This window comes from Prionailurus bengalensis, chromosome B3 (assembly GCF_016509475.1).
Source record: "Prionailurus bengalensis isolate Pbe53 chromosome B3, Fcat_Pben_1.1_paternal_pri, whole genome shotgun sequence".
In the NCBI taxonomy this organism is placed as follows: Eukaryota; Metazoa; Chordata; class Mammalia; order Carnivora; family Felidae; genus Prionailurus; species Prionailurus bengalensis.
The window spans coordinates 63,134,148-63,206,236 of NC_057355.1; the positions used below are offsets into that span (position 1 = coordinate 63,134,148).

A 72,089-nucleotide genomic window follows, 5' to 3' on the forward strand; every position below is an offset into this window, starting at 1 on the left:
GCATTTTACTTAATTCAGAATGAAGGGTGAACATGTCAGGTAAGTTGGCCATTAAAATGTTTCTTAGTGGACTGTTCATGTCCTTTGTCTATTTCTACTGGTTTTCAAAAATTTTTAAAGAGTTTCTTTGTACATTAGGGTTAAATAGTGCTTTGTCATATTTTATTCATTCAGGCATTGGTGTTAAAACAGGAAACAAGTAAATCCTTGCCCTTAAGAAAGTTAAATTCTAGTAGCGGGATATAGAAAAAAAATTTACACACACACACACACACACACACACACACACACACACAGTTAAATTCTAGTAGCGGGATATAGAAAAAAAATTTACACACACACACACAAACACACACACACACACGCGCGCGCAGAGTTGTGATACGTGCTTTGGAGAAAACAAAGCAGGGCAAAGAGGGACAGAAAGTAGCAGCAGTGTGTGTGGGAGGATGTGTGTGTATAGAATGGCCAGGGAAGACCTCTGTGGTAAGGTGGAGATTTGAGAGGACACCTAAAGGGAAGTAAGGGAATAATCCATGTGAAGACACAGGCAGAAGAAATGGTAAGCAAAAAGGCCATAAAGAGATAAACTAGCTGGAGTGTTTAGGGAGAAGCAAGGAGGTGGACAGGCTAGAGAGGAGTGAGTGAGGAAAAGCAGAGTCAGGGAAGAGGTCAGGGAATAGTGGGCTCAAACTGGTAGGGTCTCATGGGCTGTGATACGTGTTCTGTTATAAATGGAGGTGGGTGGGGAAGCATAGAGATCAGTTATGAGACCTTGAGGTAATGCAAGTGAAAGATGATGCAAATACATGTTGCAAGTAATTTTTCCTAGTTTCAGTTTATGGGTTTTTTTTTTTTTTTTTTTTTTTTTGAGGCGAGAGATAGGTAGCCATATTAGATTTAGGTTTTTAATCTACTATAGTAATAAATAGGAATCTTCTTGCTTTTATCTTAGCTTTATGCCACAAAGACAAAGGTTATAAAGCCATCTAGTATTTCATATTTACATTTTCTTACATTAACATTTTGATCTATCTAAAATAGTTTTGCAGCTAAGCAGTGAAACAGGCAGGACCACTGCATGTGGCTGTGCAACTTTTTCACTGCACAAGGGCACACGGCTGACAGGGCAAGTGCAGACTGAAATCTGGGAAAGCTACAGTGCACTGGGAGGTACAGAATCCACTAGAGGATTAGAGTTCAAACTCTAATCCATTGTTTCAACACTAGTTATTGAATACCCCACCTTTTCCCATACTGATTTGAAATGCCACCTTTATCCTATTAAATTTGGTGGAATGAAGGACCTCATTAAGGTCAAAGTTGACCATATTAAGAGAAAAAATTTTAGGGCCACCTGGGTGGCTCAGTCAGTTAAGTGTCTGGCTCTTGATTTCAGCTCAGGTTATGATCTCATGAGTTTGTGGGATCGAGCCCCACCTTGGGCTCTGTGCTGATGGCACAGAACCTGCTTGGGATTCTCTCTCTTCCTCTCTCTCTGCCCCTTCCCTGCTCGCGCTCTCTCTCTCTCTCAAAATAAATAAACTTAAAAACAATTTTTTAAAATACATCCTCCTCACTAGGGAAGTCTATTTTAGGAGCCAGACTGGAAGCAAATTTTGGCATGTTAGAAAGGGCTGGTACAGGGGTGCCTGGGAGGCTCAGTCATTTGAGCCTCTGACTCTTGATTTTGGTTCAGGTCATGATTTCATGGTTCCTTAGATCAAGCCCTGCGTCCAGCTCAGTGCTGGCAGCAGGGAGCTTGCTGGAGATTTTCCCCGCCTCTCTCTGCCCCTTTCCCACACGTGCATGTTTGTTCTCAATCTCTCTCTCTCTCTCTCTCTCTCTCTCTCTCTCTCTCTCTCTCAAAATGAGTATATAAACTAAAAAAAATTGTAATCTCCTTAATGGGATCATCACTACTTAAGTTAATAAAGTCATCTAAAAAAAAAAAAGGGCTGGTGCAGTTGGGAGGAAGAACTCCACCTTTTCCAATGCAATGGAAAAGAAGCCTTTCTTTGGAGTCTGCTTAAAAACTTTAAACACATTGACAACAGTCATTTCAAAGAGGCTTGCGTGAACCATCTGGAAGGCTTTCTTATCTACCTTGAGGTAACAGCTCAACTAACAGTCTAAAGTCCTACTGCTATAGGAAACCTTTTTATTTCCAGATTCAGGTTTGGCATCAGTTAGAGCACTTTGACTTGGGTGGAAAGTTTCTTACTCAACTGGCACTGGAAGATGAGGGCTCTAACAGTGGTAGAAGATGAGTGGATGCACCCTTTGTGAATGGTGAGGCACTATACATTCCATGGTCTCTTTTCAAAAGTAAAAACCCTATCTTCTCAGCTATTTCCCCTACCAGGTCCATTGTTAGGCTACTTCTGCCTTAGTAAGACAAGAAATAGGAATCATTTGAAGCTTCTGCCAAAAGACAGGCTTCCTTCTCCAAAGATGAAAACAAGCATAAAACACAAGGGAAATGGAAATATGCCCACTTGGTGGTTGTATGCTCAGGCAAAGAAAAAACTAAGACATCACAGGTCCTAGGGCGCCTGGGTGGCTCTGTCAGTTAACCGTCCGACTTCAGCTCAGGTCATGATCTCACAGTCCGTTGAGTTCAAGCCCCAAGTCAGGCTCTGCGCTGATAGCTCAGAGCCTGGAGCCTGCTTCAGATTCTTTGTCTCCCTCTCTCCCTGCCCCTGCTCCACTCATGCTCTGTCTCTCTCTTTCTCAAAAATAAATAAACATTTAAAAAAAAAAAAAAAGGGGGACATCACAGGTCCTAACTGTCTTCTTCCTTCTACAACGAAGGGTTGGGGTTGGAGGGGCTGGGGAAAGGAGGGAGAGCTGGCAAAACAGTTGCAGGTTCTCTAACAATGGAACTTCTTCAGATTCTCCTCTTTCTTCTCAGAGTGGAATTTCAAAGACAAAGCTTTATCTATAGACCAGTGGTTTTTCAGGCTTTCTGTTAAAGTTCTTAAAGATTCACTAGATCGTAGCTATGCCTATGTTAAGAAAGAATCTAAATTTACTGTCCAGCTTCAGACTAATGATTTTAATGTGTCAAAGGGGTGGATTGAGAAATGAGGAGAGCAGAGGCGTAGAAGGGTCCAATTACACAGAAGATAAAGACACATAATTTTACATCATCAGTTGTACAAAAAGCGACCATAAAAATGTTTGAAAAGTTGTATTTTGGTTAAGAGCAAAAATTTCTAAGTTGATTATCTTTCAGATTCAAGTCATATTTCAGTGCTTTAACTATATATGCTTAAATATTTTTAGTTGAAATATACTTAGAATTTTCTGCTTTCCAGCAATCTTAGAGCAGTAACAGTGACAACTAGAGTCAAAACACACACACACACACACACACACACACACACACACACACAGAGAGAAATAATCAGGCACCATCATGGAGGGAGGCACATTTGAGAATTTTGATATTCAGAAATGAAGCAGATCATTTTCATTGCTCCATTCTTCCAATTTTCCTCCCTATGCCCAAGGCCAGGTATAATTCGTGCTTCTGTTTGGGGGTCCAATACTTCATCTAGAGCTACTCTCTCCCCAATTAGTACATGCTTCAAAGTTATCTTTTCATTCTGCCCTTCTATCTCTTCAAATCTTCCAAACAACAAAACTTGCTTCCATTCTTTCATTGAGCCCCAAGTCATTCTGCATGTCACAGAATGATTATTCCATTTCTAAAAGGCTGCTACACCCCGTTCAAAACCTTCTCTCTTCCTTTCTAACAGCCATAATCCTAATCAAGAGACCCAAGAGCTGCAGCACCACTGGATTATATAAAACACACAAAAGGGTCTTGTGGATAAAAAATGAAAACATTAAAATAGAATCAAAACGAACAATTTTGCTACTTGAAATTTAAGAAATTTGGCCTTACAGAAATAATTTTATCTACTTTTAAACCTAGGCCACTTAGTGGAAGGTGAGGAGCACCCGAAGGAATGGTTGGCTATTCTGTTTTATTATGATTCTATCATAGCAGTTCCATGTCTAGGGTATATACAAATTTCCATGGTAAAACAGCTCCTGTCTGCAAAATCAAGCCATTTATTATCTTAGTTGGCAAAAAGTAGATGAGATGTTAGAAGCACAAATTCAACAAATACTATTTTATTACTTAAAAATACATAGCGACCATTAGGGTACATGTCACAAATTACACAAGAAAAATGTACAGCGAAAAGTAGACAGATGTGTTAAATGACAATAAGGTACCCATTCCTATGGAGCCCATTAAGAATAAAACAGTTCTTTGTTAGTTAGACAAGGCCAAGAATAGTGGCCTTGTAAAAAATGCGAGTTACCTAGAAATATACCTCTACTAAAAAGTAGAAATGTGTTGGTAGTGTACCTAAATGTGTTCTAAATTAAATTATAGCATACCCAGGCCCAGTGTTCCATAATACAACCATTGGTTTTAGGCAGGAATCTGTGAAAGACTTGACTGCCTACCTTGCTGAAAGAGCAAAGCCCCAGGACTGATTAACTTCCCTACCTTCCATAAAGCTTTGTTCAGGTGATTTTGGAATGCGGTGTCAAACACCCCATTCATTGCTGCTGCAAGTTCCCTCAGAACAGACACTGTGGACTCATCACTGGCATTCAGAATCCGCACAAAGAATTTATTCCACAATTCACCATCTTTTAGCCTAAAAATATATAAAACCATTTCCATCAAGATTAGGCACATAAAAGAACTCTGGATTTAAATCAGTGGTACATTTATGCACTAAATAATTTAAGGTAATAGCTACAACTCTAGGATTAGAGTGCATTCAAGTAGTCCTGTCAAAGCACAAGGTGGAACTAAAAAAAAAAAAAAAAAAAAAAAAAAAAAAGACTACTCTGGTGGAGAAAGCCATAATACAATGCATGTAAAGAGAAAGTCTCTGATCTGAATCTATAAATTTCCTCTGTGCACTAAGATGCAGCACTGTTCTACAATAGAAGAAATATGAATTTTGCTTCTCTTCTCTAACTTTCCTAAAGTCTAGGTAGGTCTTACAGAGACAGCAGTTCTCCCTCTCCTCCAGCCCAGTGTTTTATTATCTTCACAATCTTCTGAGAATACTAAGCTTGACTGAAGTAACTACTGCTTAAGTCTATGATGTTTGTAACTTTTTTAAATCAGAGAAGCTTCTATTATTGTGTAAGGCAGGGTTATTAGGAAACCCCAGCTGATGCTGTTTGTATTAGACCCACCTAGGACCATAACCAAACTAGAGATACCTGAATTTATCCTACAGGTCTTACATTATATTTAAAGCCAATTTTTAAAGCACATTTAAGAGACAAGTAAGACTGGCCAAATTCTGAATTAAATAAGAAAAAAATACATAATTCAATTTGTTGGGAGCAGGGAGAATGGACAAGGCGTGTTAAATTCTCAACATTGTCTTTTTTTTTTTTTTTTTTAAGCCAAAGAACATACCAATAAGTGATAGATTGGGAAGCTTATTCTGGGAAGTTATTAGCTATGATAAGCTAAAGTGGAACATGGGATATTTAATAAGTTTTATGAGTAGGCTTAAGGGAATACTAAGGTTCTAAGACCAAGCAGCTCTTATTAAGGGAGCATTTACTTCTCTTAAGGAGATTCAGTTCTCTGCTTTGGTTCTGACCATTCATTAAATAAATAAATAGCCTAAAATTAGTACATAATTTAGAAATTTAATTCTCTTCAAGAAATGCTTATTAACTTTGATAACAATAGCTACTGAAAAGGAGTATAAGACTAACATCAATTGGTTAGAAAATTATTCTCATGAAATGTTTCCATTAACACTTTTAGATTGAGAGGCTTCCTTATCATAGTCACAGTCTCTATGATACATCTAGGTACAGAATGATGTCCTGAAGTCTGAATAGTTTGATTCTTATTTTTAATTAGCAATTCCTTTGTCCTGCACTAGATCCTCCACTGATATTCTAATGGAAACCGGTTGAAATTAATGGAATTATGGCATTTGGAATAAGAAAACTAAGGCTGCCCAAGCAGAGGGCATCCAAGAGCAAGAGAAAATTATGTGGACAGGCAAAGACCCTGAAATCACCAATACTTACTCAGAAATATTTTGGCTAAGTTTCCAGAGGGACCCATCCCAGAAGACCTGTAGGTGTTCCTTGAACAATAGTAAATGTGCTAAATCTGCTATACCAAACAGATCTACCTGAAATCACAAAAAGCACCATCAGCTAAAATAATTCTCTGCTACGATCATGGCAACTTATTTATGTAGAAAGTTGAAAGTTATTATAATGTTTATCTTATGACATACATTTTAGTAGACTGTTCCCTACCCTTACCATAAAGGGAGAAGCTCCCCCAAAGAAGTGATCAACAGAGCTAACTCTAGGATTTAGCCTTAAGAATAAAAGATGAGAACAAAATTGTCCTGAAGAACAAAAATATCTGACTGTCCAATTCAAATTTGTAGACCTACTGAATTTGCATGGCCTCTAGCTGTGATCTAAACGTGGTTCGCATGATAGTTCAAGTTCATGCTACATATTCAATCAGCGAATGCCAAATGTTCAGAGACAAGTCAGAGGAATTTTTGTATACAATGCTAGCATATAAAACACTTTACACTTATAATACTCTTTTTATACACACTATTCCATTTAATCCTCACAACAATTTTGACATACACAGAGCAGACTGTTCTCCTTATTTCACTAAGATTACAGAAAATGTCTAATAAAAGACCACACAACAGATAAGCTATAGAAATGGCCCTGCCATTTAGGTTACTGAGTTAGTCATGTGTCTGCACGTGTATGTGTACAGTCTTCAATGTTGTGATAGAAAAATGGTACATTTTGCTTGACTTGGTGCTATCTGAAAACTAGGTCATCTATTCCAGGCGAGACAATATCAGTAAACACTAGCTTTCATGGCTTATGTAGATAAGAAAGAGATTAAGAAACCCTTTCCATATTTGCTCAGGATTCTTTTACACTTACCTGGTAGGGAGAAGAGCAGTTAGCCAGGATCTTTTGTCCTTCCAGGATTTGTACAGTCCGAAAGCCGCTGAGGACAAAAACATCTAGCTGCGCCCTAAGGTCGACACTGTAGGAAAAGTCCACTATCTTCAAAGCTTGATTGTTCTTATTACAATCATAAGGATCGTGGATTCTAAGCCCAGATTTAAGAGAAAGAGATAATAAAAATAGGCCATGAAAGAAGCTGCAGAGCCGGTCTTAAAAAAAAAAAAAAAAAAAAAAAAAAAGGAAAAGAAAAAAAATAGGTACTGCAGGTGACTCTTAGCTATGCCAACAGCTCCCTCCAGTGGTTAGCTATGAAAATGCACCTGTAAGAGCAGCCGATGTGTCCACCTTAAGTGAGGAATGTTGAGATTAGTCCAGTGACAAAAGTACATCTAAACCATAATGTATACCCACCACAGAACATTTATCATACTATGTTTATTACATAACATAAATACTGAAAGTAGAGTGCAATCCTCTGTCTTACTAGACACAGTAATACATACAAGAGCAATGTTTTACACACTGATGAGAATTATGATGGAAGAAATAAGCTTTTATAGATGTCATAGGCCTCCTTGTTCATTATACAGATTAGGTTTTCCAAGTGTTATTCAGATTCCTCCTTCTCAGAATTTAACTGAAACAACAATATAAGGCAGGTTTTTTTTTGTAAAATGCCACCTCTATTGTAAACTATCCTGTTTTTATTAAACGAACACCATATTCTCTCTTACTCTTATCTGTAATTCCAACTGTTATTTACTTTAAAAAAAAAAACAAAAAAGAAATAAAAAAAGACAATTTTAAACACTAAGTTCACTACTAATTATGTTTTCCTTGTTAGCTATTCCAAGCAATAAAGCTACTCTCCGAATAAACAGAAGAACTATACATGTGACAGAGAAGAATGAATTATTTTCATGTGTTCCTTTTGTCTCTGCTTTTCTCAGTTCCTTCAAATCCCTGATTACTATCAGTGATAGGTGCTATATTCTTAAATATAGGCTTTGACTAATCCCATCACAGAATGATAGATTTTACTTTAAAATTTACATTCGCTCCCAATTTTCCTTGGTTCAAGATACAACATTTTTTGGCCATCATAAAACTATATATTTCTTGCTCTGTGCTCACCCCTTGAACGTGATGTCTAAACTTGGTTTTAATTTGAACACCAAGCCCTTTTCCTTGGCATAGTTTGCATTTGCACTCTGGTTTTACCCACTTCTCTTGACAATTACCTCAGTCTGGCTTGACTTAATTAAGCTTTGGTTTTGAAACCAAGAAGTGCCTCAGTTTTGCTAAAATCTTCACTAGATCTGCACTGGCCCCACTCAAATAAAGACTATACAATCTACTTCACGTTCCTCCAAGTATTCATATTTTATATCTCTTCTAGACAGTAATCATCACAATACTGAGAGGTTAATTCTTTTTTATGAATTAATATGTTTCCTCAATGTATTTTTTTCTTTGAATTCTTTTAAAGTATTCCAAATGATTATTGACTTTTAGATAGCAAATAACTCTCTTAACATACTGTGTTCCTCCGTATGGCATTTACCAAAAGGCAAAAGGAATTGGAAACTAGCCATATATTTTTTTTAAACATTTATTTATGAGAGAGAGACAGAGAAAATGTGCGGATGTACGTGGGGGTGGGGCTAGGGAGGGGCAGAGAGACGGGGGGACGGAGGATTTGAAGTGGGCTCTGCACTGACAGCAGAGAGCCTGATGCAGGGCTGGAACTCACAAATCATGAGATCATGACTCTAGCCAAAGTTGGCCGCTTAATCAACTGAGCCACCCAGGCGCCCCAGAAACTATCCATATTTAAGAGAAAGTTGACAGAATTATAAGGGAATGAAAAGGACCAACCTGTTTCTAAGAATCAGACTCCTTGGACTCAAGTCACCATGGACTATTTCTGCTCTGTGTAGTTTCTCCACTATTGTCAAAAGGTTATAAATAACCAACACTATTATTTCATGGGTAATAAGTTCACTGTGTTGAAGAAGATCCTGGAAACAAAAGGACAGAAAATTCACATACTTCTTAAGTTGGGATGATTGTACTTAAACTTAATACCTTGCTACCTGCTGCTTTGTACTCTTCCTTGTCGTTCTCTACTAGAATTTGGGCTCCTTTGTAGTTGGGTCTTTGTCCCAGTGTTAACAACATTGCTCTCCTGTGAGGTTGTAAGGGTTTGATGAATAATGGACGAAGAACATCAAGGATTAGCCAGGCCCATAATAGGTGCTCTATAAATGGTAGTTTCATTCCAACCATTTTAGAAAATTCATATTACCATCAAAATATGCAACAAAACCTTCTTAAGAACATCCCAAAGAATAGAATGATATATTGTATTTGGGTTCTAAAAATAATCTAGTGGGGGATAGCACAGACAAAACAAGAGTAGCAAAAATAGACCATTCCTTATGTAAGGAGTTTGGAAGTTGCCACTCTGTCCTAACAAGTAAAAAGCTTAACAGACTGAAAAACCAACTCTTCTAGGATCTATAAGCATGGGAGGGGGTGGGGAAGGTCCCTCACACTTCTGTGAATTTTATGTCTAGGAACTAGATCCGGTTCTCACACTAAACATTGGAGAAAAATTCTCTGTGCTTCTAGAGGGGGAGTGGAAAAGGAACCATTTTGAAACAGGCCAGAGCACTCTGTTCTTAAAAAGCTCTGTCTCAGGAGAAACTAGTTGACCAGAGCCTAACCTGCTAGAGTATTCTCAGAGCCTACTTGACCTGTGGAAGGGAAATACCCAACTGCAGCCTACTCTAGCCATCCTGTCCCACCTAAGGGAGGAGAAACACTTGTGAAGTACACAGTCCAGAGGCAAAGGCTCACTATAAAAGAACATAAATCATAGAACTATACAATGCTTTCCTTCCCCTCACACCTTATCACCACATTATTAAAGGCCTATTTATAGCAGTTCTTTTTACCCAGTACATCATGTCTGGCTATCAAGAAAAATTATAAGACATACTAAAAGGCAAAAAACACAATTTAAAGAGACAAAGGAAGTATCAAAACCAGACATGGAAAGAATATTGGAATTATCACACCAGGAATTTAAAATAAGAGTGGTCACGAGCTGATGATGATCATAGTTAGATGACTAGGTCGTTGCACAATGCTATTTTTGTCTATGTTTGAAAATTGACATCATGAAAAGTTAAAAAAATACCAAAGAAGTTCTTGGTCAAGAGAACTTGGGAAAGGAAAATGATCAATGCTTTTAATTTATAATTTTGTTGTTGTTGTTATTCTGAGAGAGAGACAGAGCAGACACAAGCAGGGGTGGGGCAGAGAGAGAGGGGGGCAGAGAGAATCCTAAGCAGGCTTCACAGCCAGAATGAGCCTGACACAGGGCTCCATCTCAGGACTGTGGGCCCATGACCCGAGCTGAAATTAAAGAGTCCAAAGCTTAACCAACTGAGGCACCCAGGCACTCTTTAATTTATAATTTAACTGATCTATTTCTAGAAGATTAACAGGAATCTTGCACTAAATTCATATGCTAAATGGAACACAAATATGCTTATATATTATTCAAACCTGAAGAGTAAAGCAGTTTATATATTGGTGCCAAACAATACAACCATCTTGGTATTGGTAACAGCTGCACAAATGATCATACTCCTCATTCAAACGTTCCTTTAACTTGAGGTTGATATAAAAGTCCCATGGGACAGGTTGAGAGGACACCTGTAAGAAATTTTAAAAATAAGAGCTATCAGAATCTATGGTTATGGTTGGCAGATTGAAAACATTCCCTCCAGCCCTTATGATACTACAACAGAAATAACAATAAAAGAATGTTTGAAAAGTCATAAATCTATAATAAAAAAACACAGCAGCAACAAATTCTGGAAGCTGGAAGGAGAACAGTATGAGGCAATCCACTTAGCAGACCCAAGGAAAGCTGATTCTAGCAGGGGAGAAAGCTGAGAGCAACCAAATTTATGCTACAAGACCATCTCCCCACAGTATAAAACTGATGGCACCCAATTACCTACAGAAGTAAGGGTGGAGGTGAAGCCAATACAGGAGTGGATGAACTCCATTAACGTGGAAGTTAGGAGTAACTTAACGTGGAAGTTAGAAGTACAGGAGTAACTCCTGTAGCCCAGACTCTCCTCCATTCTAGAAGACCAAAAGTTAACCCCTAAAGAGTATAAAACAGAAGGGCTCTGGACTAGAGGACACCAGGCATTGTTAAGAGTTGGGGGGAAGAGGAAAAAGTTTATATATCAAATGTTAAGATGCACCTTTCCACCCCTCCACTCTCCAGACTAATTTTCCCACTTCGTTTTCAGGAAGCTAGCAGCCAGGATTATATGATCAAGGCAGGATATTAGAAGTTTTCTCTGAAGGGTCTGATCAGCTTAAAAGAAAAGACCTCAAGGATTGAGGCATTTATTGAATGGCCATGTGAAACTCTTCTTACAGTGAGGTCCAACAGTGTCAAGGTTCTATATCAAAGAGCTTTAAATTAGCTTTTAGAGTCCCATGCTTATATATGAATAGAAAGTCAAAGTCTTGAAGAAAGCTTCTAATATGAAAGACTGAATTCAAAACAGACAAAAGGAAACAGATGATGCAGGGAGAAAAAAAATTTAAAGCATCATAAATATACTCAGAGAGAAAAGGAATGTTCCACCTTTGAAATGAAGAATGTTACAAAGAAGAAAAACTTGAGAATAAAAAAGAGCTCTTACAAATCAAATGCATGACAAAAGAAATGAAAAATCCAATAAAAGTTCTGAAAATAAAGTTGACAAAACATTCCAGAAAGAAAAAAAAAAAGAGAAAAAGAGAAAAAAGATAAGATTTTTAAAGGATCTCTAAGCGACTCCATGTCCTAATAAAAAGAATTCTAGAATGAGAGAACAGAGAAGACTTAAAAGAAGAAATAATTTATTCTTTGAAGAAAAATTTATCAAAACTGAAGGAGTTTCGGGATTAAAATGGCCATCCAGGGGCGCCTGGGTGGCGCAGTCGGTTAAGCGTCCGACTTCAGCCAGGTCACGATCTCGCGGTCCGTGGGTTCGAGCCCCGCGTCAGGCTCTGGGCTGATGGCTCAGAGCCTGGAGCCTGTTTCTGATTCTGTGTCTTCCTCTCTCTCTGCCCCTCCCCCGTTCATGCTGTGTCTCTCTCTCTGTCCCAAAAATAAATAAAATAAACGTTGAAAAAAAATTTTTTTTAAATAAATAAATAAATAAATAAATAATAATAAAAAATAAAATGGCCATCCAGTGTCTAGTGTACGGGAGATAATAGGTTTTTAACAAAACATAATATACTTGTGGAATTTCAGGACACTGGGGACAAACATAAGATCCTACAAGGATTCCCAGAGAGGGAAAAACAGTCTCACACAAAGAATGGCAAAAGACTTTAGAAAGCAAGGCCCCAAGCCAAAAGATAATAAAGCCTATCTTCAAAATTCTAAGGAAAAAAAGTTTTGAACCTAGAATTGTAATATCCAGTCAAACTACCAATCAAGTAAAGATGTGGAGTAAAGAATTTTCTGACATGAAAGATTTCAAAAAAATGTATAGCATATGCATCCTTTCTCAGGAAGCTACTAAAATATGAGGCCTTAAACCAAGAAAGAAAGAAAAATGGGAGCCAGTATTACTGGGCATCCAATGTAAGAAAGAGGTAACATGAATCCCTAGGATAATGGTGAATGGAAATGTCAAGGTAATACTGTGTGAGTGTGAGTGAGTGAGTGAGTGTGTGTGTGTGTGTGTGTGTGTGTGTGTGTGTGTCAAGCACAGAATGTAACTTATCCAGATTGGAGCAGGCCAGAAAATTTCGGGATATTTCCTAAAAAAGATAACATTGATAGAATACTTAGTATGTTTAGACATATTAAGAGATTTACACAATAGCCTCTCATTTTTGATATCTCATCCTGACATATAATGGTGAGTGATTTCTTGGTGTCTCACTGACTTTTCTATCAGGAAGCTGATAGACTATTCAAAGGATTTGATGGTACCATGGGGCCACAATCACTGCCTCAACCCACATTGTTTTGTTTTTTTTTTTTACAAGATAATTGAAATGACAAAGAACCAGTCCCACCTTTATTATGGTTAACTCTGCAGAGTTTCTTGGTGTCACCCAGAATAATTTATAATCTTCACATATTAGGTATTCTTGTTTAATGCAATAATCCTCATGACCTGTTGAGAAGGTATGATTCCATTTAAAAATCGTGAATGTATATAGCTCCTTAACTTTTACTTCCTGGTTTAAGGGCTAAAGGCACTTTGTATTTGCCAGTTAGCAGCATCGAGAATACTTTTCAAAATCATTTGTTAAAAGTTGAAAGAGGGGAAGACAGAATCTCTATTGTTACTGGGACATGAACTTATCAGTGTGTCAACTCTATAATGCTGTTTCATTTTGCTACAATGCTGTTTGTTTTTTTAAAGGAGGAGTAATTTTTTTTAATTAAGTAAACTCTACCCCCAATGTGGGGCTTGAACTCATTACCTGAGATCAAGAGTCACACGCTCTACTGACTGAGCAGGCCAGGAGCCCCTATAATGCTGTTTCTTATAATCCAAAAATATTTATTGTGCTCAAACATCAAGCTCAAGTACAAATAATCACTTACTTGTATACTGTCATACAAAAAAACCCACTTACCAATGATACTTACCTAATTCAATTTCCTTTCCTATTTCCAACCTGGGCATTGGTCTATCTTCTACAAAAAATTCTGCTGAGGTCCTCAGCTCTGATAGAGACTTTAGTAGTTGTCTGCGATACCGTGGACACCAGGGTGACTGAGTAGGGTTGTCTGGGAGAAAAAAAAGTTGACAAAGGGATCACCCCAAAACCTCAATGTGTATTATAAACAGAGGCGGGGTGGGGGGGGGGGAGGACCCAAAACCAAGATTGCACAGTCAACACTGCTAACCTAACAGCACTCATATCAGGTCTTTATGCTGTTCAGGTGGTACTGATTCATTCTAGAAGTTTCATAATCTATGGTAACTTTTCTAGAGAACAAAACATAAAGATCAGTTTGCTGAGATAAATAAGTATTCACTAGACATGAATGCAGATGTATGTTTGTTTACTAGTGGTACATATGAAGCTACCTGCAGTCTCATTAGTAAGCTCCAGTTTCTCAGGAATTTGAAGACATTTGATGGAGGAGGAACTTGTAACTGAGGCAGAAGACCCAGAGTACCCAGAGGAGTGTGTTGCTTCTCGGCTGTCTTCGATAATTGGGCTGAAAGAACCACAAATGAGTCAGTCCTCACAGGGATAATATATATTAACTCATCTTTGTTATTTTATTTAATATTCATTTTAAATCAATGTAATTTTCAAAGTCCATTATTTTCCTGAAACAGATATAGATTCATAATCAGAATCTAGGTGACTTTATCTACCTTGGCTGACAAGCAACACTCAGCATTAGATTTTCTAAATTTATGCTTTATTCACCTAATCCATACTAAATGCCTACTCTACATCTATTCTAAACTACTGGGAAACATTGACTAAGATACCAACTTTCTTCTTGGTTATCCTGTCTGTGGACTTTTTACTCTTCAATAAGAAAAGGTCAAGAAAGAGAAAGTGAAACACAAATCACCCATGATAATGCTAGCAAATGTGATAAAAAGTTTGTTAGGAAAAAAAATCTGAAAATGCAGTTTTAAAAGCATAAATTGGCAAATTAAAGAATATTCCTAAAACTAAAATTTGTTTACATTTGCCAAGTTTTAAATATAGTCAGCCCACGGCTCTTTATGCCATTCCCTCAATACCATTCTTTATTCACTGCCACCTCTCCATTAAAAGATACTTTAAAAAAGTACATTTCTACTTGCTTATCTGAAATCAGTGTATCCAGCTATTCCACTACTATTTTTTTAAATTTTTAAATGTTTATTAATTTTTTTGAGAGACAGAGCATGAGTGGGGGAGGGGCAGAGAGAGAGGGAGACACACAATCTGAAGCAGGCTCCAGGCTCTGAGCTGTCAGCACAGAGCCTGGCATGGGGCTTGAACTCGTGAAACAGGAGAGATCATGACCTGAGCCAAAGACGGCTGCTTAACCGACTGAGCCACCCAGGTGTACCATATTCTACCATTATTTAAAACTTGATTTTAAAGGCAAAACAAAATCTCTCCCCAACAGGTACACTTTGCCAAGTTCCCTCAAAGACACCATAATCCTCCCGGGCCTCTCAGTCTCATAACCATCACAATTTACTTCTTCTGACCCTCATATTCAAATCAGTTATTAAATCCCATGGACACTTTCTCATGGGGAGTCCTACTGTTGTGTAAAGCAAGCACTCAGCACAGTACCTGGCAGGTAGTAAGAGTTTGATAAATGATCACTATCACTGACAAACACACACAGAATAAAAGATCACTCAAACAATCTGGTTTGTGCAACCTACTATCACCTGAGCTTCTTGATGCTGAGACTTGGATTATAGATGATGCCACAAGCGGTCTGCTGGTCCTCAGAGATCTTCACATCTAGATCCTCCTCCTGCAGCAGTCTCTCAGGATCAGAAGGGAGATCTTTCAAGGACATTATCTCATGAAAAGGAGTAGACACAAATCGAGCTGCTCTGGCAAAGTCGCAAGTGTCTTCTGGGTTAGGGCATATAGTTACATTCCTGAAACCCGTGATAATAGCATCCTCACTCAAGGGCTCAATTCCTGTAAATTCATCCTGAATTAAAAACCACATAAAGTTTAGCTGAAATATTTCAATCAGCATATGGAGCAATCATTGTTTTTACTTAGCGAGACACACATTAGATAAGTGATTTTCAACATAGGGTACAGAAGTAGCATATCACAATCTCTAGGAAAGACGATTTTAAAAACCACATCATAACATCTGAGGAAAAAGGTTTTGTATCATGAAAACAGCAAACTACACATTACCAAAAAAATACACTGAAGATTCTCCACACAAAACAAAAATATTGGACAATGTTTTTTCCCCAACCGATTTCACCTAAGAACTAGAGGAATAATACTTTTCTCCTGACTTTGGCTTAGAAAATGTTCTGATAATCCACTATCCTCCTACCTTTTAAGTCTTCTATGCCAAATGTTGAATTTTAATTTATTTCCTCAGGATAATTCACGGTCATAGTAGAAAATATGGAAAACAAAGCATAAAGTATAAAAAATGAAAATATTTAAAATATTCCTTTGCCTTTAAAAGTAATACATGTAGTGGCACCTGGATGACTCAGTCAGTTAAGCCTCCGACTCTTGGTTTGGGTTCAGGTCATGATCTCACAGTTCGTGAGGTCAAGCCCTGAGTCAGGCTTTGCGCTGTCACTGCAGAGCCTACTTGGGATTCTCTCTCTCTCTCCCTCTGCCCCTCCCCCACTTGCTCGCTCTCAAAATAAATAAACTTTATGAATAAAAGTAATACATGTATATGGTTTAAAAAATCAACTAGTTTAAAAGGATATATAGTGAAAAGGTCACCCTCCCTCACTTGACCCCCACACCTCCACTCCAATTACTACTCCCCAGATGCAACTGTTGTTACCATATACATCTGGTAGGTTACGTGCATAAGCATATTCTATACATTTAAAAAAGGAGTTTTACATAAGAGATTCTCAAATACAGAGAACAAACTGAGGGCTGATGGGGACAGGGGTGTGGGGGGGCAGGGAAAATGGGTGACAGGGATCGAGGAGGGCACTTGTTGGGATGAGCACCGGGTGTTGTATGTAAGTGATGTTTAACGGGACTCTATTCCCAAAGCCAAAAGCACACTGTATACACTGTATGTTAGCTAACTTGACAATAAATTATATAAAACAAACAAACAAACAAACAAACAAACATAAATAAATAAATAAGGGGTTTTAGGGGCACCTGGCTGGCTCAGTTCATGGAGCATGAAACTCCTGGTCTCAGGGTCATGAGTTTGAACCCCACGTTGGGCATGGAGCCTACTTAAATAAATTAAAAAGGGGTTCCATAGCAAGTGAAATTATAGCATATATGCTAGTATGTACTATTCTTTCTCATTATACTTTTAGCCTATTTTCTGTGCTATTAAAAAGTCCTTAAAAACATGAGAGTCACACTGTGGGTCTATCAGAAGTTAACTAACTTTTTTAGGTTATTCCCATTTTTTACTATTATAAAAAAAACTACTTTAAATATCCCTGTACATTTAAACCTTTAGGAACATCTTAGTTTTCTGGGGAATAATTCCTAAAAGTAGAATTATCAGGTCAAAAAGGCTGTAAGTAGTAAGATTCTTTACACATATTGCCAAGCTGCCTTCAGGGACACTGTATCACTTTATATAACATTTACCTGCAGTATATAAGAGTGCCTATTTAATTTAACTATGAATACTAGATATTAATTTTCTAGATCGTTATGAATTTGACATACACTTTGAATTTCTTTTTTTTTTTTTTTTTCAACGTTTATTCATTTTTGGGACAGAGAGAGACAGAGCATGAACGGGGGAGGGGCAGAGAGAGAGGGAGACACAGAATCGGAAACAGGCTCCAGGCTCTGAGCCATCAGCCCAGAGCCCGACGCGGGGCTCGAACTCCCGGACTGCGAGATCGTGACCTGGCTGAAGTCGGACGCTTAACCGACTGCACCACCCAGGCGCCCCGCACACTTTGAATTTCTGACTCAATGTTAGTAACAGAGGTGAGAGGTATATCTAGACGAAACAATAAATGCAGCTAAAATATTTTAAGATCAAAGCAAGATAGAGGTCTATGGTCTAGGAATATATTTTATGCAAATACTACTTATATGCCCTATTAGTTTAGACATTTTAAATAGAAGTGTTTTCTTAGGGGAGAAATTCTGGTAGGCATCTTTTTTTTTGTTTTTTTTTTTAATTTAAATTCAAGTTAGTGAACATACAGTGTAGTCTAGTCTTGTTTTCAGCAGAACCCAATGATTCATCTCTTATATACGACACCCAGTGCTCATCCCCAAAAGCGCCCTCCTTAATGCCCATCTCCCCTTTAGCCCATCCCCCCCCCCACCTCCTGTTGGTAGGCACCTATTAACAAAATTCAAGGAAAAGGCTTAAGACAAAAAAATACTAAAACTGACTCCTTTAATAATTCAGTCCATCCCTGAGCACCTGAACCTAGAACCATGGTCTCCAAATCCAGCCGACCTATTCACTGTGTTGTCTGGTGTGTTTCCAGGACACAGTACGTGATGCATCGATCTCCTACATCATTTTCTTTTCATTGCAGTCAGCGGACTAACAGAACTGTTTGGGAAAGTATTTAAAATAAAAAAAAATCCCTGCTTGGGCTTTATCCCCGGAAACTCCAATTCAGTACAGATGGAAAGGGGTCTCACCACCTTTAGCCATAAGCAACTGCCTAGACTTTTCTGGGTTGCTGGACATGTTCTGTATCTTAATCCGGGTAGAGACTGCATGGATATTCACACATGTAAAAATTCATCTAGCTGTATAATTGATATTTGTGCAGTTTATTGGATATAAAATATACCTCAATAAGTAAGTAAATAAAAAGAAAAAACATGTTTAAAAAAGAAAAACATGTTTACCCTGAGGGATTCATTCTTTAGGATATAGAGAACAATTGCTTTAAATCAGAGCTACTGATCACATCTCCCCTTAAAAGTCTTCAGAGAAAACAATCAGTTCTCTTCAACCTCAAGACAAGTTTCCAGATGCTGATTTGAAGAGAGGGATGATTTGCTTCCCTAGAACTTTAATGAAAATGTCAATGACAAAGGTTCTTTGACTTGAATTCTAAGCAGGGTCTTTGTACCCTAAGGATTATCATGTCACTAGTCCATAGTACTTAAAATAAAACATTACTAAAGAAAAATGGTCCACATAACTTCAAATGTCACAAAAAGCATCTTATATAAAAAGAACAAAGATCCTTTGCTATGTTGGTTTAAAAAAATGCTAAAGGCTTTTCAAAGACAGTGATTTTTCTCCCCACTTGAAAAAAGTGAGATATAATTTACATACCAAAAAATTCATACCCTTTAAAGTATGTATTCCATGGTATTTAATATGTTCACAAGGTTGTGCAACCATCACCACTATCTAACTCCAGAACATTTTCAGCACCCCAAAGAGAAGCCCCGTACCCACTGGCAGTCACTCTCCAGCCCCCTCTTTCTAACTCTCTGGAAATCCCTAACCTATTTTCTGTCTTTATGGATTTGCCCATTCTGGACATTTCATACAAATGGAATCATACAATATGTGGTCTTTGTGTTTGACTTCATTCACTGAGCAAAGTGCTTTCTTCCCTTTTTTTTTTTTAAGTTTATTTATTTTGAGAGAGAGAGTGTGTGTGCAGGCACAGATGTGAGCAGGGAAGGGGCAGAGAGGGAAGGAGAGACAGAGAATCCCAAGCAGATTGCACACTGTCAGCCCAACTTGGGGCTTATTCCTATGAACTGTGAGATCATGACCCACAAACCATGAAGTCAAGAGTCAGACACTTAACCAACTGAGCCATCCAGGTGACCCAGCAAAGTGTTTTCAAGGTTCATCTGTATCATAAGATTTATCCGTATGGCATTTCTTTTTATGGTTGAATAGTACTCCATTGTATGGGTGTACATTTTGCTTATGCATTAGTTGATGGACACTGCACTGTTTGTACTTTTTGGCTACTATAAATAATGTTGCTATGAACATTCATGTACAAGTTTTTTTAATGTAAATATGTTTTTAATTCTCTTGGATATATACCTAGGAGAGAATTGCTGGGTCATACATATGGTAACTGTTTAACATTTTAAGGAACTGCCAAGCTGTTTTCCAAAGTGGGTGTACCATTTTATATTCCTACCAGCATTGTATGAGGGTTCTCATTCCTCCACATCCTCACCAACACTTATTATTTTCTGTCTTTGATTAGAGCCTTCATTGCTATAGATCACAGCATGTGATATAGTATCTCACTGTGGTTTTGATTTGCATTCTCCAATGACTAATGATGTTAAGTGTCTGTTCATATGCTTAAATTTTAAGCCAGTGATTTTAATTTTAACCCTAACTTTGTGAGAATTGAATGAAACAATTCACTAGTCTGTTTATATTAACTTAGGAATATTGTTCCTTACACAAACATCTGGAGGCACATCTTCGTTCGAGTTGATGCTTTCTGAAGTTTTGAGAATTGCAAGGGGTCTTCGCTGGGCTAAAACCCGTGGGGGATCTGCAGGAGGACTAGAAAAAGACATTTAACAATTTAATTTACCCCATTTAACAATTAATTTTTCTGTTAAAATAGGTAAGAATAACCCCCTAATTCATTCTCATTTATAATAACAGAAGACTTTTAAGTGTCAAACAAAAAGCTTCAAACCTGTTATTTTTTTTTTCTGAAAGAAGAAACTCATCAAAAATGGAGAAAGGTAGACTGGGACCTAAAGAGAAAGAGAATAGATTTATACTCTTAAGAGTAAACACCTATTGTTTAAGACAACTAGGTCAATTAATATTTCGTGCTATTTGGAAGCAGAAAGGTAATCTTTTTTTTTTTTTAATTTTTTTTTCAACGTTTTTTTAATTTATTTTTGGGACAGGGAGAGACAGAGCATGAACGGGGGAGGGGCAGAGAGAGAGGGAGACACAGAATCGGAAACAGGCTCCAGGCTCCGAGCCATCTGCCCAGAGCCTGACGCGGGGCTCGAACTCACGGACCGCGAGATCGTGACCTGGCTGAAGTCGGACGCTTAACCGACTGCGCCACCCAGGCGCCCCAGGTAATCTTTTTTTTTTTTTTTTTAAATTTTTTTTTCAATGTTTTTTATTTATTTTTGGGACAGAGAGAGACAGAGCATGAACAGGGGAGGGGCAGAGAGAGAGGGAGACACAGAATCGGAAACAGGCTCCAGGCTCTGAGCCATCAGCCCAGAGCCCGATGCGGGGCTCGAACTCACGGACCGCGAGATCGTGACCTGGCTGAAGTCGGACGCCTAACCGACTGCGCCACCCAGGCGCCCCCCCAGGTAATCTTTTATAATGAACAATTTCAAACATATAAAAGTTGAGATCATTTAAAAACAATTATCTAAACATGGCTGATTGTGTTTCAACTTTATTCACTACCACTACCTCCTAAACCCAACCTCACTCTGGATTATTTTATTTTATTAAAAAAAAAATTTTTAATTTTTGTTCATTTTTGAGAGAGAGAGAGAGAGAGAGAGAGAGAGAGAGAGAACAAGCATAAGCAGGGGAGGGGCAGAGAGAGAGAGGGAGACAAAGAGAATCTGAAGCAGCTCCAGGCTCCAAGATGTCAGCACAGAGCCCAACGTGGAGCTTGAACCCATGGACCGTGAGATCATGACCTGAGTTGAAGCTGGCCGCTCAACCGACTGAGTCACCCAGGTGCCCCTGCTCTGGATTATTTTATTTTATTTATTATTATTATTTTTTTAAACACTAGGGCTAATTTATTTATTTTTTAAAATTTTCTTAATGTTTATTTTTGAGAGAGTATGAGTGTCAGGGTGGGGGGGCAGAGAGCAAGGGAGACAGAGGATCTGAAGTGGGATTTGCGCTGACAGCAGAAAGCCCGATGTGGGGCTTGAACCCACGAACTGAGATCATGACCTGAGCTGAAGTCGGACACTTAACCGACTGAGCCACCAAGGTGCCCCTGCTCTGTATTATTTTAAAGCAAATCCAAGATATCACATCATTTCATCTGTAAATATTTCAATATATATTTCTAAAAGAGAGAGGATCTTTCAAAAGGGAATAATCTCAAAATATACCTATAGGATTAAATATTTCTGAGTGTCATATATCCAGTCAGAAGATTCACATTTTACCAAAATTGTTTAGAAAGTTGGGACTGGGAATGCAAAGTGAGATTTATATACTATGGTTGAAATGCCTGTTTTAAAATTTTTTATTTTATTTTAGAGAGAGAGGGAGAGTACTCATGAGTGGGGAGAGGGGCAAAGGGGGAGAGAGAGAATCCCAAGCAAGCAGGCTCTGCACTGTCAGTGTGGAACCCAAGGCGGGGCTCGAACTCATCAACTTTGAGATCATGACCTGAGCTGAAATCGAGTTGGATGCTCAAGGAACCGAGCCACCCAGGCACCCCTTAAATGCCTCTTAAAACACTTTGATTCTATAGGGTTTGTTGGTTGTTTTAGTAATTTTTGTTCAACTACAATGTTTGCTCTATAATGCTGGATATTTCGTCAATTACATCCCCTTAAGTTGTTTAACATGTTCCTCCAGGTTTTGTATTTCCTACAAACTGGTGGTTAAAATTAGGGGTTCAATCTGATTCTTTTTTTTTTTTAACTACTTATAGGTGGATATTTACCTTTCACAACTTTTAAAGTATTTTTAAGTGAAAAGAGAACAAATGTGAATATAAAATAGCTTTAGTTGTAAACTTTTTTTTCCTTTCTTCCAAAAAACTACTTTCTTGGCTGCTGGATCCTACTGATAGCTCAGTATACACTAGCTAAGGTGGAAGATTATTTGGTAGTTAATATAAATTTAAATTTACATTTAAACATTTCAAAGCATTGAGGAATCTTACAAAAACAAAAAACACTCTCTTAAATGTCTATCCTATCCTAAATCATATGCTTATAACTGAATTCCATGGTTCCCTCTGTTTTCTTACAATTCCCTTTACCATAATTAAGAAAAATATATACTACATATTACATAATGTGTTTGTTATCACCAAGTTTTTCATGAGATTATCAAATACAACTCACCTTTAGAATGAGGTTGCTCTGGCCAAATGTTTTCTGCAAGTGAAGTCTCCCTGGAAAGAAACTTGTTTTAAAACATGTGCTAAGTACCCACAGAAAGAATTATCTTAAAAGTCCAAGAGAGGTTTTCATCAAATATAATCCTCACTCTACGATAAAGGTAATATTCTGGCACTGTCTATCCAAATTCTTTAAGAAGATAAAATCTTCAGTCATTAAAAATGTTATACAAGTATATTTGACAATGGATATCATAACATTAACAGTGTAAGTCGATTACAAAATGGTAAACTCTCATTTTCATCAAACAAAACAAAAACAGAACACAGAAGGATATACTTATGTTAATAGCAGTAACCTCTTGGTGGTAGAAATGGGTGGTTTTATCTTTTAAAAATTATATTTTATTGTTTAAGAAACATACTATTTTTTTAATGGAAAAAAGTCTGTACTCTGTCTTCCTTCATCAGCATCAGAGCTTGTGTTGTGACAAAGACTTGCAAAAGTTACGTCTTGATAGTATAAAAGACTTCAAGTCACTAGAGTCAAAGATTGGTTCTAAATGGCCTCCTATAAGCATTATCCCATCCGCCAATGCGGTCCTACCTGGTACAAGAGTTTACTGGACAAACAGAATTGGATAGAGCCATTCCTGGTATTTCCTGAGACTCTGATGCAATTTGCAGTTCAGCTGTTTCCTTCGTAGGCATCTTTTCTTCTTGCTATTTGCATTAAACACACAAAATCAATGTGTCTCTCCTACCTACAAAATTCTACCTATTTTCAAGCGTTAGCTCCGAAATTAGGTTTACCATACTCTTCCCCTAGATATCCACTAACCATATACAATATCTATACTATAAAACTTCTTTCCAATAATTTACGTTCCTAGTATAAACTGGTTCTGTTTTACTCAACTGGGCAGCGCCAAGATTTACTAAATTTCTTTGGGTAACCCCATTCAGGGGAACATGACTAGAACAAAAAGCTAAAGGTCAGAAACTACAAAATAATAGTTTAGAGTGTAACTAAGAAGTCAATAAATTGTCACTTCTAGTGACACAATTTCCATTTGCAGTCTTCATCTGTTATATTACTTTCCTGATGGACTTAATTGCTACTAATAGCTATGAAACTACCAGAAACTGAATGGATTTGGGAGGACTTTTACCTTCTATGCTTTTATATTGTTTAAATTTGTTTCAATAAGCATAGTTTTCTATATTAAAAAAAAAAGAGAAATGACCTGATCACCCGTTCTTTCTTGCTGAGTAGTTTGAATTTCTTTTAGCTTCTTTTCCATCTCTTCAATCTGTTTCTGCATTTCTGCTCTCTTCTCTGCACTGGTCAGTAGCTCAGCTAGAAAGGGTAAGGTTGGCTGATGCATTATTCCTCATAGCAATTTATTGTCAAAAACTGTCTTCGGAGCTCATGGCCTCAACAAACATACTAATATTACAGATAATAATAACATAGATGGAACAAAGTCCTCTAATTGAGGTCTAGGTCTCTGTTCATTCATTTACTTAGTCAATAAAAACCAGAATATTTGTGATGTGCCAAGCACAACTCTGAGCATTTATACTTCAGTGGTGCATAATACAAAGTCCTTGGTCATGTGACACTAACATCCAACCTGAGGGGACACACACACACACACACACACACACACAAATTAACAAGAAAATCAGTGTTAAAAATAAAATGAAATAGGTGATGTGAGAATGTGTGACTGAGTAGGGGGATGGAGGTCACGAGCTACTTAAGACCGGTAAGCAGGGAAGGGACACCTGGGTGGTTCAGTCAGTTAAGCATCAGACTTTGGCTCAGGTCCTGATCTCGCAGTTCACTAGTTCAAGCTCCATGTAGGGCTCTGTGTGGACAGCTCAGAGCCTAGAGCCTGCTTCGGATTTTGGGTCTCCCCCTCTCTCTGCTCCTCCCCAGCTTGTGCTCTCTCTTTCTCTCTCTCAAAAATAAATAAACATTAGAAAAAAAAAAACAAACAGTAAGCAGGGAAGATCATTTTAATATTATAAAATGCTCATCTGCTGTGAGCAAAATGGACTATAGTAAGGCCAGAATGAGCGCAGAAAGTCTAGTTGCAGTAGTCTACCCAAAAGATGGTGGTTTGGGGATGCCTGGGTGGCGCAGTCGGTTAAGCGCCGACTTCAGCCAGGTCACGATCTCGCAGTCCGTGAGTTCGAGCCCTGCGTCAGGCCCTGGGCTGATGGCTCAGAGCCTGGAGCCTGTTTCCGATTCTGTGTCTCCCTCTCTCTCTGCCCCGCCCCCGTTCATGCTCTGTCTCTCTCTGTCCCAAAAATAAATAAACGTTGAAAATAAAAAAAAATTAAAAAAAAAAAAAAAGATGGTGGTTTGGATTAATAATGAGAATGGTAAAAAAATAAAAATAAAAAAATAATGAGAATGGTGATAAAGAAAAGATGTGGGAATATTTTGGTGGTAAAGTTGATAGGCTTACCCATTAGATGTCGGGGAATGGTACGGAAAGAGGGATCAGAGATGACTTCTGGTTTTTTTTGGCCTCAACCATCTGGGTGCATGGTGTTGCCTTTTACTAAAATGGGGATGCCTATGGTATGTGTACACACATACTGTGTGTACACATGCTGGGGTGTAGTTTGTGGCAGAAATCAGTAATTCTGTTCTATGTTGAGATTAAAATGTCTATTAGAATAGCCAATGGATACAAGCAACTAAATAGGAGTCTAGAGTTCAGGTGAAATGTCAGGGATGGAGATATAAATTTGAGAGTCCATGGCTTATAAACAGTATTTAATATATTACTTAGTGATAACTGTAGAAAGAAAGGATAACTGGAATATTCAAAGACTCTATCCTGGGCCTCAAGAAGAGGTCTCTGATGAGAAGAATAGCAGTAAAGGAAACTGAGAGGGAATACACACCAAGGAAAAAGCCAAGAGAAGCATTTCATAAAGAAGAAGTTCATCAACTGTGTCAAATGAAGGCAAAAGGTCAATAAATAAAGATCAAGACTGAGAAATGGCCACTGGACTTAGCAAAAAAAAAAAAAAGGTTTCTGGTTATCATGATCAGAGCTGCTTCACTCGAATAGAGGGAATGCTTGAGAAAATAATGGGCAGTTAAGAAGAAATTCTTCTGTGAACTACATTAATACACATACCTTCCCTTCGCTCTTTTAATTTCTTCCGGAAAACTTCAGCACGGATCTCTTCAAAGGAGAACTCCCCTACTCCTGCATAAATCTTCTCCTTACAATACATCATCTTCTCTTTCTTCTCCTGAGACTCTTGCTGATGGCTTTGAACTCTTTGCAGAAGATCTCCTTCTTCCTTTCCAGGTTTTCTTGTGCTTAGAATGTGGTTTATACTGGGTTCAATTTTACATGGTGTCCTAAGGAAGCAAAATAATTATTATTCACCATACAGATCAAATGAATTATTTCTTTTATGTCTTGACAGAACATAGAAACGATGTCAATGGCACTATGTATAATTGATTTCAAAAAATAAAAACAAAGAAGATTGAGGAAAAAGGCTAAAAAATAATTCACAAAGGTCATCAACAATTATGTTCTGAGTACTACAATGTTATGATGAGGCAGGAAATTAACCATAAGGGTAATCAAATAGGTTATATACCTTATAGGTGAAAATAAATGTGAATATCATATCTTAATCAAACCCAATGAATGAGGGATATCTGGGTGGCTCAGTCAGTTGAGCGTCTAACTCTTGATTTCAGTTCAGGTAATGATCTCATGGTTCATGGGGTTGAGCCCTGCATCTGGCTCTGTGCACTGTGAGTGCAGAGTCTGCTTGGGATTCTTTCTCCCCCTCTCTCTCTGCCCCTTTGCTGCTAGCAGGCATGCACTCTCTCTCTCACAAAATAACTTAAAAAAAAAAAAAAAACTTAAAACAAAATAAACTTAAAAAAAAACCCAAATGAAAGAAAGTTAACCTCTACATTATAGCCCATTTTCTACTGTTTCACACCAAAAACAGTTAGTTAGGAATACAGCATTTAGGGAATTAATAATGTGAAGTTCAAGGTTCTCAGCTGAGGGGGAGAAAATGAGCGTACTAATATAGGTTTGAAAAGAATGAAGCATAAAGTACTTCACACAAAATGGGGCAGACGTTCTCAATTCTGGCTATGGATCAGAATCACTTATATACCTTTTATTTCCTTATATGCCTTTTTACAACTAAAGATATCTGGTCCCTACACCAGATCCACTAAATCAGAACCTTTAATGCTAGCGTCCAGGCATCTACATACTTAAAAGGCTTCCTCAACTTGTTCAATCTGATAAAGGACATCTACAAAAACCCCACACAAACATCATACTTAATAATGAAAGACTGAATGCTTCTCCCTTAAGATCAGGAACAAGATAAGAAGGTCCATTCTTGCCACTTCTATTCAAAACTGTACTGGAAGTTCTAGCCAGGGCAATTAGGTAAAAAAAAAAAAAAGAAAGAAAGAAAGCAGAGAGAAAGAAAGAGAGAAAGAGAGAAAGAAAGAAAGAAAGAAAAAAAAGAAAGAAAGAAAGAAGGCATCCAAATGGGATAAGAAGTAAAATGGTCTCTACTTACAGATAACATGATCTTACATATAGAAAATCCTAAGAATCTATCATAAAAATTATTAGAGCTAATAATGAGTTCACCAAAGAAGCAGGATATAAAATTAATATATAAAAATCAATTGTATTTTATACAATGAACAGTCTGAAAGTGAAATTAAGAGAACATTTGTATTTACAATAGCACCAAAAGAATGAAATATTTCAGAATAATTTTTAAAAAAGAAATGTGCCTGTTTCCGATTCTGTGTCTCCCTCTCTCTCTGCCCCTCCCCGGTTCATGCTCTGTCTCTCTCTGTCCCAAAAATAAATAAACGTTGAAAAAAAAAAATTAAAAAAAAAAAAAAAAAAGGGGCGCCTGGGTGGCGCAGTCGGTTAAGCGTCCGACTTCAGCCAGGTCACGATCTCGCGGTCCGCGAGTTCGAGCTCCGCGTCAGGCTCTGGGCTGATGGCTCGGAGCCTGGAGCCTGTTTCCGATTCTGTGTCTCCCTCTCTCTCTGCCCCTCCCCGGTTCATGCTCTGTCTCTCTCTGTCCCAAAAATAAATAAACGTTGAAAATAAAAAAAAAATTTTAAAAAAGAAATGTGACTAGACACCAAAGAAAATACACAGATGGCAAGCAAGCACATAAAAGATGCTCAATCATATATTATCAGGGAATTACAAATTAAAACAATAATGAGATACCACAACATATCTATTAGAATGGTTAAAATCTAAAATACTGACAACATCGAATGCTGACAAGGATGTGGAGGATTAGGAACTATCATACCATTGCTGGTATGAATGAATGCAAAATGGTACAGCCACTTTGGAAGATAGTTTGGCACTTTCTTACAAAGATAAACTTAGTCTTAAAATCGAATCCAGCTATAGGAGTTGAAAATTTATGTCTATATAAAACTCTGCACTAAGGTATTTATAGTAACTTTATTCATAATTGCCAAAATTGGAAGCAAGCAAGATGTCCTCCCATAAATGGATAAATATCCATACAATGGAATATCATTCAGCACTAAAAATAAATGAGCTATTATGCCACAAAAAGACATGAAGAAACCTTAAATTCATATTACTGAGAAAAGCTAGTCTGGAAAGCTTACATACTGTTGTTTTTTTTTCCAACTATAAGACTTCTGGGAAAAGGCAGAACTATAAAGACAATTTATTTTTTTAATTTTTTTTAATTTAATTTAATTTTTTTATAACTTTTTTTTTTTAATTTTTTTTTTTAACGTTTATTTATTTTTGAGACAGAGAGAGACAGAGCATGAACAGGGGAGGGGCAGAGAGAGAGGGAGACACAGAATCTGAAACAGGCTCCAGGCTCTGAGCTGTCAGCACAGAGCCCGACGCGGGGCTCGAACTCAAGGACCGTGAGATCATGACCTGAGCCGAAGTCAGACGCTTAACCGACCAAGCCACCCAGGCGCCCCTAATTTTATTTTTTTAACGTTTATTTATTTTTGAGACAGAGAGAGACAGAGCATGAACGGGGGAGGGGCAGAGAGAGAGGGAGACACAGAATCAGAAGCAGGCTCCAGGCTCTGAGCCATCAGCCCAGAGCCTGACGAGGGTTTAGAACTCACGGACCGCGAGATCGTGACCTGAGTTGAAGTCGGACGCTTAACCGACTGAGCCACCCAGGCGCCCCTATAAAGACTATTTAAAGATCAGTGATTGCCAGGGAGTTGAGGGAGGGATAAATGAACTACTGGAATGCAGGGAAGTTTTAGGGCAGTGAAACTACTTATGTGACACTGTAATGATGGGCACATGAAAAGCTCATAGAACTGTAGAACACACTGGAGTACTAATAAACTATAAACTTTAGTTAATAATATATCAATATTGGTGCGTCAATTACAACAAATGAATCACACTGATGCAAGATGTTAATAGGCAGAATTGTGTGCAGCGTTGAGGAGGAAGTACATGGGAATGCTGAACAATTTTTCTATAAATCTAAGCTTAAAAAATAACATCTCATTTTTTTAAAAAGTGTAAAACTTCGGGGCACGTGGGTGGTTCAGTCAGTTGAGAGTCCAATTTCAGCTCAGGTCATGATCTCGCAGTTTGTGAGTTCAAGCCCCACAATTGGGCTTGCTGCTGTCAGCACAGAGCCCACTTTGGATCCTCTGTCCCCTCTCTCTGCCCCTCTCCCACGTGTGCTGTCTCAAAAATAAATAAACATTTAAAAAATTTAAAAAAATAATTTAAAAAAGTGTAAAATTTTATTCTGAAAACTATGAAACACTGTTGAAAGAAATGAAAGAAGATATAAATAAGAGATATACCATGTCCATGGATCTGAAGATTTAATATTATTAAGATGGCAATATTCATTAAATTGATCTACAAATTCAGAACACAATCTATATCACAATCCCAGCTGGCTATTTTGCAGAAATTACCAAGATGATCCTAAAATTCAAATGGAATTGCAAAGGGACCAGAATGGTCAAAACAATCTTTAAAAAAAAATAAATAAATAAGGGGGAGCCTGGGTGGCTCGCTCAGTCGGTTAAGTGCTGGACTTCGGGTCAGGTCATGATCTCACAGTTCGTGGGTTTTGAGCCCCACGTCGGGCTCTGGGATGCCAGCTCAGAGCCTGGAGACTGTTTTGGATTCTGTATCTCCCTCTCTCTCTGTCCCTCCCCCGCTTGCTCTCTTCTCTCTCTCTCTCTCTCTCTCTCTCTCTCTCTCTCTCAAAAATAAATAAATAAACATTAAAAAAAAGAAGAAGAAAGAAAACAAAATGTGTCTGGTTACTTTCATCTCCACAAAGAAGGAAATCCCCTTGGGAACCAAGATAGGTGTCCCTGCTCACTGTTAATAATTTCCACCTCAAAATGTCTGGAAATCAAACTCACATAACTGGCTGTTGTGCAGTTTCTTCAACATATGGAGTAAAACTGGGAAGCAGAGAAGGTACTGCTGTCACAGAAGCCGTACTGCCACGAGTCTGGCGATGCAGAAGAAAATGAAAATTACCATAGTGTTCCATTCTAACACAATATATGCAGACCATGCCTAATTATTCAAGAGGAATTAAAAGAGATGCTGAAACTACTTCTCTACTCAAAATGTGAAGTCTGTGTTATGTGTGCAAATACACTGGATCCAAAAGTCCTTACCCTGTATTCCAAAGGCCTGCCTGTGTTCCATGGGCCTGCTTGCAGCTCGTTCTCCTTGGCCCTGGACACAGGGCGTGCTATCCACGGCTGAGCTGTAGGCTTAGACAACTCTGCTCTAGAGGCTTCATCAGCATTTTCATCAAAAATAGTAACTCTGGAATTACTTTGCATCTGTTGAGGAACTGGATTTTGGAGTCCTCTGTTCTGGTTTGGAGCTAGGAGAAAAACATTAAAACTTTAAGTAAAATCTTTAATTATCAATCTAGATGCCAGATAAAGCATACCCAATCATTCCTCAAATCAAGGAGATTACTTCTACTACCATAGAAACAAAGAGATTTTTTTAAATAATAATATTTTAAAACCTTAAATGAATCGAATTACTAACTTTTGAATCCATTCTGTTTGTTACTTATTCTGTCCCTCCTTTCCCTCACTTCCAATCTTTTATTTATAGATATTTTAAAAAATTCTACCTCTTCCTTCAGTCACCATTCTAACATTGTCTAGTTTTCTCAGAGATTAACCTAACCTAAATTGTCATTTTTCAATTTAAAATTTTTCTCTCAATGCAAATAAGCTGCAATGTGCTGAATCTAGAGAAGACAAATTAGCCCATTTATTAGTGGTGCTCTCTGTTATGGGGTTCTTTATTACAACCAAGCTTCAGTATGATCTGGATGAAATATTCTTTAGGTCTATATACTCCCTATACACTAATTCTAGGATACATTTTGAATAATGGTAAGTTAATACCAGGAAAGGAGCTAGAGATTTTTCAAAATTCTGGTCTATAGGTCTAACTGCTATAAATGTAGTAAAAGCTTATTGCTCTCTATACTTTCTGCCCAATTTTGCTGTAAATCTAAAACTTCCCTAAACGTAGTGAAAAAAAAAAAAAAAAAAAAAAGCCCATGGTTAATCATCTTTACGTGCACAAAGCAGAGTCTAATTTCTGGCCCCCAAAAAGCTTGAAGACCATATTAACACATTCTCTGAGGCTTTGGTTTTATGTAAGTTTAATTTGACAATACTAGCTATATTATTGAATATCTTCTTTCAACTAACAACTCAAGTTCAGAAACTCTTGATGCTTCCTATATATTAGGTTTTTCTTAATTAAGACACAAAATTGCTGACATGTTTTGCTTTTACTGCATACTGTAATCTCAGCTCTCTGAAGACTTCCTTCTTTTTGCTACCTAGTATTCAGAAAACTAGGACAGTATCCACATATATATTTATACGTTATCTCTTTACATAATTAGCCCACCACCCGAGACTAAGAGCTTCCCATAATAACACTTAACAAACTTACCCTTGAGAGCACCTCCTACACGGCTGATTGGAGCTCTAGCTGTCTTTTTCCCTTTGCTTTTTAGTTCAGCCAGTGTGCTTCGTTGTGGTACAGAAGATCCAAATACTTCCTCTTCCTCTTCTTTCTCAAGTGCCAACACAGTTTGCCGAGACACTCGAGCTTGAAATTGTCTAAAGTAAGAGAATGGACAATTAACTCTTGGGGACATGAACACTACTCACAGAATCAAACATCTAACTTGTTAAAACAAGGGAGAAGAAATATAGAGGAATAGCCCACAGAAAATGTTTATTATGTCAGAAATAAAGAAAGCTACCTTGAAATCAGAGAGAAGGTTTGGAATAAAATGGTTTAGCCTCCCCTTTAAATGTCCAAGTTTGACCAATTAGCATACTCTGAAGCGCACCATTAGGTTGATCTGAGGATCAGAGCAGGGTGACTAGGAGTAAAGAATTTATTAAAATCAGAGTTCCCCATCAACATTTTATTACAAAGCTTACACTTACAAATTATTGCAAGTGTAAATGAACACCCATATACTCCTCACTCACCTAGATTCACCAACTGTTAACATCTTGCCACATCTATTTTGTCACTGTCTATGTCTCTTTCTCTCTCTATGCACACTCTCCCCTCTATACCATTTTTTCCTAAACCATATCAAATGAAGATGTATCCCACATGACATTTTACTTCAGCAAAGCTGGCAGAAGTTTGAAGATTAAACTTCCTGTCCTGCTGCCAAAGCCTTAAGTATTATCAAAAGAGTTTAAAAAGAAAAAATAAAAAAACAAAAAATATAGAATAAACTGAGAGTACTGGCCAAAATGGAGTAAGGCCATGGTAGCCTCTCTCTCACTGGGTAGAATTTAAAACGCTAAACAAACTACAAAAAAAGCAACTGAGGCCTCTGCAAAGTAAACAAAAGCAAGTGGACTGTAGAGAGGAGTCAAACTTGAAGAAACAACCCACACAGGGTTGTTTCCTGTTTTTTTTTTTTTCTTCTTCTTTTTTCTCTTGTGGTTTAAAATTGTTGCCATGATGGTGTGGGAAGCTAAAACCTCATCTTTCTGGCCAGAATACTTGGAAAAGGGGACTCTGCGGGCCAATGAATGTGGGAGAGATATTAGAGAGGATGAACTCAAGAAGGGGATCTCCTAATTCTCTACATGAATTGGCACAAGCCCTGGACTCAGTTCTGAGCTATGTATGCACAGGGCAGGCCCCAAGCAGCACAGAAAAGGCTTTGAGGACTGAACTATGATATAAACCATGACCCAAGTCCTAGACTAACCCCTGAGCAGCCTACACATGGGATAGACCCAAAGGTCTTGAAAACTGAACAATGGAACCACTATCTACATAAGAAAGAACTTAGGATATCTGAAGGTTGGTTGCCTTCTAAGACAAAAGTATCAACGTTCTCCAGAGAATATCAATCAACAGAACTCAGAGTCTAATAACATAGTATCAGGATCAATGTCCAGGATATAATCCAAAATTACCTGACAGACCAAGAACCAGTAAAATGTGATCAATTCTCAAAGGAAAAGGCAAGCAACACATATCAATATCAAGATAATCTAGGTGCTGGGAATTTTCACATAGAGATTTAAAAGCAGTTATTATAACAATGCTCCATGAGATAAAGGTAAAAATATTTGAAAGGAATAAAAAAAACAGAAGTTCTCAGCAGAGACACAGAAACTATAAAAAAGAATCAAATGGAGAATTTAGACCTGAAAAACACATTATGTGAAATAAAAAAAATTACTGGATGGACTCAATATCAGACTGGAGATGGCTGAGGAAAGAGTAAATGAACCTGAAGACAAATCAATAAAAACTAGCCACTCTGAAGAACAGAAAGAAAAAAGGTTAAAAAATTAAAAACTAAAACAACAAAAAAGACAGCTTTAGGGACCTATGGAACAATATCAAAAGGTCTAATATATGTGCGATTGAAGTCCCAGAAAAAGAGATATAGTAAGTACAGAAAAAACATTTTTAAAGAAGGGCTAAAAGTTTTTAAAATTTTGTAAAAGGCATACATTTATAAATTCAAAAAGCTCAGTAAACCCCAAATGGATTAAATGCAAGGGTAATCACACCTAGACACACCATAATCAAATTTCTGAATAATAATGTTAAAAGCAAAAATCTTAAATGCACCCAGAGAAAATCAACACAACACATATAGAGAAGGAACCAATCAAATGACCACAGATTTCTCATCAGAAATCATGCAGTCCAGAAGACAGTGCAACAACATCTTTAAAATACCAAAAGAAAAGAACTGTTGACCCAGAATTCTACATCCATTGAAAATATCCTTTAGGAATTAAAATGAAATGAAGACATTCTTAGATGAAGAAAAACTAAGGGAATTTATTGGCCATAGGCTCACTCTAAATGAATGGCCAAACATCTTTGGGCTAAAGAGAAATTATACTAGAGGAGAACTTGGGGCTTCAGGAATGAAGAAAGAGAAATGATACATACAAAAGACCATTTTCCTCCAAAGTTCTTTAAAATATGTAAGGCTGTTGAAAGCAAAAATTATAACATCGTCTAGTGGGGTTTTCAGTGTATTTAGATGTAACAATACATATGACAAGCATATCAAAAAAGTAGGGAAGATAAAGGGACCTATATGGTTATAAAGCTTCTATATTTTACTTGAAGTGGTAATATATTACCTCTGAGCAGACTATTAGAGGTTACGCATGTTTATAATATACCCTGGAGCCACCACTAAAAAATAGTAACAGACAAAAAAGCCAATAAAATAAATTAAAATGAAATATTAAAAAATATTCAGACAATCCAAAAGAAGGCAGGAAATGGGCAATAGAGGAAGGAATAAAAGAGAACAAATTGGAAACAAATAATAAAATAATAGATCTAAATCCAACAAAATTAATAATTAAAGTAAATGTTCTAAACACACCATTTAAAAACAGACACTGTGAGAGCTGAGAAACAAGACTCAACTATTTGCTGTGTATAAGAAACCCACTTTAAATAAAAAGACATAGGTAAGATAAAAATTAAAGAAAATCCATACAAAAGCCTGTATCATGAATGTTTGCAGCAGTATTTCACAAAAGCCAAAAAATGGAAACCATCTAAATGCTCGTTAATGAATGAATGGATAAACAAAGTCTGGTCTATCCACAGAATGACATATTACTGAGCAATAAAAAGGAATAAAATATTAATATAGAATACAACTGTGTTCATCAATGATGAATATACTGGGATGAACCTTCAAAAGATTAGGCTAAGTGAAAGAAGCCAGTCACAAAAGACTACATAATGCGGGATTCCATTTATGTGCAATGCCTAGAATAGGCAAACCTAGAGACAGAAAGCAGGTAAGTGGTTGCCTGGAAGTGGGTGAGAGGGAATAGGGAGTGACTGCAAATGAGTATGGGGTTCATGTTGGGGTGTTAAAAATGTTCTAAAATTAGATTGTGGTGATGGTCACACAACTCTAAAACTGTTAAAAAAAAAAAAAAGAAAAGAAAGAGAAATGATATATAAACAAAAGAAAGCCAGAGTAGCTATATTAATATCAGACCAAGAAGACTTCAAAGTGTATATAACCAAGGATAAAGATACTGTAGTTATTATATCACGATAAAGGGATCAATTCTAAATATGTATCCTTCAGAACTTCAAAATATATAAAGCAAAAAAATGGGACTTAAAGAAGAGACAAATTCACAATAAAAGGGAATTCAAAATTCTTCTCCGAGTAACTGATAGAATAAGTAGAAAATCAGCAAGGAAACAGAAGACCACAACAGACCTAAATAACATTTAAAAAACATTACATTGCCAAACAGCACAAAACACATATTTTTCAAGTGTCCATGGAATATTCACCAATGACAGACCATATTCTGGGCCATACGACAAAACTTAATAAATTAAAAAAAAGTGAAAACATACAAATTATGTTCTCTAACCATAATGGAATTAAACTAGAAATCAGTAACAGAGAGACATCTGAAAAATCTCTGAATATTTCTTAATTAAATTTATATACTTTTAAATAACCCACAGGTCAAAGGGACAACATAAGGGAAATCAGAAATTTTTGAGCTGAGTGAAAATAAAAATATAGTATTGCATCAAAATTTGTGGGGGATAGCTAAAGCAGTGCTTGAAAAGAAATTTTTTATATTAGAAAAGAAAGATCTAGATCAGTTGATCTAACTTGTCACCTTATACTAGAAAAAGAGCAAGTTAAACTCAAAGAAAGCACAAAGAAGGAAATAATAAAGAGGAGAAATTAATAAAAATAAGAAGAGAAAGCTAATTGAGAAAAAGCAATAAAACCAAAGCTGGTTCTCTAAAAAGATCAATAAAATCGATAAACTTCTAGCAATAATTTCATATGCAAAAAAAGAATCTTGATCAATACCTTATACAAAAATTAACTCAAAATGGATCAGAGATCTGTATGTAAAAAGTAAAACTATAAGAATTTCAAGATGAAAATAAACTATGGGACTACATCAAAATAAAAAGCTTTTGCACAGCAAAGGAAACCATCAAAAAACAAAAAGGCAACCTATTGAATGGGAGAAGATATTTGCAAATGACATCTCCAATAAAGGGTTAATATCCAAAATATATACAAAAATTTATAGAACTCAATACCAAAAAAACAAACATTCTGATTTTAAAATGGGCATAGGACCTGAACAGACATTTTTCCAAAGATATATAGATGGCCAACAGACACATGGAAAGACGGTCAACATCACTCAGCATCAGAAAAAATGCAAATCAGGGGTGCCTGGGTGGCTCAGTTGGTTAAGCGTCTGACTTCGGCCGAGGGCATGATCTCACGGTTCGTGAGTTCGAGCCACGAGCCTGCTCTGTGCTGACAGCTCAGAGCCTGAAGCCTGCTTCAGACTCTGTCTATGTCTCTGTCTCTCTCTCTGCCCTTGCTCCGCTCATGCTCTGTCTCTCAAAAATAAATAGACAAAAAAAAAAAAAAAAAGAAAAATGCAAATCAAAACCACAATGAGATATCACCTGACACTTGTCAGAATGGCCAAATTCAAAAAGACAAGAAATAAAAGTGTTGATGACAATGTGGAGAAAAAGGAACCCTCCCACACTGTTGGTGGGAATGTAAATAAGTATAGCCACTGTGGAAAACAGTATGGAGGTTCCTCAAAAAATTAACCACAAAAATGCCATACAGTCCCAATAATTTCACTTCTGGGTGTTTATTTACCCAAAGGAAATGAAAATATTAATTCGAAAGGATATATGCACACCTATGTTTATTGCAGCATTATTTACAATAGCCAAGATATAGAAGGCAACCTAAATGTCTATTGATAGACAAATAGATAAGGAAGGTATATATATATATATATATATATATATATATATATATACACATATATATATATGTATATATATATAGATAAGGTAAGATATATATATATATGTATATATATATAGATAAGGTAAGATATATATATACCTTCCTTATCTATTTGTCTATCAACAGACATTTAGGTTGCCTTCTATATCTTGGCTATCGTAAATAATGCTGCAATATATATACATATACATATATATATATACACACACACATATATATATATACATATATATACACATATATATGCATAATGGATTGCACAGCCATAAAAAAGCATGATGGTGCCACTGATACAACATGGATGGACCTACAGCCTATTATGCTAAGTGATCTAAGTCAGACTGAGAAAGAGAAATACCGTAGGATTCCACTCATGTGGAATCTAAAAGAAAAAAAAAGAACAATCAAACAAATAGCAGAATCAGACCTATAAATACAGAGAACAAACTGATGGCTGCCAGAGGAGGGAGTTGGGGGAAAGGGGGAAATGGGTGAGAGGGAGACACAGGCTTCCAGTTATGTAATGAATAAGTCATGGGAATAAAAGGTACAGCATAAGAAATACAGTCAATACTATTATAATGGCTTTGTATGGAGAGCTACGGTAACTATACTTGCAGTGAGCACAGCATAAGGTATAAATTTGTCCTATGTTATACACCTGAAACTAATGTAACATTGTGTATCAACTATATTCAAATAAAAAAAATTTTTTTTAAACTTCAAGATGAAAACTTAGGAGAAAATCTTTGCAACTTTTTGCTAAACAGAGCTCTCAGACATACCAAGAGCATGATCCATACAAAAAAATAATTTCTTTTCTTTTCTTTTAAATAATTGATTTTAGAATTCTCCGAAATTAAAAACTTTTGTTCTATAAAACACCGTTAAGAAAAAACATAGTCAACAGTTAATCTGGGAGAAAAGATTTACAAGTCACATATCTAACAAAAGACTGGTATTCAGACTATACATATAAAATCCATCTTTAAAGTAGAACCAATTTAATAACTGAAATGCATTATGCTAAATGAAAGCAGACACACTCAAAACGCCACACATACTATATGATGCAATGTATATGACATCATGGAAAAGGCAAAACTACTGGGCCGGAAAACAGATCAGTGGTTACCAGGGATTGGGAGTGAGCCTAAGTGTTGAACTACAAAGGGAGAGCATAAAGAAATTCTACGGAGCAATGGAACTATTGGATATTTTGGTCAGTAATGGTTACATGTCCCTATTCAATTGTGAAAACTATACACCAAACAAATTGTACTATATGTTAAATAAAAAATATTTAAATAGATCTTTTAAAAAATTAAATAGTAACTAAGTAAACTTGCCATGGGGAGCATTTTATTCAGATGCAAAAACAACTATTTATATTTATTAGTTTTAAAGAGTAAAGACAAGCTCCAGAGAAGTTTACCGGTGCTGTGACTGCAGTCGTTCCAGTGGCTCAGCCTTCTGTTGAATCCCTTCCTGAAATATCTTATCTGCTTTCTTAAAGTTTTCTCTAGCTTCATATTCTTCAGCCCATGAGATATAGAACTGAGCAAGTGAAACACCAATCCCTTGGTTGTGTAAGTAACTGTACATATCCAGAGGCTCATTGCATAAATGCCCCTGTAACAAATTAAAAGCATTAACAGTTAACCAATTTCTATTCATTTACTGTCTATTATCTGCTAAAAAAAAAATCACTGGCATTACTATATGTAGTTTCTGCATTGAAAAAATATGTATTTTTTATAATATAACGTTATAAGGGCTATACTGGGAAGACCTAAAAAGTAGACAGAAGAGATTAATTTGTAAGAAAAAAGGATGAGAAGACTTCAAGAAGGTATGACATTTGAGTGTGGCCCTCAAGGAGGAATAGACTTGTATCTGGTAGAAAATGGCAATGGAAAGGCATTCCAGACAGAGAAAATAGTATAAGCAAAGACAGAGAAGACTACAAGTTTGTGGGGATCAGACAAGACAGGAGTTTGGGGAAAAAAAGGTGTGACAGGTCTTAAATGTCAAGCTAATCGATTTTAAATTTACCTGATACCCAACGCATGTGTGTTCTGGTGGGAGAACTATAAGCAAAGGAATGATATGGTCAAATCTGCATTTTACAAGCGATCTTTTAAGACCAGCTATAATGTAGACAATTCTAGTAGTAAGAAGGTGGGGGAACATGTCAATAAAAATCCTGTACCATTAACAGTTTGACATATTTTCTTCAGTCTTTTTTTCCCTTAAGGAAAAAAAAGGAACATATATCATTTTAAATAGCATAAAAGGATTTTTATCATTTATAAAGTTTTAATCATAAGGAAATTTTAATTCCACTTAGCAGTTCAGGGTTCATTTTTCCATGCTTCTGCTTACCCTTTATCACTTTCAGATGGATGAATAATGTTCTATCTAGTAATCTTCCATCATTTAACCATTCCCCTATTTTTTTGGATATACAGCTTCTACTTTACCCAGGTAGAAAATAATTCTATGACAAATATCTTTTTTTAAAATATTTTCTTTTAAGTCTATTTGAGAGACAGAGAGAGTGAGAGAGAGAGAAAAAGAGAGAGAGAGAGAGAGAGCGAGAGCATATGCAATTGGGAGAGGGGCAGAGAGAGAGAGGGAGAGAGAGAATCCCAAGCAGGCTCTGCACTGCCAGCACAGAGCCTGATGTGGGGCCTGAACCAACAAACCATGAGACCATGACCTGAGCTGAAATTAAGAGTCAGAGGCTTAACTGACTGAGCCCCCACACCCACCGGGTACCCCTGTAACAAGTATCTTCATGCACACCACCTTTCATGTTTCATATTATTCCCTTAAGATAAATTTCTAGAAGTAGAACTATGTTAAAAAGTAACAAATTGCTTTCTAAAAGGGTTATACAAATTTAAAATGCTAGTAATTATTCCCAAAGACTAATTTCACAGAAAATACCTATTTTAAGTTTCTAATTTCATATAAAAATGGCATTTCAGTGTTCTAATTAGGAGTTCTTATACTACTAAGGAGGCTAACATTTTCTCCTGTTTATTTACTAAATATAGTTTCTCTCATCTCTCCTGATTGTCTGGCCTAGGTTAAGTCCTCATTCTATGTATTCCCTTCTACACAACTCGATAGTTCTCTCTTTCTCTTTTGTGACAATTAAATGCTTAACATCTGTCTTTCCCAATAAAGTAGGCTCCACAAAGGCACAAAACATTGCTATCCACTATATCTCCAGTTCCTAACCAGGGTCTGGTAGAAAAAGGTTGAATAAATGAAATGCTCCACTTATATCTTTGACAAAAACAATTAATATTTTACAGTTTAGTTTTGTAGTAAGTCAGTAAATGGAGTTCTCTGCTTATCCCAATTAGTGATGTTTTCCCATATGTGATGGTGATTCAAGCAAAGTTATAATTCTGAATATGTTATCAGTATCAGATCTGGTCCTTGATATCTGTTACTACATAAATAAAGGTTAACATTGACTGCACTTGTTAATGGCTTTCTGAATAGCTCTGGTTCAGCATAAAACAGCCAATAAAGATCAGGTTATTCCAGAGTGCTATATGAGATCACTTAAGAAATAACATAAATAAAAGGACCACATGGTTAGATTAATATATCCAAAAGTTAAATAAATCTTTTTGGTAACCCCTAACAAGCCAACTAAAACAATTTTATACTTTTAACTCAAAATCCTGGATATTTTCTAAGAACAAATTTTTCCTTAGCTAGATTGTAGTCATTCCTTATAAAAATAACTCTTGGAGTGGAGAAAGTTTTCTGCAAAGCAAAAGAAAGGAGTAGAGTGCAGAACCCAACTGTTACTCCTCTTGACCATAAGGGAAAAAATAAAAACAGCAAAATAGGTTAATATGCTTGCTAACTATCTACTATGTTCCAATTATTGCTGATCATTTGAATATGAGGGGTGTCTAGACCAGTACTTCTCAGACTAGACTGCCTGTGGTAAAGGGGCCAGTTTCGGTGTGTGTGTGTTTAAAGTTTCCATTGCATTGTTGACTGGTATTTTTAAAAATTGCAATAGAAATAGAAGTCACTAGAAAAATGATGATGTGTTTGGATGTTGTGGTAATGTCAAATTTGTTAACCAAACCTCTAAATGCTTATTTGGAACTTTTATCTTGAACACTCCACGGACCATTCTTTCAGTAGCATTGGTCTAGACTATGCTGTTTATGTTATGACAATGTCATTACTCTTTAGTACCAGCACCAGGTTAGCATTTATGAACAGAAAAATTATTCCAATTGTTACTTTTAATAGTTCCAAGTAAATATAATCATAGAATCCTAGGATTAAGAGTTACTTTAGAGGTTTATCTAGTCCAAACCTTTAATAAAACACACATAAGAACATTATATAAGTTAAGAGTATTATATAGGACAGAATGAAAAACAAAATCCATCAGCATGCTACCAGGGACCATAGTCCCCATGCTAACAAATCTGTTTAGCATTCTTTGGATATCATCCTTTGTCATAAATTCCTATCACTGATATTTCTAAGATAATTTCTCCAACTTGTCAATAATGACGCCAAAATATGTCAAATGTCCTATGGAAACCAAGATAGAGTATGCCTTCAGGATTTACCTAATTTCCTTTATTAGTAATATTTGAAGGTTTTTTTAAAGTTTCTTTTTAGTGTTTATTTTTGAGAGGAAGAGAGAGAGCGCAAGTGGGGAGTGGCAGAGAGGGAGAGAGGAAGACACAGAATCTGAAACAGGCTCCAGGCTCTGAGCTGTCAATGCAGGGCTTGAACTTGGGAACAGCAGGTCATGACCTGAGCTGAAGTCGGATGCTTAACCAGCTGAGACACCCAGGTGCCACTGAACATTTTTTTTTTTTTTAATGTTTATTTATTTTTGAGAGAGAGAGAGAGATAGAGCACAAGTGGAGGATGCTTAACCTACTGAGCCACCTAGGAGTCCCTATTTGAAGTTTAAGATAAGCTCTCAAGAGATATGTTTTAGCCAGAAATTTTATCAATTTTAAATGTCAGTGTTTTATATTACAATGCTTGTTGTAAATATTCTATTATTTTGAATTATTTAGTGTTACAGAATTATCTATTTTTATAGATTTTTATTATTATTATTTTTTGTAGAGAGAATGCACAAGTGGGAGAGGGGAACAGAAAGAGAGAAAGAAAGAAAGAGAGAGAGAGAGAGAGAGAGAGAGAGACAGAGAGAGAGAGAGAATCTTAAGCAGACTTCATGCTCAGCATGAAGCCTGACGTGAGGCTCGTTCCCATGACCCTAGGATCATGACCTGAGCTGAAATCAAGAGTCAGATGCTCAACTGACTGAGCCACGCCTATTTTTTATTTTTATTTATTTAAGTTTATTTATTTATTTTGAGAGAGTCCATGTACAAGAAGAGGAGGGGCAGAGAGACAGGGAGAGAGAATCCCAAGCAGGCCCCATGCTATCAATGCAGAGCCCCATGTGGGGCTCGAACCCACAAACCACAAGATCATGACCTGAGCCAAAATCAAGAGTCAGATGCTCAACTGACTGAGCCACCCAGGTGGCCCCCTATTTTTTTATCTTTATTTATTTATTTATTTATTTATTTATTTATTTATTTATATTAATTTTTTCCCTATTTTTAATTTTTAATAATTTATTTTTATAAGTATCTAATTATCCATTATCTAGTTATCTATTATCTAACATTCTAGTCTAAATATTTATCACTTATTCTAATCTCATTTAGGATAAAATCAATGAAGTAAATACCTAGGAAACCCACATCATTATTTTATTTGAAGATGTTTTCATAAAAAAATTTTCTAGATAAAAGAACTACATGTCAAATGAGACAGTACAAAGTGGTCAGGCAGATATTTTTGGATGTAGCAATATACTACATAAAAAACATTTACCTTTTTATGGTAATGATTCTCAAAAAGGAGACACAGGAATACCAGAATCACCTACAAAAACTTGTTCCCAAACAATCATGCTACTGCCATGTGTTGGCTCCCACACATCCTCCGCCCCAGCACAGTTGCATGGCCCTATGATCACTTTTAAAGGGGTAAAAAACCCTTACATTAAAATCTATCTTTAAATAGAGCCAAGTTAACAAACATTGAGTATTTTACTAAATGTTTAGTATCTATTAAATGGCTCAAGTGTTGCCATTTTCTGGTGTGTACCAGACAGCTCTAGAAAAAAATCTCTTGGTTTAATATTTTATTTTTTAAAATTTCTTATAATATTTATTCATTTTTGAGAGACAGAGAGAGACAGAGTGTGAATGGGGGCGGGGCAGAGAGAGAGAGGGAGGCACAGAATCTGAAGCAGGCTCCAGGCTCTGAGCTGTCAGCACAGAGCCTGACGCGGGGCTCGAACCCACAAACTGCGGGATCATGACCTGAGCTGAAGTCGGCTGCTTAACTGACTAAGCCACCCAGGAGCCCCTCTTGGTTTAATATTTTAAACTCAGATGGCACTTGAGGAACGACTTACCAATTTGAGCCAGAGACTAAGAAATCGAGGATCATTATAGTATCGTTTTTCTCCTTGTAGTGCTTCAACAGCTCTTTCTAATAATGTTGACATATTACTCTCTTTCCCCCCCTGAGGATAGTTCTGCTCTGTCCAGTTAATATACCTGAATGGAAAGGAAAAAAATAATTTTAAAGTTTAATGTGTACTTTCGTTCTTGCACCAAGACCCATTCTTGACTTTCTTAGGCAGAAATATCTAATATATTGGAAGTATGTTTATTTAGAGGTCCTCAATGTCATGTCCTAAATCTATATCCCTCAAGCTTTACCACATATTGCTAACATATACCTCTGGGAAATAAAGAGGATGGGGAGAAAAAGGGTGTAGCTCTCAGCTGCCTGCCACAAAGTTGAAATTTCTTCAGTCCTGAACACCTCAAGAAGAAACACTATGATTATTCTGTCTTTCCATGTCCCCAAGACACCACTTTGTACTCCGACATACTTCTGTATACCCTAATTTGAGAAGTATGGTCATAAGGACTCATTTGTTAAGTTTCTATTGCCCTTGTTAAATAAAAAAGACCCACCTATCCCAAACATCCAGAGGATCATTTCCAGTGTAAAATCGAATTTCAGATTCAAATGCCCTGAAATTTAAACAGAAAATGTTAGCACAAGCAATAGCGAGAACAGCCAAATAAATATGTCACACCTCCATTTTTATTAATTTTTTTAAGTGTTTAATATCAATTCAAATAACTGCACTGGAGTTTGAGGCTTTGTTAAATAGAAAGAAAAATAGAAATCATCAAGATTCTGCCAGATAACAGAACAGGAGGGACAAAACATGTAGAAATTAGATAAACAAATTCTAAGACAACATATCAAAAACCAGAATTACACAGCAGTAAAGCTCTGGAACAAGACTCCCCAGGTTCAAATGCAGCTCCACTCATCACTAGCAGAGTGACAATAAACAAGCTGTTTAAATTCTATTTTCAGTCTCTTCATCTGTAAAATGGGGATAATAATACAGAAACCCCCCCCTTTCTGTGTAGGGGGATACTTTCCAAGATACCCAATGGATGCCTGAAATCCAGGATACTTTCAAAACCTACATATATTTTGTTTCATTCCTGTACACACATACCTATGAATAAGTTCAATTTATAAATTAGGCATCGTAAGGGATTAACAACAACAATAACAAAATAGAACAATTACAACAATATACTATAATAAGAGTTATGTGAATGTGGTTTCTCTCTCAAAATATCTTATTGTTACTATGCTCATCTTTCATCTTCTTCCTGTGAGGATGTGAGATGATAAAATGCCAACATCATGAGATGAAGTGAGGGTAATGATGTAGGCACCGTAATGTAGCATTAGACTACTACTGACTTCTGATAATATGTCAGGAGGGCCATCGGATTCTGGACTGCAGTTGAGAGTGAGTAAGTGAAACTGAGGAAAAGTGCAACCACAGAAAAGGCAGGACTACTGTAGCAACTATCTATCTTATTAGGTTGATTACTCTTAGTATAAAGTGCTTAGACAGAATAAGTACTCAATAAATGAGAGCTATTATTTTATATGTATATAGTAGTATTGAACTAAACATACACACACACACAAACATAGAAGTAAGAATTTTAAAGTAAAATTCCATGGGTAACATCAGTCAGAGAAGAATAATACCAATATGTACTTTGGGGAGTGCTTCAAAGAAAGCGTAAAATTTTACTTTGTAAGGAGCTGGGAAAGGCAGGGCTAAGATTAAGTTAAGACTGACCAGTTAGAACAGAGGGAGGTACTAGGTAATAAACCATGCTTTAGATAAATGTTTCATCAATAATAGCTGTATAAAGGGTTATGTCAGAATTACAAAATAGTTCATGACACAAAGGAATTTATACTCCAATAAGAAAGACAAAGTATAGGGGTGCCTGGGTGGCGCAGTCGGGTAAGCGTCCGACTTCAGCCAGGTCACGATCTCGTGGTCCGTGAGTTCGAGCCCCGCGTCAGGCTCTGGGCTGATGGCTCAGAGCCTGGAGCCTGTTTCCGATTCTGTGTCTCCCTCTCTCTCTGCCCCTCCCCCGTTCATGCTCTGTCTCTCCCTGTCCCAAAAATAAATAAACGTTGGAAAAAAAAAAAAAAAAAAAAAAAAAGAAAGACAAAGTATAGGGGCGCCTGCGTGGCTCAGTTGGTTGAGCATCCGACTCTGGCTCAGGTCATGATCTCACGGTTCGTGGGTCCACTTTGGGCTTTGCACTAACGGCGTGGAGCCTGCTTCGGATTCTCTGTCTCCCTCTCTCTCTCTGCCCCTCCCCTACTCGCTCTCTCTGTCTCTCAAAAATAAACAAACATTAAAAATAAAAGACAAAGTATACAAATGAAAAATTAACCCACAATACAAAGTGGTATAGTATATTACAGTTGCCAAGAATGGAAAGTAAAGCCTTTGAGAAGCAAAAGGGGGTATCACAGAAGCAGCATCAGAAGGTGGGACTCTGAAGGAACCATAAAATTTCAAAGAAAAGTGGAGTTTTCCAAGAAATCAGCATTGAATAAAGTTGTAAAAGTGGGAGAGTTTATCAAGAGGAAACTGAGCTATAAGACAGTATTGTGAATAAGTGGAGATATCTGGAGAAGTAAGAAGGGCATGCTTTAAATGTAAATTTAAAGACTTTGGGTGCCTGGCTGGCTCAGTTGAAAGAGCATGCAACACTTTATCTCAACGTTGTGAGTTCAAGCCCCTTGTTAGGCATACAGATTACCTTAAAAAAAAAAAAAAATTAAAAATAAAGACTTTGGGTTCCATCCGCTCAAGCTACTACTGACTCCTTAATTGGAGAATATCTTGGGGTGCCTGGGTGGCTCAGTCAGTTAAGCATCCGACCTTAGTTCAGGTCATGATCTCGTGGTTTGTGGGTTCAAGCCCCATGTCCAGCTCTGTGATGACAGCTCGGAGCCTGGTGCCTCCTTCGGATTCTGTGTCTCCCTCTCTCCCTGCCTCTCCCACACTCTCATTCTCTCTTTCTCAAAAATAAAAATAAACATTAAAAAAAAATAATTGGAGAATATCTTAAATATGATAAGTAAAGACTTCAAAAAGATCAATTAAGTAACATTTCAGGAATAAAAGAATTTATATAAGGAACTACAATTATGAAGCTAATATGGTGATTTAAGTATGACATGATGACGGGATTACCTACCGAAATGGTGAAAAAATAAAATCTAAGACACTACTGATAAATATCAGCAACCCTCCAAATTTCTCTATAGATGCAATGCAATCCAACCAAAATCTTACAAGGCTCTGTTCTTAAAACTGACAAGATTTTAAAATTTGTTTGGAAAAGCAAAGGACCTAAAATAGCCAAAACAAATTTAACAAAGAACAACAAAAATTGGAGAACTCACTCTACCCTAAGTCAAGATTTACTATATAAAGCTAATCAAGACAATATGTAATTGGTGAAAGGATAAGCAATTAGATCAATGGAAGAGAATACAGTCCAGAAATATCCACACACATACAGTCAAATGATTTCTTTTTCACAAGGGCCCCAAACCAGTTCAGTGGGGAAAAAGAAAAAAAATCTCTTCAACAAATGGAGGCAGAACAACTAGAAATCCATATTGGGGGGTGGGGGGTGGGCAGAAAGAACTTTTCCAGCCTTACAGTGTACACAAGGATAAATTTAAGATGAATCATAGACTGAAACATAAAAGGTGAAACAATAAAGCTACTAGAAGAAAACACAGGAGAGTATCTTTGGAACTTTGGATCTTTGCAAAGATCTAAAGACACAAAAAAGCACTAACCATAAAAGAAAAACTAATTCATTAAGCTTAATCAAAATGAAAAATGTCTGCTCATCAAAAAACACCACTGAGAAAACAGGCAACCATGAACTGGAAGAAAATGTTTACAACACATTATTTCATAAAAGTCTTGTACACAGACTAGGTAAAGGTCTCCTGCAATCCAATTTTAAAACTGGGCAGAATGTCTGAACAAATACACCACAAAAGAGATTTAAAAGGCCAATAACTGGGGTGCCTGGGTGGCTCAGTTGGTTGAGCGTCAGACTCTTAATTTCGATTCGGGTCAGGATCCCAGTGTTGTGGGATCGAGCCCCTGTGTCAGGCTCCATGCTCAGTGTAGAGCTTAAGCATCTCTCTCTCTTTCCCTCTGCCCCTCTCCCCCAGTCATGCATGCACTCTCTAGAAAGAAAGAAAAAAAGAGTAAAATCTATGATCTATTAATAAAAAAAAAAGGCCAGTAACCATGAGAAAAAGTGCTCACCATCATTAATCACCAGGGAAATCACAAGTAAAACCATAATATTATTACATACCCACCAAAATGGCTAAAATGAAAGACTGGCACCACCAAATACTGAAGTAGATTTGGAGAAGGCAAACTCTCATACATAGCTGACAGAAGTGTAAAATGTTATAAACTCTTTGGAAAACTGCCAGTTTCTTAAAAAGTTATACATTCATTTTATTTTTTAAGCTTATTTTTGAGAGTGAGAGTGCAGGCATATGGGGGAGGGACAGAGAGAGAGAGACTCCCAAGCAGGCTCAATGCTGTCAGCGCAGAGCCTGATGTGGGGCTCAAACCCATGAACCTCCAGATCATGACCTGAGACGAAGTCCAATGCTTAACCAGCTGAGAAACCCAGGTGCCCCAAAAAGTTAAACATATTTATATGACCCATCAGTTTCAGTTCTGTTCTTTTTTTTTTTTTTAATGTTTATTTTTGAGAGAGCTGCATGCAGGGAAGGGGCAGGGGGGCAGGGGGGAGAGGGACAGAGGATCCGAAGCAGGCTCTGTGCTGACAGTAGCAAGCCTGATGAGGGGCTTGAACTCACAAACTGCGAGATCATGACCTGAGCCAAAGTCGGACTCGTAAACGACTGAGCCACCCAAGCACCCCCCAACAGTTCTAAGAGAAATGAAAATCTATGTCCACAAAAATCCTTGTACAAGAATGTCCCCAGTAGCTTTATTCATGAAGCACAAAACTGTAAAGAATCGAATGTCCATCAATTAATAAATGGATAAACAAATGAAACACTACTCAGTAATAAAAAGGAACAATCTGATACATGCAACATGGAAAAGCCTAATAAAACAGGCTGAGTGAAAGAAATGTATGACCTCATTTACATAAGCTTCTAGAATAAGCATCAAATGATGCTTATTCTATCATCTATGATGACAGAAATCTGATCATTGGTTTCTTCATGGGGGAGAGAAAGAACACTGATTGGGAATGGGCATGAGAGAACTTTCAGAGATAATAATGTTCTGTGGGTTGAAGTGCATGTCAAAACTGATTAAATGGTACACCTAAAAATCTGAGCATTCACAGCATGTAAATTATACTTTAAGAAAAAAAAAGTCCCACACCTGAGAAACTGACTAAATATAATTTGGATGAGAGGGCAATGAGTAAGATCATTCAAGTGAGTTTTGGTACCATTAACCAAAATGGAGTAGAAGAAGGAAGATCATTTATAAGAGAAGTGATTCAGTATTTAATACATTAGTGATTATATGTTACGAGTAGATAAAAAGACATTTAGAAGGCAAATAAGAGATGTAAATAGCTGTTAAACAAACCCGGAAAATGTGAATATGTAAGGACACACAGGGCAATGAACAAAAGACTTAGGTAAAATGCAATAGGAAGCCAATAAGAAAAAAGGAAGGTTCGAGAAGTGGAAACACTAGTACAATATCACAGAAACCAGGAAGAAGAGTTAACAATACAACACCATAATCTTTTGATACTTTTAAAGATCCAATGAGATGAACGAGGACATTCATTACATTATAACCCCAAATTTATGATAACTTGACTATGATGGCGAAATTTTTTTGTCAGAGATTCAAGGTAGGAAAGGATATTTTAGTTCACTTTTTTGAAAAAAGCTTATCTAGGAAAGTAAGTTCTATAGGTCCATTTGAATAATGCAGTACAGTTGACCCTTGAACCACATGGGTTTGAAATATGTGGGTTTATTTATATGGAGATGTTTTCCAAGTAAATAGTATATAGTTCTATAAATATATTTTCTCTTCTTTCTGATTTTCTTAACAACATATTCTTTTCTGTAGTTTATTGTAGTATAGTATATAATACATATACAAAATATGTGTTAACTGTTTATGTTATGTATCAGTAAAGCTTCCAGTCAACAGTAGGCTTTTTTTTTTTTTTTTAAGTTTACTTATTTATTTTGGGGGTGGGGAGGGGGAAGGGCAGAGAGTGAGAGAGAGAGAGAATCCCAAGCAGGCTCTGCACTGATAGTGAAGAGCCTGATGTGGGGCTCAATTCCACCAACAGTGAGATCATGACCTGAGCCAAAATCAAGAGTCAGATGCTTAACTGACTGAACCACCCAGATGCCCCTACAGTAGGCTTTTAATAAATTTGGGGGAGTTGAAAGTTACGAATGGATTTTCTACCGCTTGGGGAGTCGGTGCCCCTAACCCCTGTGCTGTCCAACTGTAGTATTTTTTGGCTTTTCTTTTTTCAGAGTTTATTAAATCATCAATGAGACACTTTCTAGTATAAATTTAATTTCTTTCAGGTTTATATTTTTCTTGGGAGGTCACTATTTATTTTTTGGCACATTCTCAAAAATACTTTCCTAGAAAGTTAAAAATTGAGTATACATACAAGATAGCAGATCCCCTCTCTCTGAGTACTCAAAATCCAAGGAAGCGATTTCTCTAACTGGTTATTATTAAAGAGTTAATTCTTTTTTTTTTTTAATTTTTTTTTTTCAACGTTTATTTATTTTGGGGACAGAGAGAGACAGAGCATGAACAGGGGAGGGGCAGAGAGAGAGGGAGACACAGAATTGGAAACAGGCTCCAGGCTCTGAGCCATGAGCCCAGAGCCCGACGCGGGGCTCGAACTCATGGACCGCAAGATCGTGACCTGGCTGAAGTCAGACGCTTAACCGACTGCGCCACCCAGGCGCCCCAAGAGTTAATTCTATTTAGGGATCCAGAATGACATGATACTTTTGGTAAATACTGTAATATGATACTTGCTTTACTTTGCTTCTCATTGTCCCCTGTATAAGATGTATCATTTTATTTTATTTAAAAAAAAATCTTTTTTAATATATTTTTTGAGAGAGACAGAGACAGCAAGCAGGGGAGAGGCAGAGAGAGAGAAGGAGATAGAGAATCCCAAGCAGGCTCCACACTATCAACATGAAGCCCAATGCGGGACTCAAACTCACGAACTGTGAGATCATGACCTGAGCCGAAACCAAGAGTTGACACTTAATCGACTGAGCCACCCAGGTGCCTCAAGATGTATTTTTTTTTTTAAGTTAATTTATTTATTTTGAGAGAGAGAGAGAACAGGGGAGAGACAGAGACAGGGAGGGAGACAGAGAATCCCAAGCAGGCTCCACACTGTCAGCACAGAGCCCAAAGTGAGTGGGGCACAATCTCATGAACCTCGAGATCATGACCTTAGCTAAAACCAAGAGTCAGAAGCTTAACCAACTGAGCCACCCAGACGCCCCAAGATGTACTTCTATTGATACAAAAGTTTGGCTGCTCCATAACATAATGAAATGAAATCCTATACTCTTGTTTGTAATCACACTCAGGGAGATCTTTAGATAGCTGTTGTGTGATGAAAAAGCAGGTGGAGAACAGATTCTCACACTATCAACTTTGAAAAGTACTCCTTGGGGCGCCTGGGTGGCGCAGTCGGTTAAGCGTCCGACTTCAGCCAGGTCACGATCTCGCGGTCCGTGAGTTCGAGCCCCGCGTCGGGCTCTGGGCTGATGGCTCAGAGCCTGGAGCCTGTTTCCGATTCTGTGTCTCCCTCTCTCTCTGCCCCTCCCCCGTTCATGCTCTGTCTCTCTGTGTCCCAAAAATAAATAAAAACGTTGAAAAAAAAAATTAAAAAAAAAAAAAAAGAAAAAAGAAAAGTACTCCTTATGCCAATCTGCATGGATCCACACCTACATTACTAACCACAGTTAGGGATGAATGATGACAGGTTCACCCCAAACCGTTCTACACACCGTTTCTGTTGCTGAAGAGTAGTGTTACAGGCAGATTCTTGCTGCGCCAATGCTCCCTGAAGCGTAGACATGATCCGCCCCTGCCTTAAGGGTTGGACATTTTCTTTACTCAGCTCCCACTCATCTCCCTCCAAAGACATGGCTTCACTGTGAAGAGAGAAACAAAAGCAATACTAATAACGCATTATTGTATCACTAGATTATTATAAATGCTTTCAGATAAGTGATTATTCATGATCTTTGAGCTGAATATGGTGGGCTGGCACATTAGTAGTGTTCTTATACTCCTAAGCTTCTGAGCCTTTCTATGACCTGGTTTCCAAGTTTATGGCTGTAATATTGCCTAACGGAAAAGAGAATGTGACTAGGATACTGTGGACAGTTCTAAGAGTAAAGTTTAAGCCAGGAAGAAAAGAAGGGGAAAAAATTATAAATTTGGCAAGGTAGATAAAAAGCAATTTTATGCTTACCACTAATGCATCATCCCATTTAAAGTTAGCAAATAGTTTGTTGGACTAACACCCCATGTTTCAACTGATGAGTTAAAACTGAAACTGGAATGAATATGTATTTCCCAGAGAGGGGACAAAGATACAATTTAGTGATCACAACTGGTCCCCACCACTCCAATTCTGTTAAGCCTGTTGATGGGGAAATTCCCGCAAGTTTTTTGAAGGCAATCACCACAGGGGGTATGTGCTCTGAACTTCAGAGCTCTGCAATTGTCAGAGAGAAGCCCACTTCTGGCTCTGGGACATCATCTCTGAGTTTAAAACTGAGAAACAGGAACTAATCCTCAAAATAAAGTGAAAGTTATGTGTGACCTCAATCTAGATGAGAACTAAAGAAAGTAAACTGTGAGTGATTAATAATTTAGGTTGTAACTACTCACAACTTTTTAACTATATTGTGTGACTCCTATAAATGTAAGGGCTGTGCCATTTTGTTGATTTGTTGTTGTTTGTTTGTTTATTTATTTTGAGACAGAGAGAAAGAGTGCAAGCAGGGGAGGGAGAAGGGGACAGAGGATCTGAAGCAGGCTCTGTGCTGAAAGCAGAAAGCTGGATGTGGGGCTCAAACTCACGAACCTGAGATTGTGACCTGAGCTGAGGTTGGACCCTTAATTGACTGAGCCATCCAAGCACCCCAGCACGTCATTTAGTTTTCTATCCCCATGGTCTAATATAGGATCTGACGCTAGTAAGCACTGAATAAATGTTTGCCGAGTTCATCTGAAATTCTTCTCTTGATCGTGAAATAGCAATTAAACTATCTCAACTAATGTCCCAAACTGAGCTGGGACTGCTCCCATCCCTTCCTGCTCTTGTCTCTTCCCAGACCTGCTCCTCCCACAGTCTTCCTTCATCTCAAATAAATGGCACTTTCATTTTTCCAGTTACACAAGCCAAAAATCTCAGTGCCATCCTTAACACCCCTCTCACTACCACCCTACCTCCAGTCAGTGAGCAAATCCTGTTGGCTCTACCTTCAAAACAGATCCAGGAAGCAACCTCTCATCTCCACTGTCTCTAGTCTGGCTCAAGTTACCATCTTCTCTTGCCTGGATTATTTCAATAACCTCTTAACTGGTCTCCCTGCTTTCATCCTTTTCTGCCTTAAGTCTTTTCAACACTGTAGCTCACAATCCTATTTAAATCCATATCAGATCATGACTTTCCTCTGCTCAAAACCTTCCAGTGACTTTCAAACCTGAGTAAAAGCCAAGTCCTTAGAATGCCTGCATCGTCACCTTCACCTTGTACTCTCCTGGCTCACTTGGCTCCAGCTACACTTGCCAGGTGCTGCTCCCTCCCCCAACCCTCACCCTCCAAATCTCTGTACTTCCCCCCAGATACACGCATGACTAGCTCTTGAGTTCCCTTCAAGTTTTGACGCAAATGAGACTTTCTTAGTGAGACTCCTGTTCAAAACTATCTAAAATTGCACCAACCCCCCTACTCCCCACCATTTTAGTTCTTCTAGGACTGACCATCTATCTTTTAGTTTATTGATCTTGGTTATTGTCTGTTGCTCCCACCTCAGAACTTAAATTTCACAAGGGCAGGGGTTTTTGTGTTTTTTGTTTATTTGCCATACTAGCGCTTAGTAGGTGGTCAATAAGTATTTGTTGCATGAGTTAAAGAACCCTCCATATGGCATTTATCTAAGTATTGTGGACCCCATAACGAAAACGCATACAGAATTCCAACCTGGAAGAACTGATATATATTTAAATACGGAAAAGCAGCAAGCATGCAAAGAAGGGCTTTTAGATTTCTGACCATGCCATTGCCATGGAAGCACCTACCACTTGTTGGGCACTTATTTAGAGGCAGTTAATTTCACAGATACTTTGAATTCGCCAGCATTTTCCATATTAAGACAAGTCCAAGGTCAAAGAGCTAGCAAACGTCTGAGCTGAGAGACACAGACCACACTACAAATTCCAAGTTCCTTGTACCACTGGGGTCGCACAGCCACCTTAGCTTTGAAGCTGGGTGCAGCGGGGTTCTCACGTGCCCTCACCCCACTGAGGTTTTACCGGGGCTTCACATCCACCCCTTACGACTCCAGCAGGAAGGAGGCTCCAGTCGGGCCCGCTCTTCTCCCGACCGTGTTCCCCTTGACTGCTCTTGATCCGGGCCTCTGACACCGACTAGGGACCCTCGGGTCTCGCAGGCCCAGCTCCCGGCAGCCCTTCTCGCATACCTACCTCAGAGCACCCCCTTCCTTCTTCATCGCCGCCATCCTGCATTCCGGGTTCAGGCCCTCGTCCTGCCGCAAGCCTTTCCTCAGGGCCGCAGAACGCCTGGGCTTCCTTCTGCAACCTGCACTTAGAAATAATGAAGAGACAAGAAGGACAAAAGCGTGCACTTGACTCCTTCGCAAAGCAGCCACCTCAAACCCTCCAAGTTTCAAATTTAACGGTCCCGCGCGGACGACGTGAATACGCCCCTCCGTCCCTTCGTACTCGCGTCTTTCTCCCAAGGAATGCTGGGGCTTGTAGTTTAGCCCGGGTTTAGTCCACGCAGTCGCCATGCTCAATGGGAGTTGTAGTTTCCGGGGAGTCGGTGGCTGCTCAGTCCGCGCAGGTAGAGGCGGTATAAATTGTCTGCGAGCGCTCTAAAGCCAGTTTCTGAACCGAGTGAGGGACACTTTAAGCACCAGAATTTCTTTGATGTTTTGAGCAGAGAGATATCTTTGAGTGCTTGCACTTGGCTGGACTCTTCTTAGGTGGCTGGCCAGGCTGTGATCACCCTTGCTATCCGACTCAAGTTGCTCGTATGTCCACAGCTTAGGGTGCTCTGACCCAGCTGTTTCGTGCCTAACCTTTGAATTCAGAAAAGCTGAACTCCAGTTCTGTAAAAATTGTACCAAGTGTGCAGCCTTAGGCGAAGTCACATACTCTCTCTGACCTTCAAATTTCCTCATCTGTAATGTGATGCATTGCCTTTATTGCAGAGGCCGCACACAGAAAATACAGCTATGCCTTGGCTGCCAAGGTTTGGCCTCTTTTCCTCTTCAAGACACCAGCCTACACTGGCATTGGACTCTTAGGCCCAGTTCCAGTTTCCTGAGGAAGAAAATATGGTGGGCTCAGTTGTGGCCAGGGGAGCGACCTTTTGAACAAACCCAGTACAGAGGAGTCCTCTTCCTGTGAACTTAGGGGTGGTGAGAGGTGGCCCTTCCTAGAGTGGGGAACTGGGAGTAGGTGTTCACTAGTCCTTGCCTCTGGGTTCTCAGGTTTCTCCAACACTTTTTTTTAAGATTTTATTTTATTTTATTTTATTATTTTTTTTCCAACGTTTATTTATTTTTGGGACAAAGAGAGACAGAGCATGAACAGGGGAGGGGCAGAGAGAGAGAGGGAGACACAGAATCAGAAACAGGCTCCAGGCTCTGAGCCATCAGCCCAGAGCCCTACGCGGGGCTCGAACTCACGGACCGCGAGATCGTGACCTGGCTGAAGTCGGACGCTTAACCAACTGCGCCACCCAGGCGCCCCAAGATTTTATTTTTAAGTAATCTCTACACCTAACATGGGGTTTGAACTTAGAACCCTGACATCAAGAGTTACAGCCTTTACCCACTGAGCCAGCCTGTCGCCTCTCCACCTTTTTTTCACACTATGTAAGTTCTTTCTTCTGCATCATCAGGACTCTTGATTGCATTGGAATGGAAATCTGACTCAAACTGACTTACTCAGAAAAAGAAGTTTATTGGCTCATATATAAAAGACTTCAGATGACACTTAATCCAGGACTCATGTCCTGTGGCATCATCAGGCCTGGGACCTTCTCCATTTCTCACCTCTAATCTTATTTATATTAGTTTATTGTCATTCTCCATTGAGTAACAGCTACAGGACTTTGTCCTTCCAGGTTCAAGTTCAGACTTAGAAGTCGCTCTCTTTAGCCACTTCCCTGCAGTCACTGGAACTAGTAGATTCAGGATTCTGATTGTTCAGGCCCAAATCATGTGTTTCATCTTGGGAGATGAGAGGCGAAGGGGTGGTTCCCCACAGGAAATTTTGGTTTCTCTTTATTTCTAAGTCCTCTAAATCCAAGAAGACTTTCTGGATTATGGGAGAGGTGATATATGAGATTCCCTCTCTGTGTCATTTTATCTCTCATCTCACACCAGTACTAACCTAGTCTCTCATTTCCTTTCCCCAGGGTGTCCTGTTCACATCTACAACTCCTTATTTTCTGTTGCTTCCTATAAACCATCTTGGAAGTGTAGCATTTGTTCTTTTGATCTCAGTCTTGCTTGTAGCCCCACAAGCTGTGGTACAACATGGAACACATTCAAGCTAAACTCTGTTTGTTTCACCAGAGAAGAAGGGAGGTAGATTTTTTTTTAAAAAGTTATGACAGGGGCGCCTGGGTGGCTCTGTCGGTTAAGCGTCCGATTCTTGGTTTCAACTCAGGTCATGATCTCATGGTTTGTGGGTTCTATTATGGCCAGAATTCGTGATCCTCAAATACCACCAGGGAGCCGAGTCCGATGTAAAAGCAAAAGAGCCTTTATTCGAGCTAGCTCCAGCTCAATCCCCTACCTGCACCGACCCAGTGGTGAGATACCGGGGAGAGAGAGCGAGTTTCAAAAGGACAAAGGTTTTATTGGGGCCTAGGGGCAGTTGGTGAGGTAATGGCTGTGGCCTCAGCCGATTGGCTGGGGAAGGGTCCGAGTCCTGTTAGGCAGGTGAGCGGGAGGTTACTCAAGGGGAGGAGGCATGGTCAGGGTGAAGGACACAGAACAAGATGGAGTTGGCCGGCGTAGGCCCGCCCTTTCAGGTTCGAGCCCCAAATTGGGCTCTGTGCTGACAGCTTGGAGCGTGGAGCCTGCTTCAGATCCTGCGTCTCCCTCTCTCTTTGCCCTTCCCCCACTTGCACTCTGCCCCTGTCTCTGTCTCTCTCTCTTCTCTCTCTCAAAAATGAACATTAAAAAAAATAATAAATAAAATGAGATCTATCAGTCTGGCTCACAATCTACCATGAAAAAAATAATAAGAAGGTTGACAGAGGTACTGTATGGATTTATTGGGAACATGAGTTTTTGTTGGACTGGACTGTGGCTGAGTGGTGATTTGGGTCTCAATAGCACCCACCAATCAGGAAGGAAGTCAGGATTAAGGTCATATACATTTCTGGTCCAAAGAGGGTAAGACAGAGGCTCACATATTTCAGTGTGCTGAGCATGAGTGGGATATAAACAATCTGAACAATGAACCAGACACAGCTCTTGTCTTCTGGCAACTTCAGGTTAGCTGGAGGGACAAATAAACAGGCAATTTCAGTACATTGCTGCCATAACCAGAGGTAAATAAACACAGGGGGGCATGGAGACACATACAAAGACCTTCCAGCCTGGGGCCGAGGGAAAGGAGGAAGTCAAGGCAAATTTTGTAGAGAAGGTGGTAAACGTGATAGGCAAGATTTGACACAAACTATTGAGAATAACAACACAAGCTGTGTAGCAGCTGAAGTTTTTCTTCAGTATGTGTCCACTTCCTCTCCATTCTCCTGCTCTTTCCACTGACTTCCTGTACCCAGGTCTCACTTCTTTAGACCTCCATGCTGGCCCATCAAAAACTGCTTATCCTGTGTCCTGTTCTCTCTCACCTAGCCAGGACATTGAAAACTTACGAACCGGGGCGCCTGGGTGACTCAGTTGGTTAAGTCTTCGACTCTTGATTTCGGCTCAGGTCATGATCTCACTGTCCTGAGATCCAGTCCTGTGCAGGGCTCTAGACTGGGCCTGGAGCCTGCTTAAGATTCTCTCCCTCCCTCTCCCGCAGCCCCTCCTGAGCATGTGCCCTGTGCATGTGCACACACTCTCTCTAAAAAAAAAAAAAAAAAAAAAAAAAGAAAGAAAGAAAGAAAAAAAACCCACTAAGTCACACTAAGATGTTAATAATAGTTCAGGCTTGAATGCAGTATTTTGCACCTCATATTCTTTTTTTTAATTTTTTTAATGTTTTATTTATTTTTGAGAGAGAGAGACAGAGTACTAGTGGGGGAGGGAGAGGCAGAGAGAGGAGACACAGAATCCAAAGCAGGCTCCAGGTTCTGAGCTGTCAGCACAGAGCCCGACACAGGGCTCAAACTCATGAACCGTGAGATCATGACCTGAGCTGAAGTCGGACACTTAACTGGCTGAGCCACCAGGCGTCCCTTTCACATCCTGTTCTAAGATGCTAGTAGATTTTATAGGGGAATAAAGGTTGGGTTTTCAAATAAACTTCTGAAATGCTTATTTAAATGGGTATCTTCACTGAACGGCTCCCTAGAGCCCTTAATAGGCCAAAGTGCACTATGAATCTCTAAGGGAAAGGGTGTTTTCGTTTTCAATTGCTGCTGTAACAAAATACCATAAACTTGGTAGCTTAAAACAACACAAATTTATCATCTTACAGTTTGGTTGGTCAGAAGTTTGACTCAGGCCTCACTGGGTTAAACAAGGTGTTGGCAGGACTGTGTTTCTGGAAGCCCTTTGGGAGAATTTGTTTCCTCTTTTCCAGTTTTTAGAGGCATTCACTTGTATTCCTTCACTTCCTTCACTTGTGGGCCCCTTCCTACAGCTTCAAAGCCAGCAACACAACATCTGTCTGATCTGGCTTCTGTCACCACATCTCTAACCACAGTCAGGAAACTCTCATTGCTTTTAAGGGCTCATGTAATTACATTGAACCCATCCAGATGATCCGGGATAACCTGTCTATCTCAAGGTTCTGAATGTTAATCACATCTGCCAAGTCCCTTTTGCCACAGGTTCCATGGATTAGGACACGGACGTCTTTGGGTGTGATGATTCCGCCTATCACAGGGGTTGTAAAATATGTTGGTGTCTCTGAACACATTCGACCATGAAGAAACCCTTCCACACATCTTTCAGAACAGATTTTGGGCTCTTTGTATTTTCACAGTCAGTCTCAGGAGAAGAAAATTCATAAAGGAATAAATCTTAATGGTGGAATTTCAGGCCCAGTGGTGACTGATAACAGTTGGGGACTAGCAAGCCACTCATTTTAATACATTTGCTTTATATGCAAAGCCATACATATCAGCATCAGTGGCTTTTAGAGGATTTAGCTGTTAAAAAATTTATGATCTCTTGCTGGGTCTTGTGGAGATGTGTGTGTTCTTGATTATCAAAGGCTGATTTCCCCCAACTTTGCCTTCATGGATTATATGAAAGCCTACTTTAGCAGGCTAAACACTGCAAAGATGAAAACCTCTGGGTCTCCAGGGAACCCTTGGATGGACTGATTGTTTACTGTGCAACCACAAGAGGAAGGAGGGACTATCTGGGGGTGGGAGGAAGGTCAAGAGACACTGACTGGGGGGTGTGTAGCTTCGGGGCCTAAAGGAGACCACATCTGGGAAAGCAGTATCACCATGCTGGCTTTCACCCCAGCAACAGATCAGCCAATCAGGGCAGCAGCTGCATCTTGGATTTACCAGTGATGAGGTGCCTTGAGGTAAAAGAACCAATGAGAAGGAGGCATAATAATCCAAACCGTCTTGTGTTTGCAGGAGGAAGGGAGGTGAAGGGTGAAAAGATGCCAGAGCCTAGGGCTGGGGACTACTGGCTGCTACCCAGTTGCATCTCACAGTAGCTGTTGCTAACAGGGTATTAGAGAACTCTCCAAGGAGCTGGGTTTCTCTCTCTTCAGTGCCACAGAAACCCTCTTCTGGATTAGGTTTCTGCTTTTCTGCAGAACTACCTTACTCTTCACGGGTCTTCTCAAGCCACTGGAAATTGACCCAGAAATTCCACACTGATATACGCAAAAAATATACGCGCCGAATGAGGCAATCAATACCAGTTATCAATTTTTCTGCATCTGGCAGAAAAAAAAAAAAAAGGTTGGAATGGACCACAAGCTGAGAACAGAAGCGATCATATGGCAGGGCTGTTACAAAACAAGGTAAGATATGGAGCTAAATAAACTATAAGGTAATAAGAAGTACAAATTTGGGCTCTTTCACCCTGGCATTATCCCGACCAGAGTTTTGTGCTCCAGGAAGGTCTTAGAAAATCTAGAGAGTGCCCAAATATTCATCATTGTGCTCAGTTTACACATTAGGTGATCTAAACTCAAGGAAGTAAAGTGATAATGAGCATCATCCATGAGAGTAGATCTGAATTTCACCAGCTTCTCACTTCAAGTCCACGGCTCTGGGTGCCACAAACCTCAGCTCTACATTAAGCAATTTAACTAATTCTAATGTTTAATAAACTTCAGCTTCAGGGTGGCACATTCTGGGGGAGGAGCAAATTCAGGGTCACCCAGCATCATATGGGAGCCTCCACTCACTCCAATGTGTTAGGTATTTCCCCAAAACTGTTGGATGGGGCCCCTGGCAGGCATTTGTTTGTCCTCAAATAAGAGGAATGGTGGAAGCAGGAGGGTTTCCCCATGGGCTCAGAGGGAACTGGAATGGGGAGGACCACTTGCTATTTACCCTGAATAGTGACCCTTGCTTGACCTGGCCCCAGGGACTCTTGGCCTTATAGAGAGAGGGCCTGTAGGCAGCGGATTCTGTGTGATGCTAACCTCCAGCAACACTGCCTTCATTCCCGGGTGCTGAGGACACAGCCAAGCTCCAGCCTCTCAAAGACTGGCAGTTCTGAGGGCCCTGGGGCCGGGGGGTGGGGAGCAGGGAGTACTCCCGGTCTAGACATCAGCACCCTCCCAGCAGTCTCCAGCACCTTCCAGCACCCTGTCCAGTGGCCTCAGAAGTAGAGCCATCAACCAGGGAACTGAAGCAGGAAAGGAAGAGCATGGCCGAAGACTGGTTGGTGAACACAAGGGCTCTGGAAAATCCCCAGACCACCTAGGGGAGGCTTTGAAAGGGGGGCTGACTCAGGATCACATATGTAATTGTACAAATTACGCCCTGCCCAAGAGTGCCAGTCCGGAGGCACAAATGGGGACACTTTTTCCTGCTTTGCTCACTCAGAGGAGGCACTTCTGAAAGTTCTTCTGCCCGGAGGGGCCTCTTCTTTGTAATTCACAGAAAGCACTGTGTGTGCTCCCTGTGGCCCTGGGCCTAGAGATTTTATGCAAGAACCGGTAGAGTCTTTGGTAGAGTCTTTGGCACTTGCGTTCTCGTGACTCCACAGCAGGGAGGACTGTGTCTCCTTATTTGAGGAGGCAGTGATCCCCTGATAGGTGAACAACAGTTGGGTTGGTTCTCGGCAGAGATGCGCAATGTGGGAAAGCTGCCAGGAGGATCGAGTGGCTGGGGGTGGGTATGTGGGTGCTCTCGTCATTTCTTTGCCAGGCGGGCTTCCTTGCTCTGTCTCCCAGATGTTGCCTCCTGGGGCCTGGTGCAGCCTGTAGAAAGTTTGCTTCTGTCGTTCTGAGGGGCCCAGCCATGGGAGGCATTCCTGCAGATCTGGCCTCTTCGGTGTACTTCCAAGGAAAGGCGGGAGGACAGGGGCCCCCAGGCTGGGAGAGAATGGGATATTTGGAAACAATTTAGTTTGGCTGAATGTGGGAGCCAACAGAGAGATGTTTGGATCATGCTGTGGAGAGGCTGACCATGGCTAGAGGCGAGATGATTCAGAGAAGAATACTAAGTGAGGTGACAAGCTATTGGGCCTCTGTTCCCACCTCTACCCTCCTCCCTGCCAGCTTTTCTTTTTTGACCTTGTCTGGAAGGGTGGGTCCTCCCCAGGATTGGCCCACACTCTTCCTTTCTTAAAACGATTCTGAGACTGAAGGCCAGTGGGAAACCTGAATTTGGGACCCTTCTAGAGCAACATTAGAGGAATTCTTCACATTTCAGAATCCGAGGCTCACCCCTGGGCTTGAACTTGCCAGTGATGAGAACCCCAGTCTCTTGAGCCAGGACAGAACCACACAAGCTTCCCTTCTCCACAGCGGTCTTCAAGACACATGAAGTTTCGATGCCTTGCTTCCACCACAGGCTCCCAAACTGGAGCAGAGAGAAGAGAATCCAGAGGACAGGCAAAGTTAGAAACAACATCATCCCCTAAGAACCAAAGACAGAAGTGGATCAATCTGATCCTGTTTCTGATTTTCCATCCAGGCCCTCCTGTGAGGACTTAGGAAAGGTGGTGGGCATTCTGAGAGCACGGGCTGGGGCATTTGCCAGATGGGGTCCCTGTGTTTTCACCAGGGGAGCTTTGGTATTTGAGAGGTTGGCGTCTGTCCCCGGGAAGATGTCTGCCGGGAACAGACAGATAGTGGACAGCACTCACCATGCGGCTGTCACCAGGAAGACCCTGCCGCACAGGCGGGTCTGGGAGGTATATTCCTCCCAACTATGGGCTGCAGTTTCCTCCTCAACTGCAAACAAAGAGATTAGATCTGCAGGCTGCTCACAGCAGCCACGGGCTGTGCCGGCCACAGCTCCGCAGAGTCCCTCCTGGGATTATAAGAACCAGGAGGCAGGACGTGTTAGTTCTTGCTTCTCATCAGCTTCTCAGGACCTGGCCCAAGGCTGGGACTCCATAAACACTGGTTAACTGCCTGGCAGAAACGAACCAAAGAGAATGGCTATAGCGCATGACCTTGTTAGACCAGGCACTCTAGGATGTCCTACATTCATTCAACAAACAGTTACTATTTCGTGTCAGGTGCCGTGCCAGGGGCCAGGGATACAAATACGAAAAAGAGCACAAGTCCTGTGCCCAACAAAAAGAGTCTGTAACATGGCAGTTTTTGAGTTATAATTCAGTGTGTGCCTGGAGTCAGGGGAGCTGAAAAGAGATTTCAGCCCCTCCTCCGCCCGAGCCTGGGCGCTGAAAGCAGAGGTCAGAACGTGCTTCCAAGAGGGGTCTTGGAAAATGACTAGGAGTTATTAGAAGGAAAAGAAAGGCTTTCCAGGCAGAAGGAACGGGATGTCCAGCGCAGGTTGGCAAGAGGGTGAATGTTCTGGGTATCTGTGGGGCGGTGGGGAGTCAGAATGGTAGGCGCTCGGAGGAGGTGTGGGGATCTGGCTGGGGGGGGCCCTGACTCGCTGTGCCTGGCAAACAGCAAGGTGGGAGGGCAAGCCCAGCTCCTTCTGCTCCCAGGGTAAGGCAGTGTCCGGCTGCAGCCTGGAAGCTGGGTCTTAAGTTTCCCACCTAGGCATGGAGCCTCCTATCACCCCGGCTCTGGGAAAGCCTGAAGATTCTTCTCCCACAAGACCCAGGTGAGAAGGGGGCAGGGCAGGGCAGGGCACAGAATGGGTACCTCTCCGACCTGGGTGCATTCCCTTCGGCATCTCAGACTCACTCAGGTGCCAAGCCGTTTTCACTCATTCGCTTGATCCCGAAGAGGCCATCCAGGACCAGGGGGAACTGCCACAGCTGGCCTAACTGGTTGGGCTGTAGGCTGTGGCTCCTGTCTCTCCCGGAGGGTTCCTGGGTCTCCCTTCTCCCCTCTTTGATGTGCCCAGCTCTGACATGTTCCCGTTGGCCGTGGTGGCCAGCGCTCATCACTTGACACCATAGCCCTCCCACCTTGAGGATGTGATGGAGAGCCCTGTGCTGTTTTCACTTCTGCATCGTTCTGTGCCTCCCGGACACCTCCGCAGAAGTAGCCCTAACGTCGGACAAAGTGCTCCTCTCCAGAGGTTTGCACGCCCAAGGTGGTTCTGCTCCCCAGAGAGTGTCTGGAGGATGAAGGTATTTTTGATTGTCTTGGGGACTGGGGGTCCCTGTGGGCATTCAATGGGGATGAGGCAGGGATGCCCTGCAAATCACCAATCGTGGATTGTCCCACCCAAAACGACAGTAACTTCCGCCACTGAGAAACACAGCATCGGGGTCCACTTTATTCAGAGAAGCAGAGTCTGTGTAACCTCTGAAGCAGATCTTCTCAAACTTCATGAAGCACCTGGGGAGCTTGTTAAAATGCAGACCCCGATTCAGCAGGACTGGGGTGGGGCCCGAGGATGCTGCACGTCTAAGGGGCTCCCAGGTGTTCAGGCTGCTGCTTCCTCAGGACCACACTTTGTGTTGTGAGGCTCATAGCACAAACGCGCATGTATTTTTCTTTTAGGGCTTTCGATCCACTGAATGTGTTGAATCAGATATTGCCAAGTATTTGCTTAGGTTGATGGTTTTCAACCAGGAGTGATTTTGTCTCCTCTCCCAGGAGACGTTTTTGGCTGTCACAACTAGGGGCGCAGGGGCAGAGGTGCTCCTGGCATCCAGTGGGTAGAGGTACACTGCTAAACATCCCACGACAGACAGGACAGCCCCTCACAACAAAAAATGATGCAGCCAAAAAATGTCAGTAGTGCCGAGGTTGAGAAACCCGGGCTTAGATAAAATTTTTGAACGATGTGAAATCTATTTGTGCGCGATGTGACTTCATGGCGAGCTGGTGACTCCACCCATAATGCTGCTAACACGTATCACTGACTGAGGCTCAGGCCTCTCTGAGCATGAGCACATGCAGCCAGTTAGAAATCAGAAGCGGGTACCTGGGACGCTCAGTGGGTTAAGCATCCAGCTTCAGCTCAGGTCATGGTCTCATGGACTCTGATGATTCCTGAGTTTGAGCCCCATGTCAAGCTCTGTGCTGACAGGGCAGAGCCTGCTTGGGATTCCCTCTCTCTCTCTCTCTCTCCCTCTCTCTCTGCCCCTCCTCTACTCGCACTCTCTCTCTCAAATAAACAAATAAACTTAAAAAAAAAATCAGAACTGGGTGTGCTCCCAAGGCCCTGGTAGTAGTTGTGATACTTCATAAGCCTTGGCAATCAAATTTTAAAAAAATCAGTGGTGGCAGGGGGGTGGGGGGGTGGCAGAGAAACCGATACGATGAAGGAGGAGCTTATAGGTAGATATAGGTATGTCCATGTTTTAGTTCTGGTCCTGGGCGTTCATGGGTGCTCCTTATATTATTTTGAAATAAAGAATTAACTAAACACAAATAACCACAAAGGTGAGCCAGGCCTGGATCAAAGAAGACAAAGGGCTATAGACCAAGGGTCGTGACTAATCCAATGTACTTGGAGTTTAAAAAAAAAAAAAAAAGTGAATTACTTAAGGTGAGTGACTAATAATAAAGTAACACCATTATACTCAAGGCAAAAATATCTGTGAGGGGGAGAGAACATGACAGGTTATGCAAAAAGACAAAAGTAGGCACCCTGGGAAGAATGCCACTTGCCTCAGATCTGACTCTTTGCGCACGCATAGCGGAGGGGAGATCTGGAAGTCAAGGAAGACAGTTTCTTACCTCTTCTGTTCAGCTTCAGCCCTGCAAGGACCCTGAGGACTGTCCCAGGGGGTGTCACAGTGGAAGGCCAATGGCTCCAGGCAGCATCCTGCCTTCCTGCTGCCCAATGGGGCCGCCCATCAGGCTGCTAGCCAGGGTACCCGCCCCATCCCTGCCCACTCTCCCTCTGTGATCCACAGCCTGGCTCCTCGTGTTCAGTTATGCTGCTAGACAGACAGGGGCAATTGATGTTTTCTCTGGCGACTTTCTGTGTCCCCACAATTCCCCATTGTTCTTATGTCCCATATGTTCCAGTCATCCAGACTCCTTGTCCCCTGTGTATTTCTTGCAGCATTTCAACTAGTCCCAGAATACCTGGACAGTACAACTTGTTTCAGACTCTTTCTTTCCTATCCAGATCAACACTTACCTCTCCTATGCCCCCGCTCTCTCCAGACGCTTTTCTCTGAGAGTAGCCAATTGTAAACACCACAGAATTTTCCTCAGTAATGCCAATGGTCTTTTTTATTATCCTAACCCTCCCCAACATGGTGAATGTGTATTTTAACAGGAGATATCTGGATACCTAATGTGTCAGTCTAAAGAAATGAGTACTGGGACGCCTGAGTGGCTCAGTGGGTTAAGCAACCTAGTCTTGATTTCGGCTCAGGTTATGATCTCATGGTTTGAGCCCCATGACCGGCTCTGTGCTGGCAATGCAGAGCCTGCTTAGGATTCTCTCTCTCTCTGCCCCTTCTGCCCTACCCCCCCCCCCACACACGCTCGTGCGCTCTCTGTAAATAAACATGAATAAATTTTTTAAAAAACAACAACAAAGAAATAAGTCTGGAGGTGTTCCTCCATCTATGGTGGGAAGTAAAAATCCTCAAATGTCTGAAGGAGAAGAGGTCTTGGAGATCTTCCAGGGCCGCTCTCTCAGTTGATAGGCAAGGAACCAAGGTGCAGAGAGGCTATTTGCCCAAGGTCACACAGTGAACCGCAGGCAAGACTGAGAGAGCACAACCCAACTCCGGAGCCTCTACTTAGTCACTTAGTCACTCAGCCAGCAAATCTTTATTGAGTGTTTGCCATTACATGACAGGCATTAACTGGGCAGCGGGGTCACAAATAAGATGAGATTCTTGTCCGGAGCCACCTGCCTCCCCATCCCCCCTGCCCCGTTGAGTGGGTGAAGACAGCCTACTGGGAAAGAAAACTGCAATACAGCGGGGGTCAGTGATTGGGTGGAAGTCCCCTGTGCAGCTTTACCCCACAGAGGAAGGAGGAGCTCTGAGGCGGCCGTGGAGGACTTTGCTGAGCAGTTGTCTGATTGGGTCCTCCAGGGTTTCTCCCCATGACCCTCACCAAAAGGGGAGACGGGGCATCAGACTGTTTTAGGGACAGGATTTTAACTACTTTCCACCCCCATCCTCACCTTTTCAATTTTTTTTTAACGTTTTATTTATTTTTTGAGAGACAGAGCATGAGCGGGGGAGGGGCAGAGAGAGAGAGAGAGACACAGAATCTGAAGCAGGCTCCAGGCTCTGAGCTGTCGGCACAGAGCGGGGACACAGGGCTTGAACTCACAAACCGTGAGATCATGACCCAAGCTGAAGTTGGATGCTTAACCCACAGCCATGCAGGTGCCCTGTCACATTTTTTTTTTTAATGTTTATTTGTTTTCTAGAGAGAGCGAGAGAGAGCAGGGAGGGGCAGAAAGAGGGAGACAGAGGATCCGAAGCAGAGCCCGATGTGGGGCTCAAATTCACAAAATGTAAGATCATGACATGAACATGAGATGACATGAACATCAGCTTAACCAACTGAGCCACCCAGGTGCCGCCCAATCCTCACCTTTAACTGCAGACCAGCTTGTGTCAGTTACCTGTTCACCATCACCTTGGGCCCAGGAGCCCCCCACAGCCGAGTTAACTTCACTGCAGCCATCAGTAGTCATTGGCCAACCTAACACCAATTCCCCCTGCTCTCCTTTGCTAGTAAGATGATTTCCTGCAATGATGATGGGCTCTGCCCCAAGCAGCAGCTCGTGATTTTCCCAACCCAGTCATGACAGTTCTTTTCCCCAGTCTCTCAGCTTCCCTCGCATCCGAGAATGGCCATATGATCTAGTGGTGACCCATATAGAAGTATGGAGAGGATGGAGATAGTGGAGACACAGTTGGCATGGCCCTATTGCCCACCTTCCTAACTTGGAGTATGGGATGTCTGGATCTGGGAAGCCTCTTATAACCATGAAGTGAAATTAGGAAGATAAGAGCCAATATGCTTAAAAAAAAAAAAAAAAAGCAGAATAGAAAACCAGGAAGAGCCTGGCTTTATGACAGCATCATACACAGTTTGTCCTGGGAGGGAGAACAGTTCCAAGGAAAAGCAGCCATCATGGGGAAGCTGATGAATATGCCATTCCAAAATTCCACCGTATTATCACATTTCACGATCACCAACCAGCTCCCAACAATTCTAACCTTACTATGGTTGCCAGGAAGCTGAAGGTGAGTGAAGAGCTGATCTTTGAGTTTCACCAGTTATTTGTTCTCAAGAATGGGAATCACAAATGGATTTGCTCTAATGATACTTTTAGAGTGGCTTCATATACTTTGATTGAATACTTTGTACATTGACTCTTCACCCTGTTAACAGCTTGGTTTGACTTAAGAAAAATGTAAAGATGGGCACCTGGGTGGCTCAGTCAGTTGGGCGTCCAATTCTTGGCTTTGGCTCAGGTCATGATCTAGGGTTTGTGTCGAGCCCCACATCCAACTCTTCACTGAACATGGAGCCTGCTTAGGATCCTCTCTCTCTCTCTCTCTCCCTCTCTCCCTCTGACCCTCTCCACTACTCATTCTCTCTCTCTCAAAATAAATAAAATTTAAAAAGAAAAATGTAAAGAGCACAGTGTTTTGTTTTATTTTTGTTTGGGAGAGTTTAAATAAAGGAAAATGTATGGTTTCTTTAAAAAAAAAAGCTATCTCACCAATCTGGAACTGCTACCCCCAGACTTTTCATTATGTGGGAAAAAAATACCCTATATTGTTTAAGTCACTGTTTGTCAGGCTTTCTGTTACTTGAAGCAAAATTCGTTCCTAGTGGAGATATTATTTGTTAATCAGCTGAGCTCCTAGCAGGAAACCAGTGTCATACTATAAGTGAGACTGAATGGAGGGATAATTTACAATGGCAGAGACAGGGTTAAAGGGGACCAATAAAGAATGAAGTAATTGAGGACTAGCAGTAGGGGGAAGCTGTTACCCCTACTTCCGATGGGATAATGGTTGGAGTGGTTCCTGGAACCCATCGAGAATTATAGCAATGAGAAAGCCTGACAGGAGATGTATGTGGTTGAAGATAGAAGATCACAGCCACTGACAGGCATGACACCACTGAAGAACAAATACCCCAGCATCTCTCTCTTCCCATCTTTTGACCCCCTGACTAGAGCCTCCCCAAAGCCAAACCACCTGAAAGCTGGAAGGCAAGAGCTCTAGTTGATACAGTCCATCTAGGGCACTAATGGAAAAAGAGTAGAGAGTCAATTAAAAAATTTAAAAAAAGAAAGGAAGAAAGAAAGAAAAAGAAAGAAAGAAAGAAAGAAAGAAAGAAAGAAAGAAAGAAAGAAAGGAAGGAAGGAAGGAAGGAAGGAAGGAAGGAAGGAAGGGCGCCTGAGTGGCTCAGTCGGTTAAGCATCTCACTTCCTCTCAGGTCATGATTTCTCGTTTTGAAAGTCCAAGCCCCACGTCGGGGTCTATGCTGAGGGCTCAGAGCCTGGAGCCTGATTCAGATTCTGTGTCTCCCTCTCTGTGTCTCTCTCAAAAATAAATAAACCTTAAAAACTTAAAACAAAAAAAAGAGAGAGAGAGAGAGTGAATGAGTTGGGGCAAATCGGTAATACATAGCACGCCATCCAATGCAGATTTTGAGGGTTTGTTTTTTTTTTAAGATTTTATTTTGAAGTAATCTCTACACCCAACGTGGGGCTCAAACTCACAACCCACAAATTCACAACTCATGCTCTACTGATGGAGCCAGCCAGGCGCCCCTCCAATGCAGGTGTTTAATTCTCTTCCTCACTGTGGGATAAATCCATTGAAAACAAAGAGCTTGCTTTGTTACATGCCAGCCGTAGCCCTGGCAGAGCCTTATTCTCCCGACCACCCACACTGATAATGAGAGGTACATTAAGTCACCAGGTATCCCTTACTTGACTTGGCTGCCAGGAAGTTAGATGTGAAATGTTGCATGCAGTCACAGTAATTTCCTTCAATGCACCTTTTCTGCAAAAGCTGTCACCCCATTTTTATTACATGCCTCTTATTTCTTTATCCTTGCCTGCATGCTTCTATCATTTATTTGTCATTTACTGTGAGTTGTCTCAAATTATTTTTGGAAATAAGTGGAGTGTGAACAAGAAGTCGTCACATACTTAGATCAGTCAGGATTAGGTTTGGTTGTGGGTGAGGGATATTTAAAATAAGCATGGCTTGAAGGAGATAGAGGCTATTGCTCTCTTAAGTGACTGCCTGGGGGTAAGCAGGCCTTAGCCGGCTTGGTGGCCCTGCTCCACAAGGCTTGCGGGAGCACAGGCCTCCGAGTGCTTGGCTGCCAGCTGCAACTCAGCCCCCTGGAACCCTCCTGTTAATTATTTGCCAGGAGCTAAATGAAGGGCCCTTCAGCTGAGCGGAGGCACCAGGCCCAGGCCTCAGCTCCCTAGCTGACTCTAACCGCTTTAGCTCATGCTCCCTCACACCTGCCATAGGGAGGTCCCTCCCTGAGGCCCAGGAACCCTCTGGACACCTGGGCTCCAGGAACATTTGGGGCTTGGGTGGAGTTTGCCTCCTATCTTGGGGAGCAGCATGTCATAGTGGAGAAAGAGAGGAGAGAGTTGAGTCGGGGCCTCAATCAGTTGCTGTGGAAGGAGGCAAATATGGCTTCTTTAGAGGCAAAGGCCCAGACTGGGCCCCATAGGAAGACAAGTCTGGCATATAATTCCTTGGAATGTGACCTCCTCAGAGGCCTGTAGATGAATTGTGTTGGAGCCAGTCCCCAAGTATAAGAAGTCAACCTGCAATGATACTAAGTAGTCAATGAATAGTGTGATTATAGTTTTAATTATCATTAATTAATTGCCTTGCCTTGGTGTAGTGTCCTAGCTTCCTGGTTTCTCCACCATACAGCCCTTGCTGTCTCGCTGGCCTACTTGGCTGAAGAAAGTCTAATATCATGGTGCAGCTATGTAGGAAGTGTGTGCCTGGTCCCAAGCCCTCCTCCTCTAGGCAAAGGGCTTTGAGTCTGTTTTAGGACAGGCCTGGCTGGGGCTTGGTGCTGTCTTTTATCTTGGATCAGCCCCAGAGTGCTTTCTGGACCTTTCTGGAGCTGCCTGGAGGCCAGGATGAGCCTCCCAGGCACCCCACAGAGTCCTGAGCCCAAACCTCTCCTCCTTCCAGTGCTAGGTACTGAAGGTGTGTCCAGAAGGCTCAGGGTAGAGCAGGGACAGAGAAGGAAGGCCCCATGGGGCCAGGGCAGGGTCTTGGGATCCCCACCCCTCAGCCTTTGCCATCAGAGAAGGAGCTATACCAGGTGACCACAAAAATTACTGTCTAAAACAGCAGCAGTGATGGGTAGTGAAAAGGGGCACTTTTAGTAATTTTGCTTGCATAGTAAATATATGTGATATGCTGGGATTGTCCTAGGCAAATCTGGATGCAGGCCTTTCTAACTGTGGGGGTGGTACCAATTGGACCTCCCCTCCCACTGGCCCTGCGTCCTGCTGTGTTAACAGTCAAGGTTAACCTCCACTGTTCTCAGCAGCCAAATGGTGGGCTTTCCTGCTTGTTCTGCCTCTTGGGGCTGAATCACTAAGCACACAGCTCTGCCAACTGGCCTCTGAGGATGGCCCCAAAGCTGACAAACCAGCCCTCCTCGCCCTGGACCCTCAACCCCAGGCAGAGGATGGGCCTCTCCTGTCTTTGTCCCTTATGCTTTGCTGAGGGGTCCAAGGAGAATTCTACAGGAACTGTAGAGCCTCCTTCATGGCGAGGGGGTGGAGAAGATTGGGGGGCTGGGGAGGGGTGGTGTCTCAGCTCCAGGGAAAGGGAAGCACCATGTGCTATTCCAGAGAGTATCTGGCCTAGTTGTAACTTTGGTGTTTCCTTACCTTAAAGGGACGGTATTGGACCTGAAGAAGGAAGTTCCAGCTCTAAAATCCCATGATTTTATGATGGTTCCTGCTCTGTACAGATACTGAGTGAGGAGCCTGACAGCAGTCTTAGACTTGCATCATCATGGCAGGTGTTAGATTTAAGGTTGTACCAAAATCTGCACCCCTCAAAAGCAGGCCCAATTTGAAAGAAGCAAGCAGGGCTCTGTGCTTTGAAATGACAAGAATTGAAGACTAACCCACAATGAGTTGTACTCTCACTGGCTGCCTGTCCTCCCTGCTGGCAGTTTCCCCTTTACAAGAAGGGTCCACCTTGGGTCCTCATATACCTCCCTCTCATGCACTTCTTGCTCATTTCCTGAAAGTTCTCCACAGCTAATCCTGGGCC

General features: G+C 40.1%; 1 protein-coding gene across 1 annotated transcript; it reads right to left on the reverse strand.

Annotated features, from left to right (window-relative positions):
- Positions 1–4,130: 4,130 nt before the first annotated feature.
- Positions 4,131–54,822, reverse strand: BUB1B (BUB1 mitotic checkpoint serine/threonine kinase B). Its single transcript, XM_043555675.1, has 23 exons — positions 54,553–54,822; positions 51,840–51,986; positions 44,345–44,404; positions 43,774–43,918; positions 38,704–38,900; positions 31,856–32,025; positions 30,538–30,752; positions 30,274–30,365; positions 25,973–26,202; positions 24,056–24,168; positions 23,416–23,531; positions 22,813–22,862; positions 20,427–20,487; positions 20,182–20,287; positions 15,498–15,772; positions 14,172–14,305; positions 13,727–13,867; positions 13,144–13,244; positions 10,606–10,755; positions 8,908–9,050; positions 7,003–7,174; positions 6,100–6,206; positions 4,131–4,685 (listed from the first exon to the last, which is right to left on the reverse strand). Exons 1-23 carry the CDS (start codon positions 54,585–54,587, stop codon positions 4,454–4,456), a joined length of 3,192 nt encoding a protein of 1,063 aa, XP_043411610.1. The 5' UTR covers positions 54,588–54,822; the 3' UTR covers positions 4,131–4,453.
- Between the last annotated feature and the right edge of the window lie 17,267 nt (positions 54,823–72,089).

Coding starts and splice junctions, on each gene's coding strand:
- BUB1B (XM_043555675.1), bottom strand. CDS start 54,587: ATGGCGGCGATGAAGAAGGAAGGGGGTGCTCTGAG. Junction 51,987..54,552: donor AAGGAAGGGGGTGCTCTGAG/GTAGGTATGCGA, acceptor CTCTCTTCACAG/TGAAGCCATGTCTTTGGAGG. Junction 26,203..30,273: donor ACTGCACAACAGCCAGTTAT/GTGAGTTTGATT, acceptor TTGCTTCCTTAG/GACACCATGTAAAATTGAAC.